Here is a 57285-nt window from a genome sequence, read left to right as displayed (position 1 = left end):
GCCTCACTCAGTTACCCCAGCCTCACTCAGTTATCCCAGCCTTACCCAGTTACCCCAGCCTCACTCAGTTACCCCAGCCTCACTCAGTTATCCCAGCCTTACCCAGTTACCCCAGCCTCACTCAGTTACCCCAGCCTCACTCAGTTATAAATTTTCCCCCCAGCCTTACCCAGTTACCCCAGCCTCACTCAGTTACCCCAGCCTCACTCAGTTACCCCAGCCTCACTCAGTTACCCCAGCCTCACTCAGTTACCCCAGCCTCACTCAGTTACCCCAGCCTTACCCAGTTACCCCAGCCTCACTCAGTTACCCCAGCCTCACTCAGTTATCCCAGCCTTACCCAGTTACCCCAGCCTCACTCAGTTACCCCAGCCTCACTCAGTTACCAGCCTCACCCAGTTACCCAGCCTCACTCAGTTACCCAGGCCCACTCAGTTACCCCAGCCTCACTCAGTTACCCCAGCCTCACTCAGTTACCCCAGCCTCACTCAGTTACCCCAGCCTCACTCAGTTATCCCAGCCTTACCCAGTTACCCCAGCCTCACTCAGTTACCCCAGCCTCACTCAGTTATCCCAGCCTTACCCAGTTACCCCACCTCACTCAGTTACCCCAGCCTCACTCAGTTACCCCAGCCTCACTCAGTTACCCCAGCCTCACTCATACCCCAGCCTCACTCAGTTACCCCAGCCTCACTCAGTTATCCCAGCCTTACCCAGTTACCCCAGCCTCACTCAGTTACCCCAGCCTCACTCAGTTATCCCAGCCTTACCCAGTTACCCCAGCCTCACTCAGTTACCCCAGCCTCACTCAGTTACCCCAGCCTCACTCAGTTATCCCAGCCTTACCCAGTTACCCCAGCCTCACTCAGTTACCCCAGCCTCACTCAGTTATCCCAGCCTTACCCAGTTACCCCAGCCTCACTCAGTTACCCCAGCCTTACCCAGTTACCCCAGCCTTACCCACTTACCCCAGCCTCACTCAGTTACCCCAGCCTCACTCAGTTATCCCAGCCTTACCCAGTTACCCCAGCCTCACTCAGTTATCCCAGCCTTACCCAGTTACCCCAGCCTCACTCAGTTACCCCAGCCTCACTCAGTTACCCCAGCCTCACTCAGTTACCCCAGCCTCACTCACTTACCCCAGCCTCACTCAGTTACCCCAGCCTCACTCACTTACCCCAGCCTCACTCAGTTACCCCAGCCTCACTCAGTTACCCCAGCCTTACCCAGTTACCCAGGCCCACTCAGTTACCGCCGTCGCTGTTACCCAGTTACGTGTCTCGTGGCCTCACTCAGTTACCCCAGCCTCACTCTAGTTATCCCAGCCTTACCCAGTTACCCCAGCCTCACTTCAGTTACCCCAGCCTCACTCAGTTACCCAGCCTCACTCAGTTATCCCAGCCTTACCCAGTTACCCCAGCCTCACTCAGTTACCCCAGCCTCACTCAGTTATCCCAGCCTTACCCAGTTACCCCAGCCTCACTCAGTTACCCCAGCCTTACCCAGTTACCCCAGCCTTACCCAGTTACCCCAGCCTCACTCAGTTACCCCAGCCTCACTCAGTTATCCCAGCCTTACCCAGTTACCCCAGCCTCACTCAGTTATCCCAGCCTTACCCAGTTACCCCAGCCTCACTCAGTTACCCCAGCCTCACTCAGTTACCCCAGCCTCACTCAGTTACCCCAGCCTCACTCACTTACCCCAGCCTCACTCACTTACCCCAGCCTCACTCAGTTACCCAGCCTCACTCAGTTAGCGCCGCGCGTGTACCCAGTTACCCGCGTCGCACTCAGTTACCCCAGCCTTACCCAGTTACCCCAGCCTCACTCAGTTACCCCAGCCTCACTCAGTTATCCCAGCCTTCACCCAGTTACCCCAGCCTCACTCAGTTACCCCAGCCTCACTCAGTTACACCCCAGCCTTACCCAGTTACCCCAGCCTCACTCAGTTACCCCAGCCTCACTCAGTTACCCCAGCCTCACTCAGTTACCTCTCTCTATCTCTAATATCCAGCCTCACTCAGTACCCAGCCTCACTCAGTTACCCTATGTGCCTCACTCAGTTACCCCAGCCTCACTCAGTTATCCCAGCCTTACCCAGTTACCCCAGCCTCACTCAGTTACCCCAGCCTCACTCAGTTATCCCAGCCTTACCCAGTTACCCCAGCCTCACTCAGTTACCCCAGCCTCACTCAGTTATCCCAGCCTTACCCAGTTACCCCAGCCTCACTCAGTTACCCCAGCCTTACCCAGTTACCCCAGCCTCACTCAGTTACCCCAGCCTCACCTCAGTTACCCCAGCCTCACTCAGTTATCCCAGCCTCCCAGTTACCCCAGCCCTCACTCAGTTATCCCAGCCTACCCAGTTACCCCAGCCTCACTCAGTTACCCCAGCCTCACTCAGTTACCCCAGCCTCACTCAGTTACCCCAGCCTCACTCAGTTACCCCAGCCTCACTCAGTTACCCCAGCCTCACTCAGTTACCCCAGCCTCACTCAGTTACCCCAGCCTTACCCAGTTACCCCAAGCCTCACTCAGTTACCCCAGCCTCACCAGTTTACCCCAGCCTCACTCAGTTACCCCAGCCTCACTCAGTTATCCCAGCCCTACCCAGTTACCCCAGCCTCACTCATGTACCCCAGCCCTCACTCAGTTATCCCAGCCCCATTACCCCAGCCCACTCAGTTACCCCAGCCTCACTCAGTTACCCCAGCCTTACCCAGTTACCCCAGCCTCACTCAGTTTACCCCAGCCTTACCCAGTTACCCCAGCCTCACTCACTTACCCCAGCCTCACTCAGTTACCCCAGCCTCACTCAGTTACCCCAGCCTTACCCAGTTACCCCAGCCTCACTCAGTTACCCCAGCCTTACCCAGTTCCAGCCTCACTCAGTTACCCCAGCCTCACTCAGTTATCCCAGCCTCACCCAGTTACCCCAGCCTCACTCAGTTACCCCAGCCTCACTCAGTTACCCCAGCCTTACCCAGTTACCCCAGCCTCACTCAGTTACCCCAGCCTTACCCAGTTACCCCAGCCTCACTCAGTTATCCCAGCCTCACCCAGTTACCCCAGCCTCACTCAGTTACCCCAGCCTCACTCAGTTACCCCAGCCTTACCCAGTTACCCAGCCTCACTCAGTTACCCCAGCCTTACCCAGTTACCCCAGCCTCACTCAGTTATCCCAGCCTCACTCAGTTACCCCAGCCTCACTCAGTTATCCAGCCTCACCCAGTTACCCCAGCCTCACTCAGTTACCCCAGCCTCACTCAGTTACCCCAGCCTCACTCAGTTACCCCAGCCTCACTCAGTTACCCAGCCTCACTCAGTTACCCCAGCCTCACTTAGTTACCCCAGCCTCACTCAGTTACCCAGCCTCACTCACTTACCCCAGCCTCACTCAGTTACCCCAGCCTCACTCAGTTACCCCAGCCTTACCCAGTTACCCCAGCCTCACTCAGTTACCCCAGCCTTACCCAGTTACCCCAGCCTCACTCAGTTACCCAGCCTCACTCAGTTATCCCAGCCTCACCAGTTTACCCCAGCCTCACTCAGTTACCCCAGCCTCACCAGTTACCGCCCAAGCCTTACCCAGTTACCCCAGCCTCACTCAGTTACCCCAGCCTTACCCAGTTATCCCCAGCCTCACTCAGTTATCCCAGCCTCACTCAGTTACCCCAGCCTCACTCAGTTATCCCAGCCTCACCCAGTTACCCCAGCCTCACTCAGTTACTCCCAGCCTCACTCAGTTACCCCAGCCTCACTCAGTTACCCCAGCCTCACCCAGTTACCCCAGCCTCACCCAGTTACCCCAGCCTCACTCACTTACCCCAGCCTCACTCAGTTTACCCAGCCTCACTCAGTTACCCCAGCCTCACTCAGTTACCCCAGCCTCACTCAGTTACCCCAGCCTCACTCAGTTACCCCAGCCTTACCCAGTTACCCCAGCCTCACTCAGTTACCCCAGCCTCACTCAGTTACCCCAGCCTCACTCAGTTACCCCAGCCTCACTCAGTTACCCCAGCCTCACTCAGTCTATCCCAGCCTTAACCAGTTACCCCAGCCTCACTCAGTTACCCAGCCTCACTCAGTTACCCAGCCTCACTCAGTTACCCCAGCCTCACTCAGTTACCCCAGCCTCACTCAGTTACCCCAGCCTCACTCACTTACCCCAGCCTCACTCAGTTACCCCAGCCTCACTCAGTTACCCCAGCCTTACCCAGTTACCCCAGCCTCACTCAGTTACCCCAGCCTTACCCAGTTACCCCAGCCTCACTCAGTTACCCCAGCCTCACTCAGTTATCCCAGCCTCACCCAGTTACCCCAGCCTCACTCAGTTACCCCAGCCTCACTCAGTTACCCCAGCCTTACCCAGTTACCCCAGCCTCACTCAGTTACCCCAGCCTTACCCAGTTACCCCAGCCTCACTCAGTTATCCCAGCCTCACTCAGTTACCCCAGCCTCACTCAGTTATCCCAGCCTCACTCAGTTACCCCAGCCTCACTCAGTTACCCCAGCCTCACTCAGTTACCCCAGCCTCACTCAGTTACCCCAGCCTCACTCAGTTACCCCAGCCTCACTCAGTTACCCCAGCCTCACTCAGTTACCCCAGCCTCACTCACTTACCCCAGCCTCACTCAGTTACCCCAGCCTCACTCAGTTACCCCAGCCTCACTCAGTTACCCCAGCCTCACTCAGTTACCCCAGCCTCACTCAGTTACCCCAGCCCTTACCCAGTTACCCCAGCCTCACTCAGTTATCCCAGCCTCACTCAGTTACCCCAGCCTCACTCAGTTACCCAGCCTCACTCAGTTACCCCAGCCTCACTCAGTTATCCCAGCCTTACCCAGTTACCCCAGCCTCACTCAGTTACCCCAGCCTCACTCAGTTACCCCAGCCTCACTCAGTTACCCCAGCCTCACTCAGTTACCCCAGCCTCACTCAGTTACCCCAGCCTCACTCACTTACCCCAGCCTCACTCAGTTACCCCAGCCTCACTCAGTTACCCCAGCCTTACCCAGTTACCCCAGCCTCACTCAGTTACCCCAGCCTTACCCAGTTACCCCAGCCTCACTCAGTTACCCCAGCCTCACTCAGTTATCCCAGCCTCACCCAGTTACCCCAGCCTCACTCAGTTACCCCAGCCTCACTCAGTTTACCCCAGCCTTACCCAGTTACCCCAGCCTCACTCAGTTACCCCAGCCTTACCCAGTTACCCCAGCCTCACTCAGTTATCCCAGCCTCACTCAGTTACCCCAGCCTCACTCAGTTATCCCAGCCTCACCCAGTTACCCCAGCCTCACTCAGTTACCCCAAGCCTCACTCAGTTACCCCAGCCTCACTCAGTTACCCCAGCCTCACTCAGTTACCCCAGCCTCACTCATTACCCCAGCCTCACTCAGTTACCCCAGCCTCACTGCAGTTACCCCAGCCTCACTCAGATTCCCCAGCCTCACTCACTTACCCCAGCCTCACTCAGTTACCCCAGCCTCACTCAGTTACCCCAGCCTTACCCAGTTACCCCAGCCTCACTCAGTTACCCCAGCCTTACCCAGTTACCCCAGCCTCACTCAGTTACCCAGCCTCACTCAGTTATCCCAGCCTCACCCAGTTACCCCAGCCTCACTCAGTTACCCCAGCCTCACTCAGTTACCCCAGCCTTACCCAGTTACCCCAGCCTCACTCAGTTACCCCAGCCTTACCCAGTTACCCCAGCCTCACTCAGTTATCCCAGCCTCACTCAGTTACCCCAGCCTCACTCAGTTATCCCCAGCCTCACCCAGTTACCCCAGCCTCACTCAGTTACCCCAGCCTCACTCGGTACCCCAGCCTCACTCGGTTACCCCAGCCTCACTCAAGTTACCCCAGCCTCACCAGTTACCCCAGCCTCACCCAGTTACCCCAGCCTCACTCAGTTACCCCAGCCTCACTCAGTTACCCCAGCCTCACTCAGTTACCCCAGCCTCACTCAGTTACCCCAGCCTCACTCAGTTACCCCAGCCTCACTCAGTTACCCCAGCCTTACCCAGTTACCCCAGCCTCACCCAGTTACCCCAGCCTCACTCAGTTACCCCAGCCTCACTCAGTTACCCCAGCCTCACTCAGTTACCCCAGCCTCACTCAGTTACCCCAGCCTTACCCACTTACCCCAGCCTTACCCACTTACCCCAGCCTCACTCAGTTACCCCAGCCTCACTCAGTTACCCCAGCCTCACTCAGTTACCCCAGCCTCACTCAGTTACCCCAGCCTCACTCAGTTACCCCAGCCTCACCCAGTTACCCCAGCCTCACTCAGTTACCCCAGCCTCACTCAGTTACCCCAGCCTCACTCAGTTACCCCAGCCTCACTCAGTTACCCCAGCCTCACTCAGTTACCCCAGCCTCACCCAGTTACCCCAGCCTCACTCAGTTACCCCAGCCTCACTCAGTTACCCCAGCCTTACCCACTTACCCCAGCCTTACCCACTTACCCCAGCCTCACTCAGTTACCCCAGCCTTACCCACTTACCCCAGCCTCACTCAGTTACCCCAGCCTCACTCAGTTACCCCAGCCTCACTCAGTTACCCCAGCCTTACCCACTTACCCCAGCCTTACCCAGTTACCCCAGGGTGGCACTGTTACCCCAGCCTTACCCAGTTACCCCGGGCTGGCACTGTTACCCCAGCCTCGCCCACTTACCCCGGGCTGGTACTGTTACCCCAGCCTCGCCCACTTACCCCGGGCTGGTACTGTTACCCCAGCCTCACCCACTTACCCCGGGCTGGCACTGTTACCCCAGCTCCCCTACCCGGCTGGCTCACCCGCCCACTTACCCCGGGCTGGTACTGTTACCCCAGCCTCGCCCACTTACCCCAGGGCTGGTACAGTTACCCAGCCTCACCCACTTACCCCGGGCTGGCACTGTTACCCCAGCCTCACCCACTTACCCGGGCTGGCACAGTTACCCCAGCCTCACCCACTTACCCCGGGCTGGCACTGTTACCCCAGCCTCACCACTTACCCCGGGCTGGCACTGTTACCCCAGCCTCACCCACTTACCCCGGGCTGGCACATTACCCCAGCCTCACCCACTTACCCCGGGCTGGCACTGTTACCCCAGCCTCACCCACTTACCCCGGGCTGGCACAGTTACCCCAGCCTCACCCACTTACCCCGGGCTGGCACAGTTACCCCAGCCTTCACCCACTTACCCCGGGCTGGCACTGTTACCCCAGCCTCACCCACTTACCCCGGGGCTGGCACTGTTACCCCAGCCTCGCCCACTTACCCCGGGCTGGCACTGTTACCCCAGCCTCACCCACTTACCCCGGGCTGCACTGTTACCCCAGCCTCGCCCACTTACCCCGGGCTGGTACTGTTACCCCAGCCTGGCACCATTACCCCAGCCTCGCCCACTTACCCCGGGCTGGTACTGTTACCCCAGCCTGGCACCGTTACCCCAGCCTCGCCCACTTACCCCGGGCTGGCACTGTTACCCCAGCCTCACCCACTTACCCCGGGCTGGCACTGTTACCCCAGCCTCACCCACTTACCCCGGGCTGGCACTGTTACCCCAGCCTCACCCACTTACCCCGGGCTGCACTGTTACCCCAGCCTCGCCCACTTACCCCGGGCTGGTACTGTTACCCCAGCCTGGCACCATTACCCCAGCCTCACCCACTTACCCCGGGCTGCACTGTTACCCCAGCCTCGCCCACTTACCCCGGGCTGGTACTGTTACCCCAGCCTGGCACCATTACCCCAGCCTCGCCCACTTACCCCGGGCTGGTACTGTTACCCCAGCCTGGCACCATTACCCCAGCCTCGCCCACTTACCCCGGGCTGGTACTGTTACCCCAGCCTGGCACCATTACCCCAGCCTCGCCCACTTACCCCGGGCTGGTACTGTTACCCCAGCCTGGCACCGTTACCCCAGCCTCACCCACTTACCCCGGGCTGGCACTGTTACCCCAGCCTCACCCACTTACCCCGGGCTGGCACTGTTACCCCAGCCTCACCCACTTACCCCGGGCTGCACTGTTACCCCAGCCTCGCCCACTTACCCCGGGCTGGTACTGTTACCCCAGCCTGGCACCGTTACCCCAGCCTCGCCCACTTACCCCGGGCTGGCACTGTTACCCCAGCCTCACCCACTTACCCCGGGCTGCACTGTTACCCCAGCCTTACCCACTTACCCCGGGCTGCACTGTTACCCCAGCCTCACCCACTTACCCCAGCCTCGCCCTCTTACCCCAGGCTGGCACTGTTACCCCAGCCTCGCCCACTTACCCCAGCCTCGCCCTCTTACCCCAGGCTGGCACTGTTACCCCAGCCTCGCCCACTTACCCCAGCCTCGCCCTCTTACCCCGGGCTGCACTGTTACCCCAGCCTCACCCACTTACCCCAGCCTCGCCCTCTTACCCCGGGCTGCACTGTTACCCCAGCCTCACCCACTTACCCCAGCCTCGCCCTCTTACCCCGGGCTGGCACTGTTACCCCAGCCTCACCCACTTACCCCGGGCTGCACTGTTACCCCAGCCTCGCCCACTTACCCCGGGCTGGCACTGTTACCCCAGCCTCGCCCACTTACCCCGGGCTGCACTGTTACCCCAGCCTCGCCCACTTACCCCGGGCTGGAAGTTTCCCGGTTACTTTCTAAACTTGATACAAACTCTCTTATTTACTAACAATAGTCCCTTGTTTGCGACCTCTGCCGTAACCCGTTCCCTTCCCGAAATCCTTACTGTGCGTCTCCATGCAGTGATTCTATAATAACACACAATTGGGCACACTCTGGGGCAGATTCATTAAAAGTCCTGTACAAGTGAATAGAGAGATGGGAATTGCCCCTGTGGCAGACTGTGCCCCATTCTGCCCCCCCATTGCCCCCCCGTGCAGCCAGGCACATGATGCATAATACATACGTTGGCTGAGTTGCCAACGAGCAGCTCCATAGAGACGGACGAGGATGTGATTGGCGTTTGTCAGATCCTGCTTGAATAAAGGTGCCCATACAGGGGCCAATTTCAGCTGCAGATTTGGGTCCTTTAGACCAATTGAGCAGCTTATCTGCCTGTGTGTGGGCACCAACGACCTAAAATCGGCCAGATCTCGATTGGGCAGGTTGGATTTTTCCATCGGACTGGGGACTGCGTTGGATCCGATGGCGACTATGCCCGCCTTTTTAATCCGGTCATTTGACCCATAGGTGGGCACATTGGGAGAAGATCCCTCACCAAGCGAGAAGATCTTACAGTGTATGGGCACCTTAGGGCTGCGGCAAGTCTTCCCCTTGTCACTGCCATCACCATGCATTACCAGGCCAGGGTGCTGTTAGCTGCGCGGCTGGGCGCACATAGGTGCTGTTAGCTGCGCGGCTGGGTGGCACATAGGTGCTGTTAGCTGCGCGGCTGGGTGGCACATAGGTGCTGTTAGCTGCGCGGCTGGGTGGCACATAGGTGCTGTTAGCTGCGCGGCTGGGTGGCACATAGGTGCTGTTAGCTGCGCGGCTGGGTGGCACATAGGTGCTGTTAGCTGCGCGGCTGGGTGGCACATAGGTGCTGTTAGCTGCGCGGCTGGGTGGCACATAGGTGCTGTTAGCTGCGCGGCTGGGTGGCACATAGGTGCTGTTAGCTGCGCGGCTGGGTGGCACATAGGTGCTGTTAGCTGCGCGGCTGGGTGGCACATAGGTGCTGTTAGCTGCGCGGCTGGGCGGCACATAGGTGCTGTTAGCTGGGTGGCACATAGGTGCTGGGTGGCACAGAGGTGCTGTTAGCTACGCGGCACATAGGTGCTGTTAGCTGGGTGGCACATAGGTGCTGTTAGCTGCGCGGCTGGGTGGCACAGAGGTGCTGTTAGCTGCGCGGCACATAGGTGCTGTTAGCTGGGTGGCACATAGGTGCTGTTAGCTGCGCGGCTGGGTGGCACATAGGTGCTGTTTGCTGCGCGGCTGGGTGGCACATAGGTCCTGTTAGCTGCGTGGCTGGGTGGCACATAGGTGCTGTTAGCTGCGTGGCTGGGTGGCACATAGGTGCTGTTAGCTGCGCGGCTGGGTGGCACATAGGTGCTGTTAGCTGCGTGGCTGGGTGGCACATAGGTGCTGTTGGCTGGGTGGCACATAGGTGCTGTTAGCTGCGCGGCTGGGTGGCACATAGGTGCTGTTAGCTGAGTGGCCCCCTACACAAGTTGGAACAGGGTTCCAGGGTGGGGGGGCAAATAATCCCTGCCTCTTGCTCTCCCCATGTGACCCTGCCTTTTCACCTCTCTCTTGTTCCATTGGCCCCCAACATTTCATGTCACAATGTGGCCCCCACTGGGCACTGACACACTTATATACAGTGACAGACAGTAATTATTGGCCCCCCAAGCATACCAGCGCCGGACTGGGCTGCTGGGGTACCGGGAAAAAAACCTGAAACCCCCCAGGGCACTACCGTGATGCAATGTCTCCCTCCCCTGACGCGCCACAGGTAAGTTTCTTTTAGTAGCGCTCGGGGGTCGGGGGGCCCTGCACCCCCCTGTCCAACCCTAGTGGGTACCCTGGGGTATCAGTATGAATGCAGTGCCCATTTTGAGTTTACTGCCCCGGAACATAAAGCAACATTATTGGGCAATCATTGTTGGGGGTGGGCTGGGCAGCTTTATGTGCTTATTCCCACTGGCCTAGTAGGTCCAATTGGCCTAATGCTGGCCCTGTGCTGGGGGTAAGAGGGCCACATCCGGCCTGCGGGCCTCCAGCTGGATAGCCTTGGTCTATGGCATCTTATATCAGCCCCTCTGGAATCCACCAGCCCCCAATAATAAAAGCCACAGCTTTAGTGATAGGAGAATAAGCAGAGCTGAAGAAGAAACCTGCAGCCATTGCAATTGGTCTTTAGTATTTATTATTTGTGTTTTTTAAATTGTTTAGCTTCTTGTTTAACACTCTAGCTTGGAATTTAAGCACCTATTTGGTTGCTACGGTCTACATTACCCTAGCAACCAGGCAGTGGTTTTAATGAGAGACTGGAATATGAATAGGAGAGGGTCTCAGTAGAAAGGTAAGTAATAAAAAAGTAACAATAACAATATTGTTTTGGCTGCTAGGGTCAGTGTCCCCCATTTCATAAGAAAGAATGTAACTAATTCAAAAAATATACAAAATGAAAAATGAAGACCAATTGAAAAGTTAAGTTAAAGGGGACGTAAAACCAAAAATAAAAAATTGTCTTGTGAAACAGAATGTAATTCTACAGGTGCAACATATGCCCGACTGTAGGGGCTTTGAATCAGGGTAAAAGCTGCTCATTTTTCTATACAAAGCCCTTATTAATTGTACAGTAGAAGGGGCAGGGCACAGCCCACAAGCAGACACAGATGCATTGTATTGTTCTGATCCATTTAATTCAAAAAGACCCACAGTCAATGTAAGGTTTCTGCTTTTTGTTCATGCTATTTTTCTGGATACGTTTGTAGCAGCAACTTTGTTGCAAGTAACTGGGTTGTCAGGGCAACCGGGCACCCTTTAGCAAATGCATTGTTCCCAGGGAACACAGAGATTTTCTGACAAACAAACAGAATTTCATAATAATAATTATTGCATAGAATAGAACCGTTTCCGTCTTTTCTTATCGCTCCTTTCGTATTTTATTTGCTTTTGGGAACAAAACACACAGACTATAGACAAACTACTGCAAATATAAATAACAAAACACACATTCAATTAAAAACTATTATGTAGCTTTATTTCATTTATTCTGTAGGTAGAGGAGTGTCAGACAATATTCTCTTTCCCAAGGTGAAGTTTCCCTTTATCTTAGAATTAGGGATGATGTCACAATGGGCACTTTCCCAGCAGCCAATAGGGAGGGAGTCAAGGGCTGATTCACTTATTATATTATATATTAAATTATCAATGTTGGACCCTTTTTTTTGGGGGGGGGGGGAAGGGGCTAATGAAGTGGGTTTATAGATGATGGAAATATTGTTGCTGGGTTTAGGGGAACCAGAAGGAGGAGGGACCTAATGGGGTACAAAAGTCAGGGACCGGGCTGCCCCCCTGGATAATTTCACAGTAATTGTTGAGATGGAAGACTGGTCCATTGCTTAGCTTTTGGGGTACAGTGGAGAAACACTAGAGGGGTATATAGCTATGACCCCGGGTGCAAGATCTCTAGGGGATACAAAAGCACCCCCCCCCAAGAATCAATTATAGATAACGTCTGTCTGGGGTCTGGTTCCGTCCTGCCCCCCCTCCCAGTTGCACACAGGGCCGGAACTAGGGGTAGGTAAAAGGGGCACCTTCTCTACCTACCCCTAGTCTGAGCTCTCTTGCCCCCACTTGTCACCATGACTCCCAGCTGGGTTGCCTAGGGAACAGAGGAACCCACCGGAACCCAGGCGCTACTGCCACCTTCAAGCTGGTGGTTGCTCCAGGGTTTCCACAGCAACCAGCCTTGGGTTTCACGTAGGGAGGGGCAAGGCCGCCATTTTGACTTAAACTAAATACAGTTTTCTGGAGTGTAAAGATGTAAATGTATCTTATATTCATCATTTTCCTATCACGTCATTGATTTCTAACCAATCAGCCGTATACCGTTCCGCCAGGCTTGCAATCAGATCCTAATGAAACCAGCACGAGTCACATGACGGAGTGACAACACAGCCTTAACACTGATATTAAACATTAAACGTACAATAAAAGGTGCAGCATCATCGCCACTGAGCTTAAATACAGTTGAATAATACATCATATATATATATATCACTGAGACTGACATCAGGGTTAAAGGGTAACCAACCCCTACAGTCACATTACATTCATAACCTTACAAACATTGATTGGCTTGTGCAGTTTCCCAGGGGCCCCAGGGCCACCATTATGAATTTAATTAGCACGGCCTTATTAATCAAGGAGGCTCCAGTTAATAACCCACTGGGAACCTGGGCAGAGAGTAATATGGGGCCCCAGTGATAAAAATAGACTTCTAAATGCCACCCAACTGCTAATTATACTTAAACTCCTCCCATGATCCAACTAAATCCAGTTGTGAATAATGCTTTTATGCCTCTAGGGGTCCCCTTAGGGCCCCTGAATGCAATACCCCCAGTATCACCCTAATGGAAGCAATGAATATGGATTACACAGAACAGGAGGCAAATAGTCTTCTTTGTCCATTCCAGCCATGGTGGTAGAAGAAGTCTATGGTGTCCATTAACATTGCTTCCCTGGGGTTGTATCATACATTCTTATACTCTCTTACGTTTCAACTACATTTCCCAGAATCCTCAGCCCCATCTTTTCAGCTAAGGAGTTTATTACACAACCAGTGTTTCTTGGTTGCTGTTTTCCAACCAGTGAATTGTGGGAAGCCATCACCTTCTTCAATGATTGGTCTTCAATGATCAGTTCAAGCTGCTTGTGGTGTCTGCTTAATCATAAATACGGTGCACTATTTAATCCCATATATATCTTACATAGAGGAACACAAAACTGCAATATGGTTGACTCTCATTCTGATGAAATCCTGTAATGGTTGTCCTTGATCAGATCTTGCCCTCAACCTGAGGGCGACTCCTTGATTCACACTGGTGGAAAGAAAGATCGAGGCCGGGGTTATTTATTCTTTTCTACCCATGCTCCCCAGCTTCTACAATGAGTTATTATGAAGACTGCTCAGGTCAAGCACAGTAGAAACCATTTCCCACCATTCCACCCAAGCCCAATCTCAATGGAGGACACTCAGGATGAGCATTTATTTCACCGACAACTCATTTCAATGACCTTTTCTTGTGAATTAGGCTCATTTTCAGCTCGTGGTCCTTAGAAAGTCGAAGCCCTTGCAAGTTTCTTTCCACCGAACTCTCCTGGACTCTTTGTTCTTCTATAGAAGATACCAGTCGGTCCCTCTGCTCAATAACCTTCATCATCTCTGCAAAAAGCTCCTCTTCTTCCTCGTTGTCTGCTTCATCTTTCAGGGCGGCTATATAGAAACAAAGACATATTGATTTTTTCAGGTGCTTACAGTCAAGGCTATTTGTGTAAAAAGAAGAAACTCAAGAGTGTGTGGAACATGGTAAAGGCTCTTTAATCTCTTTGATGCCTCCAACCAGCATGGGGATGAAAGACATGTGATCCATTTGTGTTCCAGAGCTTACAAATATTTGAAAGGGAACAGGATAGGGACATTATCTGGTGTTGGTCTGTTAGAGAAGCTACGAGAGCGATACTCAGACCATGGGACACCTACGGTCAATCAGCATCTTCTCTCTCAGTATCTGCTCCAGTCTTCCTTGTTGGTCTTCAAGCTCCAGTTCCCTGGCCCTGTTAAGTAAATAGTAGATAGTGAGCGAAATAACTCAAGCACTAGACCCTCCCCCCCCATGTCAACGGCTTTTGGCCTTTATTAAGATAATCTCCCAGTGGGACAGGGCACCAGATGTAGTGCGGCAACTCTATGGTATAGAACAGAAAGCCAAAAAGTCTCGTTTTTGGACTTATATTTGCCAAAAGCTGGCATTTTAAAGCTTAGGAACTCGTTCTTCCACCATTTCTCTGCACCTGCAGACATTTCCCCCTTCTATGTACGTCACTCCTTTTTCTTTTCTATTTCTCCCATTTCTAGATACTGTTCCACCTCTCACCCTTCTTCCTCCTTCCTACTCACCACACTGTTCTTTTCTACCATTCTGCATACTGTGTCCATCATGACTGTCGGAATGTGCCTCCTAGGGGCCACCAGACAACCTGACGTTGAGGGCCAACTCTCACACAATCAAATGCAGACAGTGGCTACGATCTATACTTCTTGTTCATTGGTTGGTTGGTTGCTTTTTTCTTATAGTCAGGGAGGAGGTGGCACTTGCTTGGACTAAAAGGGTTGGTCAAAGGTTCCCGAATTCCACTGATTGTCATAGCATATATAGTACACATTGGACACACTTACATGTTGACCAGTCTGGTCTGATCCAAGTGACCTATTAATGGGACAATCAGCTGCTTTATTTGTAAAGATTGGTCTAAAGGTGGCCATACACTGTAAGCTTTTTTGGCAAAGTCCTCAAATGAGCCAAGCAATCCAATTACAACAGCAGGCATCGGCGTCATCTAACTTAGGACCACATCAACGAGCCAATGTGGTCCTCGATCCAACGGAGAATCAAACCTGCCCAATCGAGATCTGGTCGGGTAGGCCCATTGGGGGTGCCCATACATAGGCAGAAAAGCTGCTGAAATGGTCAAATTGGCAGCTGAAATCTGCCTGTCTATGGCCACTTTAAGCCTGGTAATACCAAAATGGTTGCCTACAGGCTGGTCTAACGTTGTGACTTTTCTAATGCTGTAAATGGCTCTGATAACCTATTGGTCACGTCAGTGATCCCCAACCAGTGGCTCATGAGCAACATGTTGGTCACCAACCCCTTTGGTGGAGGTTGGTCTCTTGTCGTCTGTCAGTCCACACCTGGCTACCAAATAACCAATCACAGCCCTTACTGGTCAACCCCTAGGAACTTTTTTCATGCTTGTGTTGCTCCCCAACATTTTTTATTCTTAAATATTGCTTATGGGTAAAAATAAAAAGGCTGGGGCAAGAAATAAGGAGAGTAGCCAAAGTAGCACTGCCTGCATCTGATTGTGAGCGTTGGCCCTCAATGCCAGGTTCTCTGGTGGCCCTAGGAGCTCAATGAATGATCGACTTCTCCAAGGTGGTCCTGGTCTTTGCCACCCAAACCATCGAAGCAAACCAACATCTAAAAAGCCATAACGGCCAACTGCAATATTATTTCCATGACTTGTCTATGAAGATTCTCATTCATCCAGGTCATGATATACAGTATCTAGTAGAATGAAGTCTATGAAGATTCTCATTCATTCAGGTCATGATATACAGTATCTAGTAGAATTAAGTCTAAAGCAACTTGACTTCTCCAGTTGTTTAAGACTTAATTCTACTAGATATTTCCATGACTTCTGTCTACAAATCTTCCCCCTTGGTTCTGAGCCGGCGTCGGAAATAGAAAAGTTAGAGCCACTCTCCCGCTGTCAATTCCTATTTTCCCTTTATTGCGGCGGCGGCAGACCTGTTAACAAATTCTCATTACGCCTACTGTGCCGAAGCTCGGAACGACTCTCTCTCCGGCCTGGAAGTTAAATGACAGAGCTCCTGCGGAATATTTATATATTTCTCCCCGGCAGAAAACATGCGTCAAAGCAGATTACAAGCCTGAGTAAAAGGCAACAAAGCATTAGCTGCCGCCGGCGTAAGCCTTTGGGGTCCTGCTATGTTAATGGCGAGATGAGATGCGGGAGGGAACATCAATTTAACCCAATCAAGGGATCTGCATGTAGAACCCCAGGCAGTGGCCTATCTGGGCAATTAATAAGTTCCTCCATTTCGTTCCCACCTTCGCCCCCTCCCTGAGGTTCCATCCCCACATGCTGGTGTACGGCGACTTACGTGAACAGGAGCTCGGCCTCGTAACGATTTAATTTATTCTTTTCCAGCGCGATTTGGAACCATTCGTGGAGAAGCTGTGACTCACTCTGGGCGCCCGAATCTGTAGGAAGAAATAAATGGCCGTAATGTATGGAGCGGCGAGTTCTGGCGTTATACAAATGTTCAGCATTCAGGTCATTTCCCATCCTGCCATAGGGATAACTGGGGTTTATTTCTACCCCCCCAGCATCAAATGGGCCCCTTGTGGGTTAAAATATTAATGTAACATAATATGCTGTGTAACAATGAATTACGTATTATGATAAAAATGTATAATGTATCCAATACTATCATATATGAGAACAACAATGCCTTTATATGGGCACAGAACCCCTCACTGACTGCTAATATCCTTATCATTTACAGTAGGGGGTACATTATCCCTTATAATACATGAGTGATACTCAGAGTTCCCTGTATAACTCAGCCTGCAGCCTTGTGCCTTTATATGGGGGGCACAGAACCCCTCAGTGACTGCTAATATCCTTATCATTTACAGTAGGGGGTACATTATCCCTTATAATACATGAGTGATACTCAGAGTTCCCTGTATAACTCAGCCTGCAGCCTTGTGCCTTTATATGGGGGGCACAGAACCCCTCAGTGACTGCTAATATCCTTATCATTTACAGTAGGGGGTACATTATCCCGTATAATACATGAGTGATACTCAGAGTTCCCTGTATAACTCAGCCTGCAGCCTTGTGCCTTTATATGGGCACAGAACCCCTCAGTGACTGCTAATATCCTTATCATTTACAGTAGGGGGTACATTACCCCTTATAATACATGAGTGATACTCAGAGTTCCCTGTATAACTCAGCCTGCAGCCTTGTGCCTTTATATGGGGGGCACAGACCCCTCAGTGACTGCTAATATCCTTATCATTTACAGTAGGGGGTACATTATCCCTTATAATAGTAGGGGAAAGCAAAGTCTGAATAAAGTTATTCTATTTTCACTCCTAATATTTCCATTAGATAAAACACAAAGAGGGCGGGCAGAAGGAGCATCCATATGATATTAAAGATTTTAGGAGCTGATTGCTATCGGCGGAGGCTGCCTGAGCGCCACTGACCCCTCTCTCAGGAAACCATACTCTACATAAATGGCATTTTGGGGGTGATTGGGAGATAGAGCCCCAGTGTATAGGGACTATTGTACTGTCCCCATCTTGCCCTACTGTCTCCATCTTGCCCTACTGTCTCCATCTTGCCCTACTGTCTCATTCTTGCCCTACTGTCTCCATCTTGCCCTACTGTCTCCATCTTGCCCTACTGTCCCCATCTTGCCGTACTGTCCCCATCTTGCCCTACTGTCTCCATCTTGCCCTACTGTCTCCATCTTGCCCTACTGTCTCCATCTTGCCCTACTGTCCCCATCTTGCCCTACTGTCTCCATCTTGTCCTACTGTCCCCATCTTGCCCTACTGTCTCCATCTTGCCCTACTGTCCCCATCTTGCCCTACTGTCTCCATCTTGCCCTACTGTCTCCATCTTGTCCTACTGTCCCCATCTTGCCCTACTGTCCCCACCTTGCCCTACTGTCTCCATCTTGTCCTACTGTCCCCATCTTGCCCTACTGTCCCCATCTTGCCCTACTGTCTCCATCTTGCCCTACTGTCCCCATCTTGCCCTACTGTCCCCATCTTGCCCTACTGTCCCCATCTTGCCCTACTGTCCCCATCTTGCCCTACTGTCCCCATCTTGCCCTACTGTCTCCATCTTGCCCTACTGTCCCCATCTTGCCCTACTGTCCCCATCTTGCCCTACTGTCTCCATCTTGCCCTACTGTCCCCATCTTGCCCTACTGTCCCCATCTTGCCCTACTGTCTCCATCTTGCCCTACTGTCCCCATCTTGCCCTACTGTCCCCATCTTGCCCTACTGTCCCCATCTTTCCCTACTGTCCCCATCTTGCCCTACTGTCCCCATCTTGCCCTACTGTCTCCATCTTGCCCTACTGTCACCATCTTGTTTTACTGTTTCCATCTTGCCCTACTGTCTCCATCTTGCCCTACTGTCCCCATCTTGCCCTACTGTCTCCATCTTGCTTTACTGTTTCCATCTTGCCCTACTGTTTCCATCTTGCCCTACTGTCCCCATATTGCCCTACTGTCTCCATCTTGCCCTACTGGTCTCCATCTTGCCCTACTGTCCCCATCTTGCCCTACTGTCCCCATCTTGTCCTACTGTCCCCATCTTGCCCTACTGTCCCCATCTTGCCCTACTGTCTCCATCTTGCCCTACTGTCTCCATCTTGCCCTACTGTCCCCATCTTGCCCTACTGTCCCCATCTTGCCCTACTGTCTCCATCTTGCCCTACTGTCCCCATCTTGCCCTACTGTCTCCATCTTGCCCTACTGTCTCCATCTTGCCCTACTGTCTCCATCTTTCCCTACTGTCTCCATCTTGCCCTACTGTCCCCATCTTGTCCTACTGTCTCCATCTTGCCCTACTGTCTCCATCTTGCCCTACTGTCTCCATCTTGCCCTACTGTCTCCATCTTGCCCTACTGTCTCCATCTTGCCCTACTGTCTCCATCTTTCCCTACTGTCTCCATCTTGCCCTACTGTCTCCATCTTGTCCTACTGTCCCCATCTTGCCCTACTGTCTCCATCTTGCCCTACTGTCTCCATCTTGCCCTACTGTCTCCATCTTGCCCTACTGTCCCCATCTTGCCCTACTGTCCCCATCTTGCCCTACTGTCTCCATCTTGCCCTACTGTCCCCATCTTGCCCTACTGTCTCCATCTTGCCCTACTGTCTCCATCTTGCCCTACTGTCTCCATCTTGCCCTACTGTCTCCATCTTGCCCTACTGTCCCCATCTTGTCCTACTGTCTCCATCTTGCCCTACTGTCTCCATCTTGCCCTACTGTCCCCATCTTGTCCTACTGTCTCCATCTTGCCCTACTGTCTCCATCTTGCCCTACTGTCTCCATCTTGCCCTACTGTCTCCATCTTGCCCTACTGTCTCCATCTTGTCCTACTGTCTCCATCTTGCCCTACTGTCTCCATCTTGCCCTACTGTCTCCATCTTGCCCTAATGTCTCCATCTTGCCCTACTGTCTCCATCTTGCCCTACTGTCCCCAACTTGCCCTACTGTCCCCAACTTGCCCTACTTTCTCCATCTTGTCCTACACAAATGGCATTTTGGGGGTGATTGGGAGATGGAGCCCCAGTGTATAGGGACTATTGTACGGGCCCCATTGTGTCCCTGATCCCTCTCTGCACTCTGTTTCACCCACATACGCGCCGTCCTCGTTCGCCTCCCTGCTAAATGGATAACGGCGGCGACAAAGGGCCTATTCATTCCTCACTCCTATAATTATCCCGGCAGAATTGCATAAATGTCACGGAAGAGTTGTGTCGCGAGCCCCGCGCCTTCCATTTGCCTATTCAGCGGCTCATTTCTGAGCTGTGATCATTTCCTAATTACCCAGGCATTAGCTACACGGCCGCCTGAAATGTATCACTCGAGATAGCGGCAAAGCCTGATCTAATAAGGATCGGACAATACGCCCGGCCATCAGGCATAATGAGGGGAAGAAAAAGAGCCTTAACCCTTTGGGGTGTGGGGCCGGGGACGGAACAAAGGACGGTATAAAGCCAAGTAGTTGTAATTAATATGTACAACCTCCCTGGGCTGTGCTGGAAATGTGTGGCGCTTACCCGACTTATATATTTATTTTCCAATAACCATGTTAACTATTCGTATCCATTTTGACAGTAAAGCTTACAATCTAATTTCCAAATATAATGTTTATTGAACCTCAACACCAAGTACTGCAAGCCATCATGATTTACAGATAAAAGTACCTATAAAAAACATTATCTCCAACCTGCCCTACTGTCTCCATCTTGCCCTACTGTCTCCATCTTGCCCTACTATCTCCATCTTGCCCTACTGTCTCCAACCTGTCCTACTGTCTCCATCTTGCCCTACTGTCTCCATCTTGCCCTACTGTCTCCATCTTGTCCTACTGTCTCCATCTTGTTTTACTGTCTCCATCTTGCCCTACTGTCTCCATCTTGCCCTACTGTCTCCATCTTGTCCTACTGTCTCCATCTTGTTTTACTGTCTCCATCTTGCCCTACTGTCTCCATCTTGCCCTACTGTCTCCATCTTGTCCTACTGTCTCCATCTTGTTTTACTGTCTCCATCTTGCCCTACTGTCTCCATCTTGTCCTACTGTCACCATCTTGTTTTACTGTCTCCATCTTGCCCTACTGTCTCCATCTTGTCCTACTGTCTCCATCTTGCCCTACTGTCTCCATCTTGCCCTACTGTCTCCATCTTGTCCTACTGTCTCCATCTTGCCCTACTGTCTCCATCTTGCCCTACAGTCTCCATCTTGTCCTACAGTCCCCATCTTGTCCTACTGTCTCCATCTTGCCCTACTGTCTCCATCTTGCCCTACAGTCTCTATCTTGTCCTACAGTCCCCATCTTGTCCTACTGTCTCCAACCTGTCCTACTGTTTCCATCTTGCCTTACAGTCCCCATCTTCCCATCTTGCCCTACTGTCTCCATCTTGCCCTACTGTCTCCATCTTGTCCTACTGTCTCCATCTTGCCCTACTGTCTCCATCTTGCCCTACTGTCTCCATCTTGCCCTACTGTCTCCATCTTGCCCTACTGTCTCCATCTTGTCCTACTGTCTCCATCTTGCCCTACTGTCTCCATCTTGCCCTACTGTCTCCATCTTGTCCTACTGTCTCCATCTTGCCCTACTGTCTCCATCTTGCCCTACTGTCTCCATCTTGCCCTACTGTCTCCATCTTGCCCTACTGTCTCCATCTTGCCCTACTGTCTCCATCTTGCCCTACAGTCTCCATCTTGCCTTACAGTCCCCATCTTCCCATCTTGCCCTAATGTCACTCCTTGAGAACAGAAGGTCACATTATGTCACATAACCAGATTTTTAATGAAAATACTTATTATTTATTGATGCTATAACCTGTGATTGAGGTATAATATATATATATCCCTATCCTTGCTCTGCTACAAAGGTGCAACCCCCGTGTATTGTGACAGGCAGCTAATCCCCATACAGATTGTATAATAACGCAGGGCGCGTACATATAAAGCCGTTAGAGCAGCCACACAACTGACCAATAATCTTTATTCAATTAGTAAATGATTGTTCTTAATTATTATACTCCCCAAGAGAGGGGTCTTTTCAGCCTGGGGTATTTTAAGGGGAATTATAATGAAATCCTTCAATAACATGTAAAATGGCAATTTATGAACAGAGGGGCGCCTGGCCGTGCCAATGAAAATAACGCATTAAATATTTGCTTTTGCCCATAATTACCCAGTGAGGCGGAAGGAATAGCCTTAATACACTGATTTATGATTTAAACAGGGAAATACAGACGAATTAAGCGCCAGCGCGGGGCAGACGAATTAGATCATTAAAACCTTCTCATTGATCCAATAAATAGCTGGCCTTCTGCCTAAATATCACGCTCCATTTATCCCTCATTAATATTACAGCAAATTGCAGCGGCTGATGCCTTTTATTGAGCAATGTAACAGGGTTTGGTAGATGAAGTGCAAAGATTAGGAGAGATAATAGTTCGGGAAGGCAGGGCAGCTAAATGTCCAACTGCTGCTAATTCAATTAGAGAAATGAGGAGCCCAGTGCATTATGGGGTGTCTGGATCCCCTAACTTCTAACAACAACTCTGTTCCCTGTATGTAATAAAAAGCACTAAGTTTGCCCAGGAGCAGTAACCCATAGCAACCAATAAGGTGTTTGATTTTAAACAGATGACAAGTAAATGCTGCTTACTGATTGGTTGCTATAGGTTACTGCTCCTGGGCAAACTTAGTGCCTTTTATTACATAACCCTATATGTATTTAAACTGTACCCCACTCTGCAAGGGAATGTGCTTCTTGGGGAAAGTGTTTAAAGGGTTACTGCCTGCCCTGCTCTCATTTCCCTACAGAAATAGGGGTTGGTAGCACTAGGTAGGTACCTAATATATAGGGGCAGAGACAGGGGAAAGTGTTGGAAGGGTTACTGCCTGCCCTGCTCTCATTTCCCTACAGAAATAGGGGTTGGTAGCACTAGGTAGGTACCTAATATATAGGGGCAGAGACAGGGGAAAGTGTTGGAAGGGTTACTGCCTGCTCTGCTCTCATTTCCCTACAGAAATAGGGGTTGGTAGCACTAGGTAGGTACCTAATATATAGGGGCAGAGACAGGGGAAAGTGTTGGAAGGGTTACTGCCCGCCCTGCTCTCATTTCCCTACAGAAATAGGGGTTGGTAGCACTAGGTAGGTACCTAATATATAGGGGCAGAGACAGGGGAAAGTGTTGGAAGGGTTACTGCCTGCCCTGCTCTCATTTCCCTACAGAAATAGGGGTTGGTAGCACTAGGTAGGTACCTAATATATAGGGGCAGAGATAGGGGAAAGTGTTGGAAGGGTTACTGCCTGCCCTGCTCTCATTTCCCTACAGAAATAGGGGTTGGTAGCACTAGGTAGGTACCTAATATATAGGGGCAGAGATAGGGGAAAGTGTTGGAAGGGTTACTGCCTGCCCTGCTCTCATTTCCCTACAGAAATAGGGGTTGGTAGCACTAGGTAGGTACCTAATATATAGGGGCAGAGACAGGGGAAAGTGTTGGAAGGGTTACTGCCTGCCCTGCTCTCATTTCCCTACAGAAATAGGGGTTGGTAGCACTAGGTAGGTACCTAATATATAGGGGCAGAGACAGGGGAAAGTGTTGGAAGGGATTAGCACCCGCTATTTTCTCGTTTCCCCGGTGCTGCCGAGTACCAGTACGTTATACACTTATAAATAACAATCTAGAGTATTTGGGGGTGTCCACTTATAATTCTATTTCTATTTTATATGAGTCTAACACATATTGGAAGGGCCCCTCCTGCCTGGGAGACATTAATAGCGTTTCTTCCCATAACAACGGCGCCTTGTCGTCGTGGCTTTGATAAAGCTCCCAGCATGCTGAGTGGGGCATTCTGGGAAATGTTGTTGAGTAACAGCAGGAGAGATGCAGTTCGATTCTTGTGGTGGAATAAAGACGCGGTACCTGATTCCCCGCGCAGAGCCTTCTCCAGCTTCACCCCCTGCGTCTCCAGCGCCCGCAGTTTTTCTTCCGTTTCCTGAAGCTGCCGCTGAATTGTCTGCAGGAAGGATGATATTACTGTATCTCCCTGGCACAATGGGCACTAATACATAGCTGGTTATTTAATCTAAAACATGAGTAATGTTACACTGATAATACCCTACTTGAATGATTTAAAAAAATATATGTTGTGGGTACATTATCCCTCACACCCCTGTATAACTCAGCCTGCAGCCTTGTGCCTTTATATGGGCACAGAACCCCTCAGTGACTGCTAATATCCTTATCATTTACAGTAGGGGGTACATTATCCCTTATAATACATGAGTGATACTCAGAGTTCCCTGTATAACTCAGCCTGCAGCCTTGTGCCTTTATATGGGGGGCACAGAACCCCTCAGTGACTGCTAATATCCTTATCATTTACAGTAGGGGGTACATTATCCCTTATAATACATGAGTGATACTCAGAGTTCCCTGTATAACTCAGCCTGCAGCCTTGTGCCTTTATATGGGCACAGAACCCCTCAGTGACTGCTAATATCCTTATCATTTACAGTAGGGGGTACATTATCCCTTATAATACATGAGTGATACTCAGAGTTCCCTGTATAACTCAGCCTGCAGCCTTGTGCCTTTATATGGGGGGCACAGAACCCCTCAGTGACTGCTAATATCCTTATCATTTACAGTAGGGGGTACATTATCCCTTATAATACATGAGTGATACTCAGAGTTCCCTGTATAACTCAGCCTGCAGCCTTGTGCCTTTATATGGGCACAGAACCCCTCAGTGACTGCTAATATCCTTATCATTCACAGTAGGGGGTACATTATCCCTTATAATACATGAGTGATACTCAGTTCCCTGTATAACTCAGCCTGCAGCCTTGTGCCTTTATATGGGGGGCACAGAACCCCTCAGTGACTTCTAATATCCTTATCATTAACAGTAGGGGGTACATTATCCCTTATAATACATGAGTGATACTCAGTTCCCTGTATAACTCAGCCTGCAGCCTTGTGCCTTTATATGGGCACAGAACCCCTCAGTGACTGCTAATATCCTTATCATTTACAGTAGGGGGTACATTATCCCTTATAATATATACCAGTGGGGGTTTTCTCTTACCTGAGCTTTGTGAAGTCTCTTCAACTCTTCTTGCTTAGCTTTCTGCTTGGCTTCTCTTTCTATTTTCCTCCTGTGCCTTAACTCCCGGGAGGCCTGGTTGAACAGAAAGCAGAATGTGCTTGCAGTCAATTTTACTGTATAGATACAGAAGTCATATATATATTGAAACTTTTGTTTTCTCTTTATTTAGAGTGATTTGTGCAGAAAAAACATCCCCCAAAAGTCATGTGAAACATGGAATTGGCACTGTATTTATCCTGCTGTGTGTTCTGGGGTATTATACATGGAATTGGCACTGTATTTATCCTGCTGTGGGTTCTGGGGTATTATACATGGAATTGGCACTGTATTTATCCTGCTGTGGGTTCTGGGGTATTATACATGGAATTGGCACTGTATTTATCTGCTGTGGGTTCTGGGGTATTATACATGGAATTGGCACTGTATTTATCTGCTGTGGGTTCTGGGGTATTATACATGGAATTGGCACTGTATTTATCCCGCTGTGGGTTCTGGGGTATTATACATGGAATTGGCACTGTATTTATCCCGCTGTGGGTTCTGGGGTATTATACATGGAATTGGCACTGTATTTATCCTGCTGTGGGTTCTGGGGTATTATACATGGAATTGGCACTGTATTTATCCTGCTGTGGGTTCTGGGGTATTATACATGGAATTGGCGCTGTATTTATCCCGCTGTGGGTTCTGGGTATTATACATGGAATTGGCACTGTATTTATCTGCTGTGGGTTCTGGGGTATTATACATGGAATTGGCACTGTATTTATCCTGCTGTGGGTTCTGGGGTATTATACATGGAATTGGCACTGTATTTATCCCGCTGTGGGTTCTGGGGTATTATACATGGAATTGGCACTGTATTTATCCCGCTGTGGGTTCTGGGGTATTATACATGGAATTGGCACTGTATTTATCTGCTGTGGGATCTGGGGTATTATACATGGAATTGGCCCTGTATTTATCCTGCTGTGGGTTCTGGGGTATTATACATGGAATTGGCCCTGTATTTATCCTGCTGTGGGTTCTGGGGTATTATACATGGAATTGGCACTGTATTTATCCTGCGTGGGTTCTGGGGTATTATACATGGAATTGGCACTGTATTTATCCTGCTGTGGGTTCTGGGGTATTATACATGGAATTGGCACTGTATTTATCCCGCTGTGGGTTCTGGGGTATTATACATGGAATTGGCACTGTATTTATCCCGCTGTGGGTTCTGGGGTATTATACATGGAATTGGCACTGTATTTATCCTGCTGTGGGTTCTGGGGTATTATACATGGAATTGGCACTGTATTTATCCCGCTGTGGGTTCTGGGGTATTATACATGGAATTGGCACTGTATTTATCTGCTGTGGGTTCTGGGGTATTATACATGGAATTGGCACTGTATTTATCCTGCTGTGGGTTCTGGGGTATTATACATGGAATTGGCACTGTATTTATCCTGCTGTGGGTTCTGGGGTATTATACATGGAATTGGCACTGTATTTATCCTGCTGGGGGTTCTGGGGTATTATACAGGGAATTGGCACTGTATTTATCCTACTGTGGGTTCTGGGGTATTATACATGGAATTGGCACTGTATTTATCCTACTGTGGGTTCTGGGGTATTATACATGGAATTGGCACTGTATTTATCTGCTGTGGGTTCTGGGGTATTATACATGGAATTGGCGCTGTATTTATCCTGCTGTGGGTTCTGGGGTATTATACATGGAATTGGCACTGTATTTATCCTGCTGTGGGTTCTGGGGTATTATACATGGAATTGGCACTGTATTTATCCTGCTGTGGGTTCTGGGGTATTATACATGGAATTGGCACTGTATTTATCTGCTGTGGGTTCTGGGGTATTATACATGGAATTGGCACTGTATTTATCCCGCTGTGGGTTCTGGGGTATTATACAAGGAATTGGCACTGTATTTATCCTGCTGTGGGTTCTGGGGTATTATACATGGAATTGGCACTGTATTTATCCTGCTGTGGGTTCTGGGGTATTATACATGGAATTGGCACTGTATTTATCCTGCTGTGGGTTCTGGGGTATTATACATGGAATTGGCACTGTATTTATCTGCTGTGGGTTCTGGGGTATTATACATGGAATTGGCACTGTATTTATTCCGCTGTGGGTTCTGGGGTATTATACAAGGAATTGGCACTGTATTTATCCTGCTGTGGGTTCTGGGGTATTATACATGGAATTGGCACTGTATTTATCTGCTGTGGGTTCTGGGGTATTATACATGGAATTGGCACTGTATTTATCCCGCTGTGGGTTCTGGGGTATTATACATGGAATTGGCACTGTATTTATCCCGCTGTGGGTTCTGGGGTATTATACAAGGAATTGGCACTGTATTTATCCTGCTGTGGGTTCTGGGGTATTATACGTGGAATTGGCACTGTATTTATCCTGCTGTGGGTTCTGGGGTATTATACGTGGAATTGGCACTGTATTTATCCCGCTGTGGGTTCTGGGGTATTATACGTGGAATTGGCACTGTATTTATCCTGCTGTGGGTTCTGGGGTATTATACATGGAATTGGCACTGTATTTATCTGCTGTGGGTTCTGGGGTATTATACATGGAATTGGCACTGTATTTATCTGCTGTGGGTTCTGGGGTATTATACATGGAATTGGCACTGTATTTATCCCGCTGTGGGTTCTGGGGTATTATACATGGAATTGGCACTGTATTTATCCCGCTGTGGGTTCTGGGGTATTATACATGGAATTGGCACTGTATTTATCCTGCTGTGGGTTCTGGGGTATTATACATGGAATTGGCACTGTATTTATCCTACTGTGGGTTCTGGGGTATTATACATGGAATTGGCACTGTATTTATCCCGCTGTGGGTTCTGGGGTATTATACATGGAATTGGCACTGTATTTATCTGCTGTGGGTTCTGGGGTATTATACATGGAATTGGCACTGTATTTATCCTGCTGTGGGTTCTGGGGTATTATACATGGAATTGGCACTGTATTTATCCTGCTGTGGGTTCTGGGGTATTATACAAGGAATTGGCACTGTATTTATCCTGCTGTGGGTTCTGGGGTATTATACATGGAATTGGCACTGTATTTATCCTGCTGTGGGTTCTGGGGTATTATACATGGAATTGGCACTGTATTTATCCTGCTGTGGGTTCTGGGGTATTATACATGGAATTGGCACTGTATTTATCTGCTTTGGGTTCTGGGGTATTATACATGGGATTGGCACTGTATTTATCCTGCTGTGGGTTCTGGGGTATTATACATGGAATTGGCACTGTATTTATCCTGCTGTGGGTTCTGGGGTATTATACATGGAATTGGCACTGTATTTATCCTGCTGTGGGTTCTGGGGTATTATACATGGAATTGGCACTGTATTTATCCTGCTGGGGGTTCTGGGGTATTATACATGGAATTGGCACTGTATTTATCCTGCTGTGGGTTCTGGGGTATTATACATGGAATTGGCACTGTATTTATCTGCTGTGGGTTCTGGGGTATTATACATGGAATTGGCACTGTATTTATCCCGCTGGGGGTTCTGGGGTATTATACATGGAATTGGCACTGTACTTATCTGCTGTGGGTTCTGGGGTATTATACATGGAATTGGCACTGTATTTATCTGCTGTGGGTTCTGGGGTATTATACATGGAATTGGCACTGTATTTATCCTGCTGTGGGTTCTGGGGTATTATACATGGAATTGGCACTGTATTTATCCTACTGTGGGTTCTGGGGTATTATACATGGAATTGGCACTGTATTTATCCTGCTGTGGGTTCTGGGGTATTATACATGGAATTGGCACTGTATTTATCCCGCTGTGGGTTCTGGGGTATTATACATGGAATTGGCACTGTATTTATCCCGCTGTGGGTTCTGGGGTATTATACATGGAATTGGCACTGTATTTATCCCGCTGTGGGTTCTGGGGTATTATACATGGAATTGGCACTGTATTTATCCTGCTGTGGGTTCTGGGGTATTATACATGTAATTGGCACTGTATTTATCCTGCTGTGGGATCTGGGGTATTATACATGGAATTGGCGCTGTATTTATCTGCTGTGGGTTCTGGGGTATTATACATGGAATTGGCCCTGTATTTATCCTGCTGTGGGTTCTGGGGTATTATACATGGAATTGGCACTGTATTTATCCTGCGTGGGTTCTGGGGTATTATACATGGAATTGGCACTGTATTTATCCTGCTGTGGGTTCTGGGGTATTATACATGGAATTGGCACTGTATTTATCCTGCTGTGGGTTCTGGGGTATTATACATGGAATTGGCACTGTATTTATCCCGCTGTGGGTTCTGGGGTATTATACATGGAATTGGCACTGTATTTATCTGCTGTGGGTTCTGGGGTATTATACATGGAATTGGCACTGTATTTATCCTGCTGTGGGTTCTGGGGTATTATACATGGAATTGGCACTGTATTTATCTGCTGTGGGTTCTGGGGTATTATACATGGAATTGGCACTGTATTTATCCTGCTGTGGGTTCTGGGGTATTATACATGGAATTGGCACTGTATTTATCCTACTGTGGGTTCTGGGGTATTATACATGGAATTGGCACTGTATTTATCCCGCTGTGGGTTCTGGGGTATTATACATGGAATTGGCACTGTATTTATCTGCTGTGGGTTCTGGGGTATTATACATGGAATTGGCACTGTATTTATCCTGCTGTGGGTTCTGGGGTATTATACATGGAATTGGCACTGTATTTATCCTGCTGTGGGTTCTGGGGTATTATACAAGGAATTGGCACTGTATTTATCCTGCTGTGGGTTCTGGGGTATTATACATGGAATTGGCACTGTATTTATCCTGCTGTGGGTTCTGGGGTATTATACATGGAATTGGCACTGTATTTATCCTGCTGTGGGTTCTGGGGTATTATACATGGAATTGGCACTGTATTTATCTGCTTTGGGTTCTGGGGTATTATACATGGGATTGGCACTGTATTTATCCTGCTGTGGGTTCTGGGGTATTATACATGGAATTGGCACTGTATTTATCCTGCTGTGGGTTCTGGGGTATTATACATGGAATTGGCACTGTATTTATCCTGCTGTGGGTTCTGGGGTATTATACATGGAATTGGCACTGTATTTATCCTGCTGGGGGTTCTGGGGTATTATACATGGAATTGGCACTGTATTTATCCTGCTGTGGGTTCTGGGGTATTATACATGGAATTGGCACTGTATTTATCTGCTGTGGGTTCTGGGGTATTATACATGGAATTGGCACTGTATTTATCCCGCTGGGGGTTCTGGGGTATTATACATGGAATTGGCACTGTACTTATCTGCTGTGGGTTCTGGGGTATTATACATGGAATTGGCACTGTATTTATCTGCTGTGGGTTCTGGGGTATTATACATGGAATTGGCACTGTATTTATCCTGCTGTGGGTTCTGGGGTATTATACATGGAATTGGCACTGTATTTATCCTGCTGTGGGTTCTGGGGTATTATACATGGAATTGGCACTGTATTTATCCTACTGTGGGTTCTGGGGTATTATACATGGAATTGGCACTGTATTTATCCTGCTGTGGGTTCTGGGGTATTATACATGGAATTGGCACTGTATTTATCCCGCTGTGGGTTCTGGGGTATTATACATGGAATTGGCACTGTATTTATCCCGCTGTGGGTTCTGGGGTATTATACATGGAATTGGCACTGTATTTATCCTGCTGTGGGTTCTGGGGTATTATACATGTAATTGGCACTGTATTTATCCTGCTGTGGGTTCTGGGGTATTATACATGGAATTGGCACTGTATTTATCCTACTGTGGGTTCTGGGGTATTATACATGGAATTGGCACTGTATTTATCCCGCTGTGGGTTCTGGGGTATTATACATGGAATTGGCACTGTATTTATCTGCTGTGGGTTCTGGGGTATTATACATGGAATTGGCACTGTATTTATCCTGCTGTGGGTTCTGGGGTATTATACAAGGAATTGGCACTGTATTTATCCTGCTGTGGGTTCTGGGGTATTATACATGGAATTGGCACTGTATTTATCCTGCTGTGGGTTCTGGGGTATTATACATGGAATTGGCACTGTATTTATCCTGCTGTGGGTTCTGGGGTATTATACATGGAATTGGCACTGTATTTATCCTGCTGTGGGTTCTGGGGTATTATACATGGAATTGGCACTGTATTTATCCTGCTGTGGGTTCTGGGGTACTATACATGGAATTGGCACTGTATTTATCCTGCTGTGGGTTCTGGGGTATTATACATGGAATTGGCACTGTATTTATCCTGCTGTGGGTTCTGGGTATTATACATGGAATTGGCACTGTATTTATCCTGCTGTGGGTTCTGGAGTATTATACACGGAATTGGCACTGTATTTATCCCGCTGGGGGTTCTGGGGTATTATACATGGAATTGGCACTGTATTTATCCTGCTGTGGGTTCTGGGGTATTATACATGGAATTGGCACTGTATTTATCCCGCTGGGGGTTCTGGGGTATTATACATGGAATTGGCACTGTATTTATCCTGCTGTGGGTTCTGGGGTATTATACATGGAATTGGCACTGTATTTATCCCGCTGTGGGTTCTGGGTATTATACATGGAATTGGCACTGTATTTATCTGCTGTGGGTTCTGGGGTATTATACATGGAATTGGCACTGTATTTATCCTGCTGTGGGTTCTGGGGTATTATACAAGGAATTGGCACTGTATTTATCCTGCTGTGGGTTCTGGGGTATTATACATGGAATTGGCACTGTATTTATCCTGCTGTGGGTTCTGGGGTATTATACATGGAATTGGCACTGTATTTATCCTGCTGTGGGTTCTGGGGTATTATACATGGAATTGGCACTGTATTTATCTGCTGTGGGTTCTGGGGTATTATACATGGAATTGGCACTGTATTTATCCTGCTGTGGGTTCTGGAGTATTATACACGGAATTGGCACTGTATTTATCCCGCTGGGGGTTCTGGGGTATTATACATGGAATTGGCACTGTATTTATCCTGCTGTGGGTTCTGGGGTATTATACATGGAATTGGCACTGTATTTATCCCGCTGGGGGTTCTGGGGTATTATACATGGAATTGGCACTGTATTTATCCTGCTGTGGGTTCTGGGGTATTATACATGGAATTGGCACTGTATTTATCCTGCTGTGGGTTCTGGGGTATTATACATGGAATTGGCACTGTATTTATCCCACTGGGGGTTCTGGGGTATTATACATGGAATTGGCACTGTATTTATCCTGCTGTGGGTTCTGGCGTATTATACATGGAATTGGCACTGTATTTAACCCACTGGGGGTTCTGGGGTATTATACATGGAATTGGCACCACATCCCCCTAGCGTTACCCGGGCGCCACAGACCCACGCCGCCTGTTTCTGACCCTGCTTTTAATGGACAGACCCAAGAAGGATGCATTTGCGAAGGGCCTTGAGGAGCGGGAAGCAGCATGCCGCGTTTTTATCATAATGCCACAATACACAAAGTGTTGTGGGTTAAGAAAATCATCAAAACGTTTCATCGCTGCGGGAGAAAAAATCCCAGCCCATTGTCAACATCGCCCCTTTATTAAAGGGATTATTAAGACTGCCGACGTCACAATGGATAACAAAAAGAATGCGTCGATGGCACTGTACACCTTGCACTAATGTTATTTATCGAGCCATCCTTGAAGATGGGGGAGACAACAATAAGTGCTTTTAATCCGACAATGGGGCTTTTTTGTATAAACAGTTGCCAGTGTCCCTTTCTTTTCTCCCCGCGCTTCGTTGCCATAACTTTCAGCGCTGCATTAAGCGCCGTCGCCTCGCCCATTGTCACCCCTTTTTACCGGCTCTACGCGAGCGCTGTTTTGATGTTGACAAGGCTGTATTCTCCTCGCATAAACGCCACATTGTGCTAAATGCTTTCCCGGCGGCCCCCACAGACACGTCAAGGTTACACTTAAAACGATTGGGCCGATTGTGAAGTGCATTCCTATACATTCCTGTGGGGGGGGGGCACAATATGATTTTATATTGAACGGAATAGCTATATCAATGGACCAGAAGGCGCCCTCGGGCCCCAGGAGTTTGTAGGTTGGAAATTTGCTTTCCTACATTTTATCTCTACATAGTAATAATGGGGCCCTCAGGGACCCGGGGGCCTGGTAAGCATTTGTTCAGCCCACTCACCCCAATACTGCATGTGTGTTGCAGTTATTCCCTGTTCCAGACCCTCTATCTGCAGTAAATGGATTAATGGGGGGGGTAGTCACAGGATCAGGGGGTGTCTGTGGACAACAGGAGGGTCCCATGTAGGACCAGGAGGGTACAGGGGTACTCCAGAGCCCCATAGACGGAAAGCATAATTCATTGGTTGAGAAAGAGGCGTGGCTTGTGTTGGTATGGGTGGGGTTTGGTATAATTGCAGAATGGCTGGCAGGTCCGCCGTCGTGGGGGGGGCAGGGTCAGAGGGGGTGCAATTGAGCCAGGCCCGGTGTAATCTTCCTTCCCAAGGGGGCCCGGAAAGTTACGCAAATGACATAAGTTACGCACAAAGTTACGCAATTTACATAACTTCCGCATAAACTGCTTAGAAAACGGCGTAACTTGCCTAGGAACGTAATCACTTATGTATCAAGCAAAAGCCGATGCAGAGAAGCTTTGCAGGGAGAAACCCCCGCTGCTCCCCAATGTATTAATAACTGCAGGGAAACCCCACTGCCCCCCAATGTATTAATAACTGCAGGGAAACCCCACTGCCCCCCAATGTGCTAATAACTGCAGGGAAACCCCACTGCCCCCCAATGTATTAATAACTGCAGGGAAACCCCACTGCCCCCCAATGTGCTAATAACTGCAGGGAAACCCCACTGCCCCCCAATGTGCTAATAACTGCAGGGAAACCCCGCTGCCCCCCAATGTGCTAATAACTGAAGGGAAACCCCACTGCCCCCCAATGTGCTAATAACTGCAGGGAAACCCACTGCCCCCAATGTGCTAATAACTGCAGGGAAACCCCACTGCCCCCCAATGTGCTAATAACTGCAGGGAAACCCCACTGCCCCCCCCCAATGTGCTAATAACTGCAGGGAAACCCCTGCCCCCAATGTGCTAATAACTGCAGGGAAACCCCACTGCCCCCCAATGTGCTAATAACTGCAGGGAAACCCCGCTGCCCCCCAATGTGCTAATAACTGCAGGGAAACCCCACTGCCCCCCAATGTGCTAATAACTGCAGGGAAACCCCACTGTGCCCCCAATGTGTTAATAACTGCAGGGAAACCCCACTGCCCCCCAATGTATTAATAACTGCAGGGAAAACCCCACTGCCCCCCAATGCTGCTAATAACTGCAGGGAAACCCCAATGTGCTAATAACTGCAGGGAAACCCCACTGCCCCCAATGTGTTAATAACTGCAGGGAAACCCCACTGCCCCCCAATGTGTTAATAACTGAGGGAAACCCCACTGCCCCCCAATGTGCTAATAACTGCAGGGAAACCCCCGCTGCCCCCCAATGTGCTAATAACTGCAGGGAAACCCCGCTGCCCCCCAATGTGCTAATAACTGCAGGGAACCCACTGCCCCCCAATGTGCTAATAACTGCAGGGAAACCCCCGCTGCCCCCCAATGTGCTAATAACTGCAGGGAAACCCCACTGCCCCCCAATGTGCTAATAACTGCAGGGAAACCCCGCTGCCCCCCAATGTGCTAATAACTGCAGGGAAACCCCACTGCCCCCCAATGTATTAATAACTGCAGGGAAACCCCACTGCCCCCCAATGTGCTAATAACTGCAGGGAAACCCCCCCCCATGCTAAATGCAGGGAAACCCCGCTGCCCCCCAATGTGTTAATAACTGCAGGGAAACCCCACTGCCCCCCAATGTGTTAATAACTGCAGGGAAACCCCACTGCCCCCAATGTGCTAATAACTGCAGGGAAACCCCACTGCCCCCCAATGTGTTAATAACTGAAGGGAAACCCCACTGCCCCCCAATGTGCTAATAACTGCAGGGAAACCCCACTGCCCCCCAATGTGCTAATAACTGCAGGGAAACCCCACTGCCCCCAATGTGTTAATAACTGAAGGGAAACCCCACTGCCCCCCAATGTGCTAATAACTGCAGAGAAACCCCACTGCCCCCCAATGTGCTAATAACTGCAGGGAAACCCCACTGCCCCCCAATGTGCTAATAACTGCAGGGAAACCCCACTGCCCCCCCAATGTGTTAATAACTGCAGGGAAACCCCACTGCCCCCCAATGTGCTAATAACTGCAGGGAAACCCCGCTGCCCCCCAATGTGTTAATAACTGAAGGGAAACCCCACTGCCCCCCAATGTGCTAATAACTGCAGGGAAACCCCGCTGCCCCCAATGTGCTAATAACTGCAGGGAAACCCCACTGCCCCCCAATGTGTTAATAACTGAAGGGAAACCCCACTGCCCCCCAATGTGCTAATAACTGCAGAGAAACCCCACTGCCCCCCAATGTGCTAATAACTGCAGGGAAACCCCACTGCCCCCCAATGTGCTAATAACTGCAGGGAAACCCCACTGCCCCCCAATGTGGTAATAACTGCAGGGAAACCCCACTGCCCCCCAATGTATTAATAACTGAAGGGAAACCCCACTGCCCCCCAATGTATTAATAACTGCAGGGAAACCCCACTGCCCCCCAATGTGCTAATAACTGCAGGGAAACCCCACTGCCCCCCAATGTGCTAATAACTGCAGGGAAACCCCCGCTGCCCCCCAATGTGCTAATAACTGCAGGGAAACCCCGCTGCCCCCCAATGTGCTAATAACTGCAGGGAAACCCCACTGCCCCCCAATGTGCTAATAACTGCAGGGAAACCCCCGCTGCCCCCCAATGTGCTAATAACTGCAGGGAAACCCCACTGCCCCCCAATGTGCTAATAACTGCAGGGAAACCCCGCTGCCCCCCAATGTGTTAATAACTGCAGGGAAACCCCACTGCCCCCCAATGTATTAATAACTGCAGGGAAACCCCACTGCCCCCCAATGTGCTAATAACTGCAGGGAAACCCCGCTGCCCCCCAATGTGCTAATAACTGCAGGGAAACCCCGCTGCCCCCCAATGTGTTAATAACTGCAGGGAAACCCCACTGCCCCCCAATGTGCTAATAACTGCAGGGAACCCCACTGCCCCCCAATGTGCTAATAACTGAAGGGAAACCCCACTGCCCCCCAATGTGTTAATAACTGCAGGGAAACCCCACTGCCCCCCAATGTGCTAATAACTGCAGGGAAACCCCGCTGCCCCCCAATGTGTTAATAACTGAAGGAAACCCCACTGCCCCCCAATGTGCTAATAACTGCAGGGAACCCCGCTGCCCCCCAATGTGCTAATAACTGCAGGGAAACCCCACTGCCCCCCAATGTGCTAATAACTGCAGGGAAACCCCACTGCCCCCCAATGTGCTAATAACTGCAGGGAAACCCCACTGCCCCCCAATGTGTTAATAACTGAAGGGAAACCCCACTGCCCCCCAATGTGCTAATAACTGCAGAGAAACCCCACTGCCCCCCAATGTGCTAATAACTGCAGGGAAACCCCACTGCCCCCCAATGTGCTAATAACTGCAGGGAAACCCCACTGCCCCCCAATGTGCTAATAACTGCAGGGAAACCCCGCTGCCCCCCAATGTGTTAATAACTGAAGGGAAACCCCACTGCCCCCCAATGTGCTAATAACTGCAGGGAAACCCCGCTGCCCCCCAATGTGCTAATAACTGCAGGGAAACCCCACTGCCCCCCAATGTGTTAATAACTGAAGGGAAACCCCACTGCCCCCCAATGTGCTAATAACTGCAGAGAAACCCCACTGCCCCCCAATGTGCTAATAACTGCAGGGAAACCCCACTGCCCCCAATGTGCTAATAACTGCAGGGAAACCCCACTGCCCCCCAATGTGCTAATAACTGCAGGGAAACCCCGCTGTCCCCCAATGTGCTAATAACTGCAGGGAAACCCCGCTGCCCCCCAATATGCTAATAACTGCAGGGAAACCCCCGCTGCCCCCCAATGTGCTAATAACTGCAGGGAAACCCCACTGCCCCCCAATGTATTAATAACTGAAGGGAAACCCCACTGCCCCCCAATGTATTAATAACTGAAGGGAAACCCCACTGCCCCCCAATGTGGTAATAACTGAAGGGAAACCCCACTGCCCCCCAATGTATTAATAACTGAAGGGAAACCCCACTGCCCCCAATGTATTAATAACTGAAGGGAAACCCCACTGCCCCCCAATGTATTAATAACTGAAGGGAAACCCCACTGCCCCCCAATGTGCTAATAACTGCAGGGAAACCCCACTGCCCCCCAATGTATTAATAACTGAAGGGAAACCCCACTGCCCCCCAATGTATTTATAACTGCAGGGAAACCCCACTGCCCCCCAATGTGCTAATAACTGCAGGGAAACCCCCGCTGCCCCCCAATGTGCTAATAACTGCAGGGAAACCCCCGCTGCCCCCCAATGACTTATTAGCTCATTAATTACTCACTGTAACTATTTATATGAACGGCTTATTATAGAGTCACATGCTGTTTATATTGCGCACACAAGGGGCGGGGCCACATTTTGGTACTGCCCACTTGTGTTCATGGAGGGGCCCCAAATAAGTATCTTGTGTAGGGCCCCAAAGTTCCTGATGGCCGCCCTAGTGGCTGGGATCAGGGGCATTTTTTCATTGGTGCCCAATTTTACTTGTTGGTGCCCATCACTCTAACGGCCCATGTGACCAGTGGGCTAATAATTAGGGGGCCCCGGCAGGACAGGGCTACGACGTTACTACCATGAATACTAATGGTGGATCTGACTAAAAGGGGGGTCCCTAGTTCTGCCCCTGCTGTTACTGCTATGCTATATTCAAGGCTGTATTTAGGTGCCACCCTGGGGCCTATATGCACCCCCCCCGGTCGCTGGAAGTGACATCACACACATTGTGTGCAGGGTCGGACTGGGCCACTGGGACACATGGAAAAAACCCGGTGGGCCCCGACCCTAGTGGGCCCCGTTGGCCCAGACCTGACCATTGCCAGCGCCCCCCCGTCGTCCATTCCTCCTCTGATGCTTTAAACTTATGTGCGCTCAGGGGTGGACGTTGGGTGGGGGGCCCTGTGGGGGGGGGGTAAGGGACGCTAAGTGGGGGCCCTGTGGGGGGTCAGGGGGTATGAGGGACACACCCAGCTGGGGCACCTGCTGGTAGCCCCGGTGGGCCCTGCACCCCCCAGTCCAACACTGAGCATGTACGTGATGTCACATCCCTACGTCACGGCCGCGCACCCCCACACCCCACCAATTTCCGCAGGAACTCTTCCGTGGCAGCTGAGGGGGGGGGTGATTTTTCTTTTTTTTTCTCAAAAAACAAAATCTATTCTATAGGCACTCAAGGGCCCTACCCAAAAGCTCCCACCCTCGGCACGGGGCCCTTGGGTGCCTTTATATAAAAATACGCCCCTGGCTATATTTATACATTACCCAATAGGAGTCATTTACCTAGTACCCCCCCACTTCCGTGGCAGCTGAGGGGGGGCGGGGGGTGATTTTTTTTTTTTTCTCAAAAAACAAAATCTATTCTATAGGCACCCAAGGCCCCTACACAAAAGCTCCCACCCTCGGCACGGGGCCCTTGGGTGCCTATATATAAAAATACGCCCCTGGTTATATTTATACATTACCCAATAGGAGTCATTTACCTAGCCCCCCCCCCCAGGTGTAATTACCCCCAGAAAGGCAGTTTATTTACCTTGCCAGAAAAGGAGTTCTTGGGTGCAAATTCATCCTCCGAAGAGCTGGAGTTCTCCGGCTCCTCCTTGGACGCAATTCCTACGATATCAAATCAGAAAGTGATAAGAACCCCCGGCAGAGAGACAGCCCATCCCTCATTGCACCTGCCCCCGGCTTCCCATTAGCCCCCACATGGGAGACAGGCCCAATTCTGGATTCAATCCAAGCCCCCCCGGGGCTACCGTCCCAGCCCCCAGTAGATATCACGCCGGGTCGGCTGAGTTCGTAAACACCAATTAGGCAGCCCGACAGTCTATAAAGACAGTCTCTAATTAAAAATGCATGTCTCAAGTTCGTCATGTTTCATAAATCATTGTGCGAGGGCCGAGCCGCCGTAATTGAATGTTTAAGGGAAGGAGAGAGAATGCCCCCCGTGCCAGCTCTTAAACAAATTACCCCGGCGTTGTCGGTACCATCTGGCCGCTTTTACTGCGTGACATCTGCTCAGTGTGAGGCGGGCGGCGTCGCTCTGTCTGCTGATATTGTACAAACACACGCAACTAAACGGATCCGCCAGCATTCGGGGGAACAAGGTTTTTTTTTTTTTTATCGCGCTACATAAATATTTCACTTACGCAGGCCAAACAAATGTCACATTAACGGGAATATCACGCCGCCGGGGCGCGGAGAGGGGGAAATGAAGGGAATGGGGAAGGGAAGAACGTCCCAGTTTTGATTGGGTGAGGCAATGGGGGGGGGGGGGGTCAGGGCCACGATGGATTCTGGCCTTTGGATTTTCAGCTGTTGTTGAACCACAACTTTATCGCCTCCTGTCAGTGGCGGCTGGGAGTTGTACTTCAACTACAACTGAAGGGCAACAGGTTTTAGGTTATCCCTGATATAAAGAGGCATTGTCAGTTTGTTTTCCTACTGCCTTCCTCTAGCTCTCACCTGATATTTCTACTGTCAATTTCTTGCCCTACTGTCCAAATCTTTCCGGGTGCCTTAAGCATGCCCTACTGTCTCCATCTTGCCCTACTGTCTCCATCTTGCCCTACTGTCTCCATCTTGTCCTACTGTCTCCATCTTGCCCTACTGTCTCCATCTTGTCCTACTGTCTCCATCTTGCCCTACTGTCTCCATCTTGTCCTACTGTCTCCGTCTTGCCCTACTGTCTCCGTCTTGCCCTACTGTCTCCGTCTTGCCCTACTGTCTCCGTCTTGCCCTACTGTCTCCATCTTGCCCTACTGCCTCCATCTTGTCCTACTGTCTCCATCTTGCCCTACTGTCTCCGTCTTGCCCTACTGTCTCCGTCTTGCCCTACTGTCTCCGTCTTGCCCTACTGTCTCCGTCTTGCCCTACTGTCTCCATCTTGCCCTACTGTCTCCGTCTTGCCCTACTGTCCCCGTCTTGCCCTACTGTCCCCGTCTTGCCCTACTGTCCCCGTCTTGCCCTACTGTCTCCGTCTTGCCCTACTGTCTCCGTCTTGCCCTACTGTCTCCGTCTTGCCCTACTGTCTCCGTCTTGTCCTACTGTCCCCGTCTTGCCCTACTGTCCCCGTCTTGTCCTACTGTCTCCGTCTTGTCCTACTGTCTCCATCTTGTCCTACTGTCTCCATCTTGCCCTACTGTCTCCATCTTGCCCTACTGTCTCCATCTTGCCCTACTGTCTCCATCTTGTCCTACTGTCTCCATCTTGCCCTAATGTCTCCATCTTGCCCTACTGCCTCCATCTATAGATACTGTCGCTATCTCTCCCTACTGCAGCCATATTGTCAATCTTTGTTTAGGTTTCCGTACAGTCTCCATCTTTTCCTACCACCTATATCAGTTCCTACTGTCTCTAGTCTTGTCTTTCTGTCACCATCCTGTCCTACTATCGTTCACCTGTCCCTATTGTCTTTATCTTGCCTTCTTGCTCCATCTTGTTCTACTGCCACTTTTCTTCTCCTACTTTTCTTTATCTTACCCTTTTGTATCCACCTTGGCCTACATGCTCTATCTTGTCCTACTGCCAAATCTAGTCCTACTTTTCTTTACCATACCCTGCTGTCTACTCTTACCCTTCCATCTTCACCTTGTTCTTCTGCCATGACTTACTTTTTTAAAGTTTACCTTGTCTCTCAATTTTCGCCTATTCTCACCATCTAGTCCTACTTTTCTTTTTTTACCTTACACTTTTGTATCCACCTTGTCCTACTGTCTCTATCTTGCCCTACTGTCTTTATCTCCTCTAGAATCCTCACCTTGACCTACATGCTCTATCTTTTACTCACCATCTAGTCCTACTTTTCTTTACCACCCTCTACTGTCTTCATTTTACCAATCCATCTTCACCCTGTTCTTCTGCCACCATCTTGACTTACTTTCTTCAGCTTTACCTAGTGTCTCCATTTTGGCCTGTTTGCTCTATCTTGTCCTATTCTCACCATCTAGTCCTACGTCTTTTAATCTTTCCCTACAGTTACCATCATTTTGCCCTACTGCTGCCATCTTGCCTTATTATACCCCCCACTTTTCCCACCCACAAGGGACATTATATTATTATTTTTGTATCCCCTGGGAGTAGAATAATATCTTATTACCCAGGATTCCCTGGATGGAGACTTGCTTAGAGGACTTCCTGCCCAAGGTTAGATGTTTTCCTTCTTTTGGAAGAGCTACAGTGACAGTACAGGCAGGTCCATTGCACTGGCTAAGGGGGCCACACAAGTTCTGGTTGGACAACCTCAACAACCTTCAATGCACACAAATAGGACAGATCTCCATACAGTCAAGTCATTTGTTGATTCCTTGTGTGCAGCCCCTTGTTTTTATGGGGATCACTGATCCTGCCAACTATTAGACATGGCAATGTGGCAAAATGGCAAAATAACAGCCTTTTCATCAGGTCTAGTAACTCACGGCAGCCATTCAGAAGGTCTATGTCACTGGTCACCTGTTTGAAAGCAAACATCTGATTGGTTGCAGTGGGCTTGTGGAGACTTTTGCTAAGTTACCCCCATCCTCCGTACATGCCAGGATATCATTATCACCTTATTTACTTGCGGTTTATATTTAATGCGAAGGAAGTGGAGAAAGTCACGTGACCGCAATCAAATAAAACTGCTTTCAGGGTGGAAATACTGAAATAAAAAAGCCTTTTTAAGGTTGAAAACTCCTAAAACCTTCTTGTAACAAAGAGAATCCGGAACAAATTCCCCGCAACGACCCCTTTCCATTCATTCCCCAGCATTTAGCTCCAGTCGCTTTATCTCTTTTACCGCGGGAACCGTCGTGCCGACCCGCGCGGACCTTTTTACTTCTACGCGCGAGTAATTGATGGAAGGGACAAGGTCCGCGCGGCGAGGTCCTTCCATTTTGTTCTTAAAGCACTTAACGTAACAATTAGATTTCTTCCCGCGAGTAGCGGCCGAGGCCGGCGCCGTGATGTATTGTGTGTCACATTTACACAAGCCCTCTCATAACAATGGGATTATGCGGGGATTAGCTTTGCCTTTCTTACCAGGGAAAACGCTTTAACCAACATACCCGACTAAATCATTCGCTACGGTCCCCGGTAGGAATGTGCCGGGTCTGGAATTCGGTTCTGGATTCAGTTCGGGATTCGGTTCTGGATTCTGAATCTTCAGAATGCAAGTGTCTGACCGAACCCCGATCCAAATCATTAAAATCACGTGACTTTCGGTGACACGAACACGGAAGTAAAAACGGCTTCTATTTAACCCTTCCATGGTCTAATCTCCATATGAAATCAGTTCGGTATTCGGCTGAATCGTAATGGATCCCTGGTCCCTGGGGTAATGGCCGGATCGGGATAGGCCGGTTGGGGAAGGGCAGTGTCAATGGGCTGATAATTCAACTGGATTTTTAAATTCTCCATATAAATATTCTTGGTTTCACCAACATACGGTCCAATAGGCTGTTGACTTGGTCTAGAGAGCCAAGTGGAAAGCAATTTTTGTTCTAGCCCCACCCACTGCTTGCGTAACAGACTCCCTGCCCCTCCCCTGTAAGCTGCCATCAGAGTGTTCTAGCCCCACCCACTGCTTGCGTTACAGACTCCCTGCCCCTCCCCCTGTAAGCTTCCATTAGAGTGTTCTAGTCCCACCCACTGCTTCAGTTACAGACTCCCTGTCCCTCCCCCTGTAAGCTGCCATCAGAGTGTTCTAGCCCCACCCACTGCTTCAGTTACAGACTCCCTGTCCCTCCCCCTGTAAGCTTCCATTAGAGTGTTCTAGTCCCACCCACTGCTTCAGTTACAGACTCCCTGCCCCTCCCACTGTAAGCTTCCATTAGAGTGTTCTAGTCCCACCCACTGCTTCAGTTACAGACTCCCTGCCCCTCCCCCTGTAAGCTTCCATTAGAGTGTTCTAGTCCCACCCACTGCTTGAGTTACAGACTCCCTGTCCCTCCCCCTGTAAGCTTCCATTAGAGTGTTCTAGTCCCACCCACTGCTTGAGTTACAGACTCCCTGCCCCTCCCCCTGTAAGCTGCCATTAGAGTATTCTAGCCCCACCCACTTCTTGAGTTACAGTCTCCCTGTCCCTCCCCCTGTAAGCTTCCATTAGAGTGTTCTAGTCCCACCCACTGCTTGAGTTACAGACTCCCTGCCCCTCCCCCTGTAAGCTGCCATTAGAGTATTCTAGCCCCACCCACTTCTTGAGTTACAGTCTCCCTGTCCCTCCCCCTGTAAGCTTCCATTAGAGTGTTCTAGTCCCACCCACTGCTTGAGTTACAGACTCCCTGCCCCTCCCCCTGTAAGCTGCCATAAGAGTGTTCTAGCCCCACCCACTGCTTGAGTTACAGACGCCCTGCCCCTTCCCCTGTAAGCTTCCATCAGGGTGTACTTGTCCCACCCCACCGCCCCTCCCCTGTAAACTTCCATTAGAGTCTTCTAGCCCCACCCACTGCTCGAGTTACCGACTCCCTGCCCCTCCCCTGTAAGCTGCCATCAGAGTGTTCTAGCCCAGTCGGCTTGGCCTGCCACTGCCTCAGGGACCCCTGCCCCCCCCCAATAGGCCCCCGCCTTGGCCTTCACACCCCATCACCTGTCTGACCCCAGGGGGAGGGTGACGGCCGGCTCGGGGGAACACACTGTTGCAATTGGTCTGGGCCCCTGGGGACCACCAAGTTTATTCGCGGTGCCCCGTTGACCCAGTCCGACCCTGATGACGGTAGACAAGGGGAGAGAAGCCAAATTTGGGTAACTACACAAAAATAGGGGGGGGGGGTGTTGGGATTCCGGGGGCCCCAACTCAGCACTAGCGCCTCACCTGCCCGCACAAAGGGATAAGCTCTGGGTTCTTTATCGCTCATCTTCCTCCTAAAGCTCCCGAATACACTCCACGTCTCATTGGACGAGGCGCGCAGGGGGTCCTCGGGGGTCTTACTCTTTAGTCGCAGCGACGAAAACAGGGAGTTCCTTCTGCTTCTAAAAGCCGCGGCGCCGTCATTCTCCCTAATACTGACGTTGGCCAACATTCTGGGGATGTCATCGAGTCTAACACTATTGGGGTCACGCTGGCTTTTTTGGGAACCCCCTCTCCCCCAGACGTCCTCATCGCGATCTGTCATGGCGCTACGCGTTGCGCCGGGCCGCTGCGATAAACAGTCCATTTCGGTGCCGTTGGCGCCATATTCGAAACCGCTTCGACCCCTTCTGAAGATAGAGGCGGGGAAGTCGAAGTAGTTGCCCTGGGGCCCGGGTTTGGCTTTGTGGGGCGACTTCTTGGGCGATTCCGGCGCGGAGCTGATCGATTTCGTGAAGGATCTTTTGATCGCGTTGGACAAAATGGCGAAGGTGGATTTTTTATTCTCTGTTTCACCGCCTGGATCGTGATTGGTCTGTGAGGAGGTTCGTTCGGTTCTGTTTGCCACGGGACCCCTGGGCTACGGCACCCTGATTGGACAGAATCTCCTGATTCTGTGACCATTTGCTCTGCATTGTGACGCTTTTGTTCCCTTGAGCCCGTTGTTGAATTCCCGTAGTATTTACTTCCACTGGGTCGGAACCTGTTCCCCGCAAGTTCTAGGTACCCAACCATATGGTTCTGTCTTGTGGTTGTTTATAATGAGGCACATAAGAAGGGATTCCTGGGTTCATCTCCTCCCTGATCATAGTATTTGTAATGTTTATATCCCCGTCAGTTACCTGGTGCACCTCTGATCTCAGGCATAACAGAATCTCCCTGAATTCCTAGTGACCCACTGCTGCTACTGTCACTTGTGACAGAATGCTCTGTTAACAATAGCAGATCTCAGCATTAACAGGAGGACTTGCCCTTACAATGCAGCCCTCTGTTGGTTGAATTCCCTGTTAAATGAGTAGGATTTACTTTCCAACTGGGATCCCGGAATGCTCTGTTATACAGATAGCTAGATCCAGCCATAAAGCAGGCAGGACTGCTGTTACAATGGAGGGTCAGATAGGTCTGTCCACTGTGACAAATGCCCATCTAATATGTGATCAGATTACTGTCCACGTTAAGTGTTGTTTTATCTCAATAAAGAGGGAGGACTGCTGCTTACAATGGGGGATCAGATAGGATTCCTGGGTTCATCTCCTCCCTGATCATAGTATTTGTAATGCTCTGTTTATATCCGCCATGGCCTCAGTTGTCCCAAAACTCTGCCAATTAATAGCAAGGCAGACGCTGCTACAATGGGATCAGATAGGTCTGTGTGACAGAATGCTCTGTTATACAGATAGCTAGAATCTCAGCCATAAAGCAGGGCAGGACTGCTGCTTACAATGGGGGGATCAGATAGGATCTGTGCCACTGTGACAGAATGCTCTGTTATACAGATAGCTAGAATCTCAGCCATAAAGCAGGGCAGGACTGGCTCGCTTACAATGGGGGGATCAGATAGGATCTGTGCCACTGTGACAGAATGCTTCTGTTATACAGATAGCTAGAATCGTCAGCCATAAAGCAGGGCAGGACTGCTGCTTACAATGGGGGGATCAGATAGGATCTGTGCCACTGTGACAAGAATGCTCTGTTATACAGATAGCTAGAATCTCAGCCATAAAGCAGGGCAGGGACTGCTGCTTACAATGGGGGGATCAGATAGGGTCTGTGCCACTGTGACAGAATGCTCTGTTATACAGATAGCTAAGAATCTCAGCCATAAAGCAGGGCAGGACTGCTGCTTACAATGGGGGGGATCAGATAGGGTCTGTGCCACTGTGACAGAATGCTCTGTTATACAGATAGCTAGAATCTCAGCCATAAAGCAGGGCAGGACTGCTGCTTACAATGGGGGGGGATCAGATAGGATCTGTTGCCACTGTGACAGAATGCTCTGTACGATAGCAAATCCAGCCATAAAGCAGGGCATGGACTGCTGCTTACAATGGGGGATCAGAAGGATCTGTGCCACTGTGACAGAATGCCTGTAACAGATAGCTAGAATCTCAGCCATAAAGAGGGCAGGACTGCTGCTTACAATGGGGGGATCAGATAGGATCTGTGCCACTGTGACAGAATGCTCTGTTATACAGATAGCTAGAATCTCAGCCATAAAGCAGGGCAGGACTGCTGCTTACAATGGGGGGATCAGATAGGATCTGTGCCACTGTGACAGAATGCTCTGTTATACAGATAGCTAGAATCTCAGCCATAAAGCAGGGCAGGACTGCTGCTTACAATGGGGGGATCAGATAGGATCTGTGCCACTGTGACAGAATGCTCTGTTATACAGATAGCTAGAATCTCAGCCATAAAGCAGGGCAGGACTGCTGCTTACAATGGGGGGATCAGATAGGATCTGTGTGATACATTATATTAAGCAGAAGACTGGGACCCATAACAAATTACCTCTTCATCAGGAGAAGTCTCTGGGTTGTTGTAACTTTCCCTTGAGGCACGACTTGATTTTTTTGCAATAATCAATGGAAAAGCTGAAATAACACGTAATAAAGAACAGCAAATTACCATCTCTCATCATGTCAAAATGAACTTGATTGGATATCATTATAAAACAATCCCTCATATGTAATAAAAGGCACTAAGTTTGCCCAGGAGCAGTAACCCATAGCAACCAATAAGATGCTGGCTTTTAAACAGCTGACCAGAAAATTCTACCTGCTGATTGGTTGCTATGGGTTACTGCTCCTGGGCAAACTTAGTGCCTTTTATTACATAACCCCCAATGTTTATAATTTGGTATATGGTATCTGCTGTTTGGGCTAGTAACCCATAGCAACCAATCAGCACTTTATGTTTAATGGCCAATTATTTACTAAGTTAAAGCTACCAATCAGCAAGTAGCATTTCCCTGTCTGTCTAAAAGCATCTTCTCATTGGCTAATAACAATTGTGTATTCTCCACCTTTATGGGCCTTAAATGCACCTAGGATTGACATCTCTCCTGCCTGGGAGGCGGGGCTTGACATCACTGGGCGGGGCAGTGCCAGCGCAGGGGCGGGTCACTACTGTCAAGGGGCGGGGCTATGACATGGCGATTGGTCAATCTTCCAGAATCCTGCCCAATTACTAGGTGGCAACCCTAATTGCCCCCCCGGAGTGGTAGGAAATCCCTAGGCTCAATATTAGGCCATTAATAAAATGAACCATAGAGGGTTGGGCGGCCAATACTAAACACAATGTGATGATATGGAACTCGCTGCCTCCCCCCCCCGTCTGCTCAGCGCCGAGTCGCAATTTTGTGGAGACAAAGTGAACAATTCTGTGTGTCAGTAGGGGCCACAAACTGCGCTCCAATCGCTCTCCCAGAGAGGAGACTTTGAAGAATCCACTTCCATTCATTGGCCCACAGGAACTCTGCTTGGGTGCTGCACATAAACTCTCATGAAATTACAAGTGGCTCCTTCAGACGTGACCTTTCCCAGGGTGAGAGAAAAACTATTTCATGCAACATATTTCAGATTCTTTTGCAGGAGACTCATTACTGACGCGCGGAACCCGGGAGAATCTGAGCTAGAACTTAAAGAAGATACAGAGCTCCCTCTTGTGGCCGCAGTGTTGTCTGCATCTGAGAACCTTGTCTCTTGCAGCAGCACCCCCACATGCAAAAACTGGGGTAACAGTCACCCCGCTATAGTTCCAGGGGTACCCAGGGCACAAATAAGCACTCACCCCAAATCCCCCCCTAACTGGCCTTCAGGCTGGGCCCCCTTAGCCCATAACAAGGTTACAGATATATAGAAACATTGGGGTAACAGTCACCCTGCTATAGTTCCAGGGGTACCCAGGGCACAAATAAGCACTCACCCCAAATCCCCCCCTAACTGGCCTTCAGGCTGGGCCCCCTTAGCCCATAACAAGGTTACAGATATATAGAAACATTGGGGTAACAGTCACCCCGCTATAGTTCCAGGGGTACCCAGGGCACAAATAAGCACTCACCCCAAATCCCCCCCTAACTGGCCTTCAGGCTGGGCCCCCTTAGCCCATAACAAGGTTACAGATATATAGAAACTTTGGGGTAACAGTCACCCCGCTATAGTTCCAGGGGTACCCAGGGCACAAATAAGCACTCACCCCAAATCCCCCCCTAACTGGCCTTCAGGCTGGGCCCCCTTAGCCCATAACAAGGTTACAGATATATAGAAACATTGGGGTAACAGTCACCCCGCTATAGTTCCAGGGGTACCCAGGGCACAAATAAGCACTCACCCCAAATCCCCCCCTAACTGGCCTTCAGGCTGGGCCCCCTTAGCCCATAACAAGGTTACAGATATATAGAAACATTGGGGTAACAGTCACCCCGCTATAGTTCCAGGGGTACCCAGGGCACAAATAAGCACTCACCCCAAATCCCCCCCTAACTGGCCTTCAGGCTGGGCCCCCTTAGCCCATAACAAGGTTACAGATATATAGAAACATTGGGGTAACAGTCACCCCGCTATAGTTCCAGGGGTACCCAGGGCACAAATAAGCACTCACCCCAAATCCCCCCCAACTGGCCTTCAGGCTGCGCCCCCTTAGCCCATAACAAGGTTTACCCCCAATTGCTATCTTTGGGCCCAATGATCCCCTGGTTAATCCCCCAGACAGAAACTCCTAAACATAAAAGAGAATAAAACTTGACCCCCATCAATGATAATCACCATTATCTCTATCTCCTCCCTGCTCTGTGTGTAGGACACGTGGCTACATACTGAGGGTTTACTAACACCTTACTACCATAGGACTTACTTGACTGAACCTTTTTTCTCCATCTGTGAGGTTTGTTGGAGGCTGCAGGCTGGTTGCTATGTGAATGGGCAGTGGCTACAAGGAGAGAATAAGACGATTAGCAGAAACTGACGGAGATGGTGGGATTGTTGCTTTGCCTACTGATTAGAAAAGGGTTCTCTAAAATGTAATAATACAAAACGACCAGGAGGGGGCAACATTGGCTAAAGATAAACTGTTACTGACACTGCATCAATTATAACAAATATTTGGGGTAGACATTACCTTTTAAAATCATTTCTGCCCACTAGAGACAGTCCTAGAGGTTGGGCTTGTTCCTACTTACCATCAGAAGGGATTGATTGGCCACTGGGCTCATGGCTTGCATCATTTCTCGTTGCCAAGCCCATGGCTGTATCCTTACTGTGATGGTTGGGGGCATCTTCAAACACTTCACCATCTATGTCTGAACTGGAGAGATAAAAAAAAGTGACATATACGGTCACATGACTCTAAGGATCCTCTTTGCAAGGAAAAAAATAAACAAATATTGGCCACAATATACAATTGCCCCCCCCCCCCCCCCCACATAGGGGCAATAATAGAATACAGGCTGCAGCACTCACCTAGTTCCAATCCCTGCCTATCTCTCCTACTTCCTACTTCTCCACTAAGCCTCAAGGGGGCACTGTTACGGGACAATGACCATTAGCTCAAACCTGTAATGTCTGTTTGCACGTTTGGGTTCCACCTAGTGGTCAGCACTGGGCATTACATTAAATAAAAACCAGCATTATGGAAGTTTCTGTGACCAGAAAGTCAAAATATTAAGATACTCATTAAAATGGCGGCTGCTGGAAATCCCTGTAACAATGTTTAGACATCCCGGCCATTTATTCATGGGCACGTGGGCTTGTGTCTGAATATAGCCACGGGGCATGTCCTGGCAGATAATCACTTCTTATTGGAGCAACGTGCCCTGGCAGCCGCTGGCATGTTTATGGAGGTGGCGAGCCGAGGGATGAGTATTATTGTAGCTCTGTCTGCAAACACCAGTAAATCATTGTAGCACAGCTGGGCCTTAGTGAGTAGGAGCCTGTCTATAACTGGGGGCCGTTATATAGTATTTGTGTGCCCAGAACATTCCTTCTCTGTATATTTGTATTTATACATATGGGTAGGGGGTGCCATAGTGTTTCCATTAGACAGTACAGTATGGGGGTACAGCTTATTGTGTGCCCAGAACATTCCTTCTCTGTATATTTGTATTTATACATATGGGAGGGAGGTGCCATAGTGTTTCCCTTAGACAGTACAGTATGGGGGTACAGCTTATTGTGTGCCCAGAACATTCCCTCTCTGTATATTTGTATTTATACATATGGGAGGGAGGTGCCATAGTGTTTCCCTTAGACAGTACAGTATGGGGGTACAGCTTATTGTGTGCCCAGAACATTCCTTCTCTGTATATTTGTATTTATACATATGGGTAGGGGGTGCCATAGTGTTTCCATTAGACAGTACAGTATGGGGGTACAGCTTATTGTGTGCCCAGAACATTCCTTCTCTGTATATTTGTATTTATACATATGGGTAGGGGGTGCCATAGTGTTTCCATTAGACAGTACAGTATGGGGGTACAGCTTATTGTGTGCCCAGAACATTCCTTCTCTGTATATTTGTATTTATACATATGGGTAGGAGGTGCCATAGTGTTTCCCTTAGACAGTACAGTATGGGGTACAGCTTATTGTGTGCCCAGAACATTCCTTCTCTGTATATTTGTATTTATACATATGGGTAGGGGGTGCCATAGTGTTTCCATTAGACAGTACAGTATGGGGGTACAGCTTATTGTGTGCCCAGAACATTCCTTCTCTGTATATTTGTATTTATACATATGGGTAGGGGGTGCCATAGTGTTTCCATTAGACAGTACAGTATGGGGGTACAGCTTATTGTGTGCCCAGAACATTCCCTCTCTGTATATTTGTATTTATACATATGGGTAGGGGGTGCCATAGTGTTTCCATTAGACAGTACAGTATGGGGGTACAGCTTATTGTGTGCCCAGAACATTCCCTCTCTGTATATTTGTATTTATACATATGGGTAGGGGGTGCCATAGTGTTTCCATTAGACAGTACAGTATGATCGTTTCTAGATCATAGGCCTTTGGCATGATGGGTACCTGCTCTCATCGCTCATGACCATGACTCGCACGGCCAGAAGGTTGTGTCCCACCCCCTCCTCTTGGGGGGCGATCCGTACAGATTTCCACTCTACTGATGATGCTCTTCTTCTAAAGTCTTCAAACTGGTGGTTTGCTCGAGACTTTTTTGGTGAAGTTGGTTCATCTGCCCATCACAAAAATATAAAGAAGAAGTAGTAATATACACCTATTAGTACTGCATTGTTGTAGCAGATAAAGGCAGAAAGGTTGGCTCCCTACTATACCTGCTATCCTACAGCCCCAGTCCCTTCCCAGAGGCTATTATCCCCCCACTGCTACTATAGGCACCATCTCTCCCTACTATACCTGCTATCCCACAGCCCCAGTCCCTTCCCAGAGGCTATTATCCCCCCACTGCTACTATAGGCACCATCTCTCCCTACTATACCTGCTATCCCACAGCCCCAGTCCCTTCCCAGAGGCTATTATCCCCCCACTGCTACTATAGGCACCATCTCTCCCTACTATACCTGCTATCCCACAGCCCCAGTCCCTTCCCAGAGGCTATTATCCCCCACTGCTACTATAGGCACCATCTCTCCCTACTATACCTGCTATCCCACAGCCCCAGTCCCTTCCCAGAGGCTATTATCCCACTGCTACTATAGGCACCATCTCTCCCTACTATACCTGCTATCCTACAGCCCCAGTCCCTTCCCAGAGGCTATTATCCCCCCACTGCTACTATAGGCACCATCTCTCCCTACTATACCTGCTATCCCACAGCCCCAGTCCCTTCCCAGAGGCTATTATCCCCCCACTGCTACTATAGGCACCATCTCTCCCTACTATACCTGCTATCCCACAGCCCCAGTCCCTTCCCAGAGGCTATTATCCCCCCACTGCTACTATAGGCACCATCTCTCCCTACTATACCTGCTATCCCACAGCCCCAGTCCCTTCCCAGAGGCTATTATCCCACTGCTACTATAGGCACCATCTCTCCCTACTATACCTGCTATCCTACAGCCCCAGTCCCTTCCCAGAGGCTATTATCCCCCCACTGCTACTATAGGCACCATCTCTCCCTACTATACCTGCTATCCCACAGCCCCAGTCCCTTCCCAGAGGCTATTATCCCCCCACTGCTACTATAGGCACCATCTCTCCCTACTATACCTGCTATCCCACAGCCCCAGTCCCTTCCCAGAGGCTATTATCCCACTGCTACTATAGGCACCATCTCTCCCTACTATACCTGCTATCCCACAGCCCCAGTCCCTTCCCAGAGGCTATTATCCCACTGCTACTATAGGCACCATCTCTCCCTACTATACCTGCTATCCCACAGCCCCAGTCCCTTCCCAGAGGCTATTATCCCCCCACTGCTACTATAGGCACCATCTCTCCCTACTATACCTGCTATCCCACAGCCCCAGTCCCTTCCCAGGGGCTATTATCTCCCCACTGCTACTATAGGCACCATCTCTCCCTACTATACCTGCTATCCCACAGCCCCAGTCCCTTCCCAGGGGCTATTATCCCCCCACTGCTACTATAGGCACCATCTCTCCCTACTATACCTGCTATCCCACAGCTCCAGTCCCTTCCCAGAGGCTATTATCCCCCCACTGCTACTATAGGCACCATCTCTCCCTACTATACCTGCTATCCCACAGCCCCAGTCCCTTCCCAGAGGCTATTATCCCCCCACTGCTACTATAGGCACAATCTCTCCCTACTATACCTGCTATCCCACAGCCCCAGTCCCTTCCCAGAGGCTATTATCCCACTGCTACTATAGGCACCATCTCTCCCTACTATACCTGCTATCCCACAGCCACCGTCCCTTCCCAGAGGCTATTATCCCCCCACTGCTACTATAGGAACCATCTCTCCCTACTATACCTGCTATCCCACAGCCCCAGTCCCTTCCCAGGGGCTATTATCCCCCCACTGCTACTATAGGCACCATCTCTCCCTACTATACCTGCTATCCCACAGCCCCAGTCCCTTCCCAGAGGCTATTATTATCCCCATTTTACTCTCCCTTCAGTGCATTACTAGGGGGTCACTTGCAATACTATTATTTGCTGCCATTTTATGGACAAGCCGATATCAAGAACTATGGGAAACTACAGCAAATGAAGTGCATGGCTGTCTCTATCCCATGTTAGTAAAAGACTTATCCTGCACTTTAAGAACCTACTTGATGGTTCCTTGGCAGAAGGTTCTGGCTTTGTATAAATACATTAGGGTATAGAGAACCAACAAGTGATTTGTGAACATTTTTTTAAATGAAAAGCAAAAAGATGTTTCCCTTGTACTGAGGCCAGAGAGAAGGAAGTGATTCATCCAGTTTGTCAGGCAGATTATTTTGAATAGTCTGAACTAACTTGGGATTGGCTGGGTGCCACACAAATAGGTTATAAGAGAAGTGTACCTGAAATATAAGTAGTGTTTAACTTTCATTTATTTTCCTTTAGGCAGTACAGTATGGGGGTACATCTTATTGTGTGCCCAGAACATTCCTTCTCTGTATATTTGTATTTATACATATGGGTAGGAGGTGCCATAGTGTTTCCCTTAGACAGTACAGTATGAGGGTACAGCTTATTGTGTGCCCAGAACATTCCCTCTCTGTATATTTGTATTTATACATATGGGTAGGAGGTGCCATAGTGTTTCCCTTAGACAGTACAGTATGGGGGTACATCTTATTGTGTGCCCAGAACATTCCTTCTCTGTATATTTGTATTTATACATATGGGTAGGAGGTGCCATAGTGTTTCCCTTAGACAGTACAGTATGGGGGTACATCTTATTGTGTGCCCAGAACATTCCTTCTCTGTATATTTGTATTTATACATATGGGTAGGGGGTGCCATAGTGTTTCCCTTAGACAGTACAGTATGGGGGTACAGCTTATTGTGTGCCCAGAACATTCCTTCTCTGTATATTTGTATTTATACATATGGGTAGGAGGTGCCATAGTGTTTCCCTTAGACAGTACAGTATGGGGGTACATCTTATTGTGTGCCCAGAACATTCCTTCTCTGTATATTTGTATTTATACATATGGGTAGGGGGTGCCATAGTGTTTCCCTTAGACAGTACAGTATGGGGGTAAAGCTTATTGTGTGCCCAGAACATTCCTTCTCTGTATATTTGTATTTATACATATGGGTAGGGGGTGCCATAGTGTTTCCCTTAGACAGTACAGTATGGGGGTAAAGCTTATTGTGTGCCCAGAGCATTCCTTCTCTGTATATTTGTATTTATACATATGGGTAGGGGGTGCCATAGTGTTTCCCTTAGACAGTACAGTATGGGGGTACAGCTTATTGTGTGCCCAGAACATTCCTTCTCTGTATATTGGTATTTATACATATGGGTAGGGGGAGCCATAGTGTTTCCCTTAGACAGTACAGTATGGGGGTACAGCTTATTGTGTGCCCAGAACATTCCTTCTCTGTATATTTGTATTTATACATATGGGTAGGGGGTGCCATAGTGTTTCCCTTAGACAGTACAGTATGGGGGTACAGCTTATTGTGTGCCCAGAACATTCCTTTTCTGTATATTTGTATTTATACATATGGGTAGGAGGTGCCATAGTGTTTCCCTTAGACAGTACAGTATGGGGGTACAGCTTATTGTGTGCCCAGAACATTCCCTCTCTGTATATTTGTATTTATACATATGGGTAGGAGGTGCCATAGTGTTTCCCTTAGACAGTACAGTATGGGGGTACAGCTTATTGTGTGCCCAGAACATTCCATGAAGAACAAAAATCATACTGGGTAAATATGGGAGAATGTTCTATAAACTACAGTTGGGGGACAATGAGCAGTATAATTATAGATGGAAAAACGTCTTTTCCTCAACCAAGACTTAAGCTATCACTTAACCTAAAACTTTTGATTAGACATGGTCCAAGTTGTTAAATAGAGATGTTCGGAAAACCTTTTGCTCCATCTGTAGACTCTGGACAACTCTACGCTGGGGGGATAAATGCAGAATATATGAGGTGTATGTTGGCTATGGGCAGCTCTTTACAAGTAAAGTGGAGTTGGAGATGGTTATAGTTATTGATTGAATACGGTTGGTCATCTTTTCTCTTTACTGCTCTTGCTACTTCCACACAGTACAACCCACATGGTCCTTTACTGTCCCTATCAATCCTTACATAGAGGCCAAATACTGTCTGCACCAATCACAATCTGTGAAGAGTACAATAAAAAAAATCCATCATTTGAACATCGAAGGTCATAAAGAAGTTTAAGAAACCATCTCCACCTTGAAGGCATCATTGTTACCTTCTTAATGGACATCACAAGTCATCAACCAGTTTGGGAACCATCTCCAGACAGATGGGACAAGGAGTTGACTTTCCTCTGCTATCCTAAGCTATCCCTTTTCCCCTGACCAGAGAGGGCAGGTATTTGTTCACATCTCAAGGAGGTCAAGAACATAGCAAAGCCGGCTAAAGCCTCCCATATATACCAGACACCTGGAAGGAAAAGGTTGTCTCCATGGTTCCAGATACAGTAGAAGATCCTTGCACCCTACATCTCCTATGATGCCTCAGACAATGGCCTGAATATGCACGATAAGAACGCGGGTTACTAAATCCAAAGTCAATACCTCATTAATGAACATCTAAGGTCAACCTTAGTTAAACCTTCTCCAGACAGGTGGGATCTGGATGACTTGGGTCAAGTTGTTTGTTCAGCTCTTCTGTTCTAAACCGTCCCTTTCCCAAAGGTTGAAGAGAGCGACTGTATTTGTCGACATCTCAAGGTGCACAACCAAGTCCCTTTGGTAAATATTTAGTTTGCTCCAAGTGCTTCTCCAAGGCCATCTCCCTCTCCTGCTAATGGTTTCACCCGGTAACAGATCGGAAAGTCGATTTATTGTGAAACGCTTTCCCGGGAGCTTGGTCAAACTCACTTGTCCAAACATAAATCATCCAGTTCCTACTTATCCGTCGCTCTATAAATACTGGAAGGGTTGGATGTTTGTTCTGTCTCTGCCTCCATAACCCTTTGAATGGGTCTCTGAACTGCATTAAAGGCAAAATAAACCCAGAATGGACCTACTGAGTCACAGTTTTAAGGTCTATCCCTGAACAACCTGGAGCACCGGGGTTCTTCATGCTGCCGGGCCAGTATAATTTCATTTTTGGCTCTTATTAACCATCGACCATCCCTCTTGTTTTGCACAAGAATGTGGATAGAATGATACAGCAAGGCCAGAGATATGGAAGGCTGTGGGCAGACGGGAAGGTTCATATGGAAGGCTGTGGGAGAACAATGGAGCCTTGGGCAGGGTCAGACTGGGGGGTGCAGAGCCCACCGGGGCTGCCATCCCAGGTACCCTGTACCCCCCAAGGTGCCCCCACCAGCCACATCCCCCACAGGGGGAGGGACACCGGCGGCCAGGGGAGCACCGACAGGGATCGGCCCAATCAGGCCCTGGGCTTGGGCAATGCTGAGACTTAATTAACACTCTATAGGAGTTAAGAGGAAACAATCCAAAAGCAAAACAACAACATAGTTACTTCTTAGTGTTTCCATTAGCCAAATACAAAAAATAACTGAAAAACTGAAGTTATTGGAAAAAAAATGTGTTTCTTTGGGAACAAATTAAGATTTTTAAAAATGAAATGTAAACCCTTATAACAAATTAATAAGAAAAAGTGTGCTCTTCTGAGCAATATTACAGTTGACATTTTCTTTTAGTTTTCAAAATATTAGCAGTTTAGTAGGAAAGGTTAGAAAATGAAGTTCCTGAGCAGAGAAGAGTCGCCTGATGTTTCTCCGGTCAGTTCTTCTTTTCTAAGGAAATTAATTTTCAGCCCACTGCAGACAGTTGGCCAAAATGACCAGCAGGTGGAGCTGTTTTATCAAATATCTTTCGAACTAGAATATGGCAGAAATGCTTGGAAGAGCACTCTGGGCAACTTTACAGTGATTTGTTTTGAGGGTTTACATTGCCTTTATATATATTAAAGAACGGAAGAACATATATGCTCTAAATATGAACTTTTGCAAACCTATTCTTATAAACTAGCAGTGAATATAAGCACCACCCCCAAGGAGCCATTTCTCAGTATAACTGGGAAATATGAACTTTTGCAAACTGAACCTATTCTTATACATTAGCAGTGAATATAAGCACCGCCCCCAAGGATCCATCTCTCAGCATAACTGGGAAATATGAACTTTTGCAAACTGAACCTATTATTATACATTAGCAGTGAATATAAGCACCGCCCCCAAGGAGCCATCTCTCAGTATAACTGGGAAATATGAACTTTTGCAAACTGAACCTATTCTTATACATTAGCAGTGAATATAAGCACCACCCCCAAGGAGCCATCTCTCAGTATAACTGGGAAATATGAACTTTTGTAAACTTTACCTATTCTTATACATTAGCAGTGAATATAAGCA

General features: G+C 49.2%; 1 protein-coding gene across 1 annotated transcript; it reads right to left on the bottom strand.

The window, feature by feature from the left end:
• Window positions 1–11672: 11672 nt before the first annotated feature.
• micalcl (MICAL C-terminal like) lies at window positions 11673–55364 on the bottom strand. The gene is made up of 12 exons (XM_031900698.1): window positions 55334–55364; window positions 50846–51011; window positions 49001–49125; window positions 48676–48750; window positions 46333–46415; window positions 43786–44401; window positions 38530–38609; window positions 24681–24773; window positions 23513–23606; window positions 16413–16512; window positions 14205–14278; window positions 11673–13937 (listed from the first exon to the last, which is right to left on the bottom strand). The coding sequence occupies exons 1-12, from the start codon at window positions 55362–55364 to the stop codon at window positions 13726–13728; spliced, it is 1749 nt and encodes a 582-aa protein (XP_031756558.1). The 3' UTR covers window positions 11673–13725.
• Window positions 55365–57285: the final 1921 nt, after the last annotated feature.

Source organism: Xenopus tropicalis, chromosome 4 (genome assembly GCF_000004195.4).
Source record: "Xenopus tropicalis strain Nigerian chromosome 4, UCB_Xtro_10.0, whole genome shotgun sequence".
Taxonomy (NCBI): domain Eukaryota; kingdom Metazoa; phylum Chordata; class Amphibia; order Anura; family Pipidae; genus Xenopus; species Xenopus tropicalis.
The sequence above is the reverse complement of the archived record's forward strand: the minus strand, read 5'-3'. Positions and strand labels throughout refer to the sequence as shown.

Excerpts from the sequence above, each read along its gene's own strand:
- micalcl (XM_031900698.1), bottom strand. The coding sequence starts at position 55,364 with ATGGAGACAACCTTTTCCTTCCAGGTGTCTG. Across the intron at positions 51,012-55,333 it reads CTTTTCCTTCCAGGTGTCTG|ATGAACCAACTTCACCAAAA; the intron begins GTATATATGGGA and ends TGTGATGGGCAG. Across the intron at positions 24,774-38,529 it reads AGAACTCCTTTTCTGGCAAG|GCCTCCCGGGAGTTAAGGCA; the intron begins GTAAATAAACTG and ends CTGTTCAACCAG.